This window comes from Melopsittacus undulatus, chromosome W (genome assembly GCF_012275295.1).
Source record: "Melopsittacus undulatus isolate bMelUnd1 chromosome W, bMelUnd1.mat.Z, whole genome shotgun sequence".
In the NCBI taxonomy this organism is placed as follows: Eukaryota; Metazoa; Chordata; class Aves; order Psittaciformes; family Psittaculidae; genus Melopsittacus; species Melopsittacus undulatus.
Genome location: NC_047558.1, coordinates 1,818,246 through 1,890,334, shown reverse-complemented (window position 1 = coordinate 1,890,334; position 72,089 = coordinate 1,818,246). Strand labels below are relative to the sequence as shown.

The 72,089-nt window shown below is 42.0% G+C and overlaps 1 protein-coding gene across 3 annotated transcripts; it reads right to left on the bottom strand.

Moving 5' to 3' along the window:
- Positions 1-19,998: 19,998 nt before the first annotated feature.
- Positions 19,999-57,699, bottom strand: LOC101877204 (neuropilin and tolloid-like protein 2). 3 transcript variants are annotated; one of them, XM_034073337.1, is made up of 9 exons: positions 57,445-57,699; positions 46,404-46,460; positions 43,032-43,172; positions 40,849-41,097; positions 39,213-39,257; positions 38,996-39,123; positions 28,406-28,634; positions 24,042-24,155; positions 19,999-20,981 (listed from the first exon to the last, which is right to left on the bottom strand). In XM_034073337.1, the coding sequence occupies exons 1-9, from the start codon at positions 57,476-57,478 to the stop codon at positions 20,404-20,406; spliced, it is 1,575 nt and encodes a 524-aa protein (XP_033929228.1). In that variant the 5' UTR covers positions 57,479-57,699; the 3' UTR covers positions 19,999-20,403. The 3 variants fall into 3 exon arrangements, with proteins under 3 accessions (XP_033929228.1, XP_033929231.1, XP_033929230.1); XM_034073340.1 differs by lacking the exon at positions 24,042-24,155; XM_034073339.1 differs by lacking the exon at positions 46,404-46,460.
- Between the last annotated feature and the right edge of the window lie 14,390 nt (positions 57,700-72,089).

Genomic DNA, 72,089 nt, shown 5'->3' with positions numbered 1-72,089 from the left:
AGAGGCAAACTGTCTCTGTGTTGAGGAATGTGCATATTTCTAGTACTGTATCAGAAAGTGAGGTGATGTACTGCTGAAAACAGTGTGGAATGACCATGCTGTCTTGCAGAAGTTTTCCTGTTCTGCCTTGGTTATCAGAGAAGCAGTCATCCTGGGAAAAGAATGGTTTTTGTGGTTCCTCTTGGATATCTTCAAAGTTCAGAAGTTTATCTGAAATCTAATATTTTTATCAATAAAGAAATTAGTCTCCCTAAAGCAAGATGAAATGGGCATACTTCATTTCTGAATAAAGCTGAAGTATGAGCTCAAAGAACACTCATGTTACTTTCTCATTTTTATCAGCAAATCTTGAAAAAAGGGGAGAAAAACCTGGCATTCATTCTTCCAAATCTTTTTTGTTGGTGGTGATGGCTTTTGTTTATTTTTTAAATATTGTATGTGCTGTGACAGTTTGTGATGCTGCTGACCTCAGAGTTGAATTCTGTTGCCTTAAGGGTATGAACTTCCTTATCTTCTGGTTACTATGTTGTCCCTCTTAATTCTTGCCTCCTTTCATGAAAGGAATTATTTTTCCTCTGTCATTATTCTTGTAACTGACTAGAGAGAGAATGGCAATAGGCAAACGAGGGAGAAGGTGCGTGCCGTGAGCAGGTCTCCGTTTTCAATCAGGTGTTACTGGTCGCCTTTCTTGTCGCTAGAGGGAGCATTCACTTGTTAAATTATTTTGCTCCGACCTGTACGTGCCTCTAACGTGCCCCTTGCTTAAAAGTTTTCTTTAAAAACCAAACCAAAACAATCCCTTCACTTCGTCAGACGAAACAGTTTTCACTTAAGTTACTTATCTGAATCCATCTGTCAGTTATGGCAGAAATAGCAGGATGTTGAACTGTTTCCATAGTAACTTGGAACACAGTCTACTAAACTGAGAGGAAATTAAATTAGGAATATTTTTGGTAATTACAGTGAGTGTAGTGGGACTTCTGTGAATTCAGTAACGTGTCAGTTTGAAGAAAATCTGTTCTGTACTGCCTGGTCAGACAGCTCAAGCAGTTGATTATATTGTACTATATGGGAAACCTGTTTGAATACAACTCAGTGCTTCCACTTTGGAGCTGGTAACAGAAATAACAGGAAGAAGTTCATGCTTTCAAAAAAAGGAAAATAATACATTTTTAATGAAAACATTTTATGAAACCTATAGGTAACAGGTAAGGGGGGGGGGGGAGATTTGTAGATGTCCAGACATTAGAGGCTGACTTATATTTGCTGCACATCTTGCAGTAAAAGGAAAGTTTAGGCAAGTACTGTGTTGTGGAAAGGGGCAGCCAAAGCTGCTTTTCTATTTCATTTAATGGCAAGTGTAACCATCTCTCATGATTATATAATGAAAAAAGCTAGGACTTGTGACACTATATTGTCTTTTAGTAGAGACCACAGCTTTGTGTGTTTAAGGGACTTTTCACTTCCTGATCCACCACCAAGGAAACAGTAGGAAAAACTTTAAGAAGTTAAGAGATTATTTCCTAGGAAATGAAAAATAACTTTATGAAGACACCTGTATCTCCTAACCCTCTTTTATGTTACATAGCTGATTTTTATATGGAGTAGTTAATAAAAAAATAATTTTGAACACCCAGAATAATTTTTTCTGGTTTCCTACTGGTCTCATTGGTAAGCATTAATGAAGAGAACCTATTCCATCTTGCAGTTCTATAAAATGTGAATAAATATTTTGTGGAGCCTTCAATTTAACTCGGAAAATGAAACTAAAGAACTAAATGGAAGACAGAGGAAAATTTTGCCTGGTATACAAAAAACACATTTGGCAATAACTCTGGAGCTTCTGATTAGTAGATGAAAGGAGGAACTTAATTATTTAAAGTACAGCAGAGACTGAGAGGAGCCTTTTCTGTAGTATTCTCAATTGTAGGAACATAGCCTGTCATTTAACAGAAATAAAGCACTCTGCTGTCAAACCACTGGGAAAACAGAATTTACAGAGTAAGAAGTGAGGACAAAAAAGGATGATGCACATTTTTAAATTGTGCTAATGTGTGTGTGTTTTAAAAAATGGTCAAAGGAACAATTTCAGTAACACTTAAGTCTGTAGAAACAATATTGCTTATTTCTGGCCATTAATATCAGCAGATGCTTAAGGTAGCATCCTGAGTGAGTTATGCTTGCTAAGAAATGTGACCTTCTGATTTTAGTGTTACAACACACGATTTGCTGTGAAAATTTTTATTTGTAGGTGAGTAGGTTAGCATTACCTTGGGTATAAATTCAAGGGAGTTCAGATACTGTGGACAGACTTATAAAAATATATCCTTTTAAGAGAGTCAGCTTTAGCCTTTCATCTTTCATAGCCTATATATAAATGCAGCTAACATTTGTGGACAGATCTGCTTTTTATTTTGATATTGAAGCGTAGAACTTGTGTAGTAGTGGCTGCAGACTGCCTTCCTAGCTACATTCAGTGGATAGTGAAGAAGAGCTTTTTTGGCCTTCATATGGGAACAGAGTACGTGTTGCTAAGTGTTTGTTACCTTATTAAGCTTTAAAACAGTTTGGCTTTTAATGCAAGTCAAAAAAAACCTCAACAAACCAAAACCCCAACATCTGAAAGCAGCCTGGGGCCTTTAATTTATTCAGTTCTAGTAGCTAAACCCAAACAAGCTGATATTTCTCAGTCAATAAAATTAGAGTACGTGGATTTGGTATGTGGATTTGGTATATGGATTTGGCATGCTGACAATTAAGTAAGCAGCTGACTTAACACCGAGGATATTGATAGTCTCAGAAATAAGATGCCCTGGTGGAGGTAAGGTGTGGAGACAGTGTTCTCACAGGAGAATGAATATTTGGTACATGAACTCTGAATAACTCTGAAAGATACAGCAAGGCCATGAGAGGCCATAGGAAGCTTAAGCAAGCAAGATAAGAAGAAGCTGTAATTCACTGAGTTATGAGAACTGTGGACTGTTGGCAAGGGTTCGAGGTCAAGTTCTCACACCTGTGCTTAACCAATTATATGTTAGTCACTAAGGGTCTTCAAGACAAGTATCCAATCATGATATGCCAAATTGCTGTAGGTGTGTGTAAGCAATAGTATATAAGGAGTTAATGCTTTGCAATAAATGGCTTTTGGTCTGCTCATATTGATCTCTGACTGAGTCCATTCCGCGGCAGTAAGGTCTTATAACAATAAATATGCTGTTTTCGGATGGAGAAGTGAGTAATGAGCCCAGATGCCCTTCAGCATTGCTCCAGCGCACAAACATTTTAGCTTCAGCATTGCCTTTTTCTGTCAGGTGTAGGAACCTCTGGGCAATAACAGCTCAGTGCTCCTGATGGGAAGCACATTAGCTAATGATGTATGACAAAGGGGTGTATACTAGCACTGCCATAAAATGTAGGAGAAGGAGACTTCAGTGTCATCTCTAAGCTGACAGAGAGGACAAAGAGCCTAGCTATGGTACAGCACCAAGATGAGCTAAATCAAATAATAGTTTCCTACTACTGGAAAAAGCATTATCAAAAGAAGAGTGATATGACTAGGGAAGATCAATAGAGGAGGAAGTCATCCCTTTAAAAAATTATTTAGCAATTATTCAGAAAGAAAATGTGCTGTGTTAGTCCCGAGAGACAAGGTACAATATATAAAATAGAAATGTGAAACATATCTAGAAAATAGAAACATAACTGTGAAAAAGGATTTTTTTTCCTCCTTAACTATTTTCATGAATTCTTACTGTCATGGTTTAAGCCCAGCTGCTAACTCAGAAACATGCAGCTGGTCACTCACTCCCCCCAATTCTTCCCCCCCCTCCCACTCCCAGAGGAATGGGAGGAGAATCAAAAGAATGTAAACTGCACAGGTTGAGATAAAAACAGTCCAATAAATGAAGTACAATGCAAAACTACTACTACTACTATTAGCAATAATGATAAAGGAAGTAACAAGGGGAGAGAATATAAAACCAAAAGGGAAAAAGGAAAACAATAAATACAAGTGATGTGTTTACAACTGCTCATCACCCTCTGACCAATACAAACCCTCCAACACAAGCAGTGATCTAGGCTTTCCAGGTGACTCCCTGTCCTGGGTTCAGCAGTAGCAGTCATTTTTTTTTCCTACTTGGTAGATGGTGCAGTGCTGTGTTTTGACTTTCAGGCTGGGAACGGAGCTGATAACACATATGTTTTGAGTTACTGCTCAAATGCTTGGTTTGTCCAAGGACTCTGTGAGCCTCACGCTCTGCCAGGGAAGGAGGGGAGGCCGGGAGGAAGCAGAGACAGGACACCAGATCCAAGCTGGCCAAGGAGGTATTCTATACCACAGCACATCATGCCCGGGGAGGTAAGTGGGAGTTGGCCGGAAGGGCTCGGGCTAGCTCTCTTCCAGGTTGGGCTCGTTTCGGCAGGTGGTATCATATTCTCTCCTCTTGTTTATTTCCTCTATCTTTGTTTTTACTGGTGGTAGCAGTAGTGATTTGTGTTATACCTTAGTTACTAGACTGCTCTTGTTACAACCTGTGGGAGTTACACTCCTTCGGTTCTCCTCCCCATTCCTCCGGGAGCGGGGAGGGAGGGAGGTGTGGTGAGAGGGAGACTGAGGTTGGGTTTTAAAACACGACACACCCTGTTTATATAGTGGGCATAAAGTGCCGTGGCATGGAATACCCCTTTGGCTAATTTGGGTCAGGTGTCCTGTCTCTGCTTCCTTCCAGCTTACCATGCCCCTCCTCACTGTCAGAGCATGAGACTGAAAAGTCCTTGATTGGAGTAAGCATTACTTAGCAAGAATTAAAACATTGGTGTGTTATCAGCGTTGTTCTCATATTAAAGTCAAAAACACAACCAGGTACTAAGCAGGAGAAAAATAACTGTTACAGCTGAACCCAGTGTCCTGGTTTGAGCAGTAGCAGTCATTTTTCTCCTTGGTAGCTGGTGCAGTGCTGTGTTTTGACTTTCGGGCTGAGAACGTTTGCTGATAGCAAGCATGTTTTGAATTACTGCTCAAATGTTTGGTTTGTCCAAGGCCTTTTCTGAGCTCATACTCTGCCAGGGAGGAGGGAAGGCCGGGAGGAAGGAGAGACAGGACACCTGACCCAGGCTAGCCAAAGAGGTATTCCATACCATAGCACATCATGCCCAGGATGTAACCGGGAGAGACCCGGAAGGGCTGGAGCTCTGGGAGGATGGAGGAGGTATCGGTCGGTGCTCGGTTGGGCAGGGTGGGGTGAGTTATGGGTCGGTGGCTGGTGAGGTGTTGTATTCTCTTCACTTGTTATTTGCTTTATCATTATTGTTCGTAGTAGTAGTAGCAGTAGTGATTTATGTTATACCTTAGCTATTAAACCGTTCTTATCTCAATCCGTGGGGGCTACATTCTTTGGATTCTCCTTCCTAACTCTCCGGGAGTTGGGGGAACGAAGGGGGGGAGTGAATGAATGAGCTGTGTGTGGACTTGATTTAAACCACGACACCCAGGAAACAAAGCAATAAATAATGTGGCTGCTCCATCCCCAGCAACTTGCACAGCATCCGCTCCAACCCCAGTAGCAGATACTGCAGCTGAACCAAAGGACCAATCCATGCCAGCGAGCAGTTGCACTTGCAAAGCTAAAGAGCATGCTCAGATCATGGCTGTATATGGTGGGGTTTTATCTGCCTCTGCAACTTGGGCAGCCACGCCTTTTCTTAGTTCTCTGTCTCTGCTGAATAGAGATGAAATTACTCAGCTGAATTGAATGCTGAGTAACTAGGTGGGGTCTTACTTATCACAGAATCCCAAGGGTTGGAAGGGATCTCAAAAGATCATCTAGTCCAACCCCCCTGCAAGAGCTTGGTAACCTAGAGTACATCACACAGGAACTTGTCCAGGCGGGCATTGAATATCTCCAACATAGGAGATTCCACAACCCCCCTGGGCAACCTGCAACCAGCAGTGCTGTGCCTTTTGCTGTCATAGAATCATAGAATAGTTAGGGTTGGAAAGGACCTTAAGATCATCTAGTTCCAATCCCCCTGCCGTGGGCAGGGACACCTCACATTAAACCATATCACCCAAGGCTTCATCCAACCTGGTCTTGAACACTGCCAGGGATGGAGCATTCACTACCTCCCTGGGCAACCCATTCCAGCACCTCACCACCCTAACAGTAAAGAATTTCTTCCTTATATCTAGTCTAAACCTCTGCTGTTTAAGTTTCAACCCGTTATGCCTTGTCCTATCACTACAGCTCACCAGCACCCCTGTAGGCCCCCTTCAGATACTGGAAGGCTGCTATGAGGTCTCCATGCAGCCTTCTCCAGGCTGAAGAGCCCCAACTTTCTCAGCCTGTCTTCATACAGGAGGTGCTCCAGTCCCCTGATCATCCTAAGATCCTAGTGGCTTTGTGTCTTTGGGAGGGTGGTTGGGAATAAGAATGCTCTAGAATATTTTTTTTTCTTCTTTCTGCTTACAACAAAGAAAAAATGATATAATATGGAATGATATTTAGAACTTATGTAGAAAATTTGGTTTTCATATAAAAATAAGTGTAACTGTGTACCTGTTTTGCATGTATTAGTCAGACTCTTCTTGACTGAACTAATAGCTATCCTATTTATTTTTAGTGAGGTGAAGACTATAGAGATTATGATGAGATTTACTTTTTTCCTGAATGTCCTATTTTCTTTTAAATACCATTCAATAACCTTTCTTTCACTGTAGTTTGCTTTGTATGCTAAGGCAAAACTGATCCCTGAGCAGAGAGTTGACGCAAGAGTTACATGCCTCTTAAATTCTATGTAAACTCTACCTGGTGAATGGGATTTATAATGATATTTTGCGAGGAGCTGAACTTCACCTTTAAGACCTGGTTAGGACATTCTTATCTTGATATCAGTAGGCCATTTGTGAGGAGCAACACTGCTTAATACGAGTTGAATCAAGCTTCACTTTTTTTTATCCTGAATTTCTTGAAAATTTGAATAGCAGTTGTAAACAGTAATCCCTATCTTCCCCTTGTCACAAGACTTTGATCTCAGTATCTGTTATACCTACCTACTGACAGGGATTAAGAAGGTATCCTTACATCCAATGCTATTGGCATACTAGATCAGACTACTATTTTGTCTGTCCCTATGTCCTGTTTGATGTGATGCCTATAAATAAACAAACACCTGAAAAATATGTATCCTTAAAGGCTGAGTTAAAATATATCAAATTTGGGGATTCAATTAAAATTTGAAATTAAAGGTTTTGCGTACTTTGCAATTCACTTACATTGATGAGTATTTCAACTTGTACTCTTCATCTATGCTGTCAGTCAGACGTGCTTGACGTGCTTAACTGTTGGTCTTAATAAGTTCCACATTCGAACTAGCATCTGTTTGTATGAATATGGGACAATTATTAAAACAGCACATGTTTTTTCTGCTGTTGCACTTGCTTATATTTATTAGGGTGGGGGTCTTTGGTCTCATTTTGATGTTAGTTCTTGTACCCAAGGCCAGAATTTAGTCCAAAGATGTATTAGTAATAATTCCAGATGAAATTAGTCTGGAACAAAGCAATGTTTTATTTCACTTAAAGACTCCAATTTGCACAATAATATCTATTATTTTATTGTAATGTCATTATTCAGTGCAGGAAATAAATTTTGTGTTAACTTTTAAAAAGTTAGCACAATAAATCATATTATAATGAAGGAGTTGTAACTGGCATGGTCTTGGATTCTCCAAAAACGTACAAGATTTCCAATTTCTTTTTTCTGCAATCACAAACCAGTATAAACACTGGAAGAAAGGAGCCTGTTTTTTTCATTTTCCCTGTAAGCCACAGGAAATACCAAAGTAAACTGGTAGCTAAAATGGAATGCAGGGCACTGAGAATAGAGGTAGAGTACACACAGTAGCTTTGCAGGTAAGAAATTTAATTAGGACTGGATCTCAGAAGTTTAGACCTGTGCCTATACATAGGTACATTTACATGTCTATTGTCATTATTAACAAAATTGTCTTTAATAGATTTCATAAAAGCTAAACCAGCAGCGATGATTGCCACTTCAGTAAATTTGGACAAATGCATGAGTATTTATGAGTATTTGCAAAAATAATTATTTGAAAGCATAACTGAATTCATGGTTCTGACGATGCTTTTAAAACAGCATTAATGTGAGGCTTTACTATCTGATCTAAAGTTATCTAAACTATGAAGTCTTGCAGTCTTCCATGACACTTGCTCAACATTGTTTCAGGACAAGCTCATTGCTACTTTTCTGACCTTTGTCTATAATTGGTTCTGAGATAATGTCTTGGAAGGCTTGATGGCTAATACATCTTTTTGATTTAAGAGGATACCCATGGTGTTCCAGGCTTTTGTGGGTTTTTTTTTTGTTGTAGTTGTTGTTGCTTGTTTGCTTTGTTGTTTTTTTTTTTCTGCAAACTATCCTGTGGGGACAGGAGAATGGATATTTGGTACATGAGCTCTGAATAACTCTGAAAGATACAGCAAGGCCATAAGAGGCCCAAAGAAGCTTAAGCAAGCAAGATAAGAAGAAACTGGAATTCACTGAGTTATGAGAACTGTGGACTGTTGGCAAGCTTTTGAGGTCAAGTTCTCACACCTGTGCTTAACCAATTATATGTTAGTCACTAAAGGTCTTCAAGACATGTATCCAATCATAATATGCCAAATCACTGTAAGTGTGTGTAAGCAATAGTATATAAGTAGTTAATGCTTTGCAATAAATGGCTTTTTGTCTGATCATATTGATCTCTGACTGAGTCCATTCCACGGCACTATCCCAGCCACACATAACTGCCAACACAGCACATTTTCAGCCATGTGCAAAGAAATCCTAAACACTCTTCTTCTGCCTATTTACCGTGGAGAAAAAATACTTGACTGATTCATGCTGCTTAGTTCTTAGGCTCAGTTTGTGAAATTGGCAGCCTTGGTCTCCTAGAGTTCCAGGTCTAGATAACCCAGGTCAGAACTGAAGTGTGTGGACAGAATTTGAAGATGAAACTTATATAGCATCCATCAGTAATTTGCCTGCTTTGTAAATGTCACTGCACGTATTAGTGTTGAAAGTATCCTGCTGATTTGATAGTTGAATAACTGAAGTTAAAAGTTATGATAAAGGAACAGTCATCCTCTCTAACTTTCTGTAAAAAGCTAGCGCAGAAAGTTCATCAGTGGTTTGCATCTGTGTCCTTTTTAGACTGTATGACAGCATAGAACAAGAGTTAAAGGAATAACCAGACTATAAATCAAATATATTAAGAAATTGATGAATGCTTTATAAATCTCTATTGTCTTGACAACTTTATATGCTAAAAGGCAATTTTTATTTGTATAAATATTAGTGGTTTAGAATTCAAATTTCTTGAAGTGACTGCTTCAGGGGAACAGCGAGATCCAGTTGCCTACTAGAAGCCTTTGTTTTTAGCAAAGGTTAAAAATACTGTACTGAAAACTACTCATAGGATTGCATCATCCAAGTCTGAGATATCTATAGATAAATGTTACAATTACCTTCTAGTATATTTATTTTCTTTCTGTTCCAAATCTGAATATATATCCTACAGGAGGAAAACAGCTTGACTCAAAAAACTGCAATGCTTTTTTTTTGAAGGCTATCTCAGTCACTTTCCTTGGCTGCTAGATCATCTGGGAAAGGTAGGACAGAAGGTCTGTTGTGAGCTTACTTTGCAGTCCTGTGTCTGCTTACTGCATATTTTTTAATAGTTTTCTCCAGTTGAGTTGCACAGATAATGACTGCTTGTATCTTTCTGCCCCTCTGTGGACTTTGGTAACTGTCACATTCTTCCTGAGTTTGCTTCAAAACTTTAAAGCATATTTTTCCAGCATTCTATAAATTCTAGACCTCCTTTAACTTGAATGAGGTAGGGAGGGAGGTGGTACAGCTACTGCTGATGTTTACTGGCGTATGCTTTGTTAGTCCAGCTTCCTTTTTCATGTATCAATACAGTTTGCAGCTTATCTGTAAATAATGCTGAACCAAGAAAAAGAAAAAAGAGACAAATAGCAAAAGGACTAGTTTAACCCCTTTTGTTTTAAAACGTCATATATATTTTGAGATTGCTTGGGCTTAGGATACATTGCTTTACAGTATGCTGCTTGGACAGATATATGTTGCTTTGCCAAAACAAAGTCTGTAATATTCAATTGTCTTCTCTAAAGCTTATATTTGAAGATAGGATAAAGTAGCACTGAGACATTTTTTGTTCTCACTTAATAAAGTATTACTTAGAGGCATTATTTTTACAGGAAAAAAAAAAAAGCAGAACCACATCTAGTAGCCAGTTTCATGAAAAGAAAGTAACCAGGAAGGCAAAAGGGAGGCAGATAGTACCTGGTTTAAGGAAATAGCACTGGATGAAAAGAGCAAGAGAAACCATAACATTTACAAATGGATTTGTACTTTGTGTGTTGTGGTTTAAGCCCAGCCAGCAACCCAGAACCAGGCAGCCGCTCGCTCACACTCCTCCCTTCCTCTCCCCACTCCCGGAAGGATGGGGAAGAGAATCGAAAGAATTTAACTCCCAAGGGTTGAGATAAGAACAGTCCAGTAACTAAGGTATAATACAAAACCACTACTGCAACCACCAATAATAATAATGATAAAGGAAATAACAAGGGAAGGGAATACAACAGCTCACCACCTGCCGACCGATACCCAGCTTGACCGAGCAGTGTGTCGTGGTTTAAACTAAATCTGCACAGTTCCCTCACTCACTCCCAGAATCCCACACACACTCCTTTGTTTCCCCTCCCCCCCCCCCCACCTTCCCACTCCCGGAGGGATGGGAAGGAGAGCCGGAGGAATACAACTCCCACGGACTGAGGTAAAATCAGTCCAGCAATTAAGGTATAACACAAATCACTACTGCTACCACTAACAAATCAATGTTAGAGGAAATAAACAGGGAGAGAGAATACAATACCACCCGCCGAAACGAGCCCAGCCCAGAAGAGAGAGCTAACCCCTCCCCCTCCTGGCCAGCTTCCAGTTCCCTCTCTGAGCCCAGCCCGGAGGAGATTTAACCCCTTCCCTTCTGACCAATCTCCAGTCCCCTCCCCGAGCAGGACGTGCTGTGGTATGGAATACCTCCCTGACTAGCCCAGACCAGGCGCCCTATCTCTCCCTCCTCCCTGGCAGAGCATGAGCTACTGCTGAACCCATGACACAGTGATCTAACCCTTCCCAGTAACTGCCCCCGGTTTATATAGTGGGCATGACGTGCTGTGGTATGGAATACCTCTTTGGAAAGCTTGGGTCAGGTGTCCTGTCTCAGCTTCCTCCCGGCTTCCCCTCCTCCCTGGCAGAGTATGTGACTCATAAAGTCCTTGGCCAGAGTAAACACTACTGAGCAGCAACTAAAAACATTGGTGTTAAGAGTGCTGTTTCCAGGCTGAAAGTCAAAAACAGCACTGCACCAGCTACAAAGAAGGAGAAAAATGACTGCTACTACTGAACCCAGGACAGTATCCACCCCTTATTCCATACCATTCACATCATGCTCAGATCTCACATTTTTCAATATACAATCACTCTCATATAATAGAATCATAGAATAGTTAGGGTTGGAAAGGACCTTAAGATCATCTAATTCTAATCCCCCTGCTATGTGCAGGGATACCTCACACTGAAGCATGCCATGCACGGCTTCATCCAACCTGGCCCTGAACACTGCCAGGGATGGAGCATTCACAACCTCCCTGGGCAACCCATTCCAGTACCTCACCACCTTAACAGTAAAGAATTTCTTCCTTAGATCCAATCTAAACTTCCCCTGTTTAAGTTTTAATCTGTTACCCCTTGTCCTGTCAAAACAGTCCCTAATGAAGGGTCCCTCCCCAGCATCCCTATAGGCCGCTTTCAGATTCTGGAAGGCTGCTATGAGGTCTCCACGCAGCCTTCTCTTCTCCAGGCTAAACAGCCCCAACTTTCTCAGCCTGCCTTCACACAGAAGGTGCTCCAGTTCCCTGATCATCCTCGTGGCCCTCCTCTGGACTTGTTCAACAGTTACATGTCCTTTTATGTTGAGGACATCAGAACTGCACACAGTACTCCAGGTAAGGTCTGCATATATATAGTGCAAGTGGTGTTTGCCTCCATACCTGTTACAAGCAAGGGTGAAGAGATAAATAGGAAGAGTCTGCAGATTGATGTATGGCTACATGACTGGTGCCAAAGACAGGGTTTTGGGTTTTTCAATCATGGGCTGCTATATGAGACACCTGGTTTGCTGGTGGCAGGTGGGATACACTAGTCCCAGAGGGGGAAAAGGTTTCTGGGGCAGGAGTTAGCAGAGCTTATTGACAGGTCTTTAAACTAGATATGAAGGGGGGAGGGGATATAACTGAGCCTATTAGGGACAAGCCTAGGAGAAATATGCTAGGGCTTGAAGGATGGTGGACTAGGGAGGACTATCAATCTATTATTTCATTTGTGGTATACTTTTTTAGACCCTGTCCCGCAGGGGAAAAAGGGTACTAGGGCAAGAGTTAGCAGAGCTCACTCATAGAGCTTCAAGTGAGATTCAAAGTTCGAGGGGGCTGTAGCTGTGTTTGAACTAGCAGGTGTATCTGGTGTATTGTGGTGTACCAGCCACTCCTCCCACTTTAGTGTCATCAGCGAACTTGCTGAAAGTACACTCGGTTCCCTCATCCAGGTCAATGATGAAAACATTAAACAGCACTGGTCCCAGCACCGACCCCTGAGGGACTCCACTAGTCATAGATTTTCAGCTAGATTCTGCCCCATTGACCACAACTCTCTGCCTTCTTCCTTTTAACCAGTTCTTGATCCACCTCACTACCTGATCGTCAAGCCCACACTTTCTTAGCTTATCTATGAGAATGCTGTGGGAGACAGTATCAAATGCCTTACTGAAATCAAGAAAAACCACATCTACTGCTCTACCATCATCCCTCCACCTAGTCACTTCCTCATAGAAGGCTATAAGGTTGGTCAAACATGACTTCCCCCTCATAAAACCATGTTGGCTGTTCTTAATGACCCCCGCATCCTTGATATGCCTAGAGATAGTGTCAAGAATAAGTTGTTCCATCACTTTTCCAGGGACGGAGGTAAGGCTCACTGGTCTATAATTACCTGGGTCCTCCTTCTTGCCCTTCTTATAGACTGGCGTGACATTTGCCATTCTCCAATCCTCAGGCACCTCACCTGTTTCCCATGACTTACCAAAGAAGATGGAGAGCGGCCTAGCAATGACCTCCGCCAGCTCCCTCAGCATCTGTGGGTGCATTCCATCCGGACCCATCGATTTATAGTTGTCCAGATTGCATAGCTGATTCCTAACCCAATCCTCATCTACTAAAGCAAACTCCTCCTTTGTCCTGACTCCTTCTGGGGCTACAGGAATCTGGGGCCCCTGGGGAGAATTTGCAGGAGTAAAGACAGAGGAAAAGAAGGCATTCAGCAGCTCTGCCTTCTTTATATCATCTGTCTCCAGGGCACCCACCTCATTCAGCAGTGGGCCTATATTGCCTCTTGTGTTAGTTTTATTCGCTATGTATTTGAAGAAGCCCTTTCTATTGTCCTTAACCCAACTTGCAATATTAAGTTCCAAGGAGGCCTTAGTTGTCCTAATTGCCTCCCTACATCCTATACTATGCTATATTCCTCCCAGGTGGCCAGCCCCTCCTTCCATAATCCATAGACTCTCTTTTTCCACGAGTTTGCCCAGCAGCTCCTTGTTTAACCACGCTGGTCTCCTAAATCCCTTACTTGATCTCCTACCCATTGGGATGCTCTGATCCTGAGCTTGGAAGAATGCTGAACAACTATCTTCAGCCCCTTTACCACCTAGCACCCTTTCCCATGAGACTTCCCTTAGCAGTTGATTGAACAGGCCAAAGTTGGCCCTTCAGAAATCCAGAACTGTGGCCTTGCTAGGTATCCTATTCCTCCCACACAGGATCCTAAACTCCACCATCTCATGATCACTGCAGCCAAGGCTGCCATTGACCATCACCACTTCAACCAGACCCTCCTTGTTGGTGAGTACTGTATCTAGCAGAGCTTCTCTCCTAGTTGGTTTGTCCACCATTTGCATTAAGAAGTTATCATCAATGCACTGGAGGAACCTCCTAGACTGTGAATGATTGGCTGTGTGAGTCTTCCAGCAAATATCAGGGTAGTTAAAATCCCCCATGAGGACCAAGGCATGTAGTCGCGAGGCTGCTTTCAGTTGCCTGTAGAAAGCCTCATCAACTCCTTCGTCCTGATCAGGAGGTCTATAATAGACTCCCACATCTGTATCACCCGTACCAGCCTGTTCCTTAATTCGTACCCACAGACTTTCCACTTTCTCCTCATCTGCCCCTGGACAGAACTCAATACATTCTAGTCGCTCTCTCACATAAAGAGCAACTCCACCACCTCGCTTTGCTGACCTATCTTTCCTAAAAAGGACATAGCCATCCATGACCACATTCCAGTCATGTGACCTGTCCCACCATGTCTCTGTAATTGACACCAGATCATAACCTTTAGACCGCACACAGATTTCTAATGCCTCCTGTTTATTCCCCATGCTGTGTGCATTGGTGTACAGGCATTTCAGGGAGCGAGCAGAGCACGCTGATGGCACCCTCCAGAGGCAGGAGGCCTTCTGGTCTTCATTAATACTAGAACAATGCCCCACTAGTTCGAGCCCAGCTACAACCCCCTTGCACTTTGAATCTCACCTGAAGCTGTGTGTGTGAGCTCTGCTAACACTTGCCCTAGTACCCTTTTTCGCCTGCAGGACAGGGTCTAAAAAGCTACCCTTTCCCACAAATGAAACAATAGATTGATAGTCCTCCCTAGTCAGCCATCCTTCAAGCCCTAGCATGTTTCTCTTGGGCTCATCCCTAAAAGGCCCAGTTGTATCCCCTTCCCCCTTCATATCTAGTTTAAAGCTCCGTCAATAAGCCCTGCTAACTCCTGCCTAAAACCCTTTTCCCTCTCTGGGACTGGTGTATCCCACCTGCCACCAGCAAACCAGGTGTCTCATATAGCAGCCCATGATTGAAAAACCCAAAACCCTGTCTTTGGCACCAGTCACGTAGCCATACATTAATCTGCAGACTCTTCCTATTTATCTCTTCACCCTTGCTTGTAACAGGTATGGAGGCAAACACCACTTGCGCTCCAGACCCTCTAACCAGCCGTCCCAGGGCTCTGAAGTCTTTCTTCATTGCCCTTGCCCTCCTTGTAATAATTTCATCATTGCCAATCTGAAAAACCAGCAGCAGATAGTAGTCAGAGGGCTGCACCAGATCAGAGAGTTTCTTTTTAACATCTCTAATCTGAGCCCCAGGTAGGCAGCAGACTTCCTTGTGGGATGGATCCAGTCGACAAATGGGCCCTTCTGTTCCCCTCAGAAGGGGGTCACCCACCACAATTACTCTTCTTTTCTTCTTGGTTGGGGAAGTTCTAAGGCATGGGGGTGAGTGACAAGCCCTAGGTGACTCACTAGATAGATCTACCCTTCCATCTCCATTTACCTGGCCCTGTAGTTCCAAGACCTCATACCTGTTATTCAAGGGCAACTGGGAGGGAGGAAGGGATTGCGAGGGTTTTTGCTTACCTCTCCGAGGAGGGACCTCCCTCCATACATCCTTGTCCCTTAAATTCTCTTCTTCTGTCTGATGGTAGGAGGGAAGGGGATCCATCACTTGTTCAGCCACTTCCCTCTGCCCCTGCCTTAGGGTGTGGCTCCACCAATCTATTTCACTTTCACATTCCCTGATGGCTCTCAACCTTTCTACCTCCTCCCTCAATTCAACCACCTGCCTGAGCAGATCATTTTTTGCTCACAGTAAACACAAGCAGTGTCACTGGCTCCCTCCAATACAAGTGCCAGGCTCAGGCATTCCCTGCAGCCAGAGACCTGCACAGCCGCATGTCTGCAGGAAGGCTCAGTCTGGATACCCACATTATTACCACAGCTTTTGATCGTGTTGTGACCATGATCCATCTGGTCGATCGATCTGTCTACGTCTCTCCACACAAACAAGCACTCCTTCCTCCTCCTGAGCTCCAGGCGAGTCCTCTTGATCAGGCAGTTATCCCACTCGCCTGCCCGCGTAAACTGCTGCGCAAACTGCGTTGACCCACTCTGTTCGCCGCGCTCCCTGGGTAGGTTTTTAACCACTCACAGATGGTGCAACTCCTCCTGGCTCCGCCCCTGGTGAGTCAGCTCCTCGCGTGAGCTGAGCTGCTGGGTCCTGGGCAAGTCCTGTTGAGGACTTGAGGCTCCCTCCTCAGTGGCTCTTGTCACTCTGACAGCTCCTGGACGCTGATCTCTCCCCGCTCCGCTCCGGTGTTGCAGGCGTCCTCTCTCAAGTTACTCACCTCATATTTCACCAGAGCTGGAGTCCATTTTTGATATGCCACAGGCCACAATAGTTTACTGTTAATCTCCACTCTCCATTAGACTTTCCCACTGGCCATATGGGGCTATTAAAGGGTGAGTGGATCCTACCAATCACTCCTTGGCTCTCCAGTCTACCGATCAGCTTATGGATGGGAATCAGGGAGTCTTGGTTGGTGAGATATTGCCACTAGTGCACTGTTGTGGTCGCGATTGGTACTTGTTCTTTGACCTTCAGCAACCCCACAACAGAAGCATAATCTGAGAGACCAGGGAAGGTGAACAACTGCTCAGTTTCCTCTGTCTCCAAAGCAGCTATACCAAAAGGCCATTGGTACCCTTTTGGGTCTGTGAAGTACCCTCTCCTGAGGTAGTCTATGCAAATGATGTATGGAACCTCTGGACGTTTGCACTCCAGTACAGTGAACTCTTGGTATCCTCCTGTTACTCCAGAAATATTTCTATTTATATAAATATATAAATATATATTTAATTTATATAAATGGGTTCCACCACTTGACAGCTTGATGGCATCAGGGTACGCTGTGCACTAGTATCTACTAGAGCCTTATACTCCTGTGGTACTGATGTGCCAGTCCATCTGATCCACACAGTCCAGTAAATACTATTGTCCCCTACCTCCACCTGGCTGTAGGCAGGGCCCCTCTACTAGTGTTCTTAAGATTCTCCACTTACATCTTGTAGAAAGGGATGTTTTCTTTATCACAGTAGTTGGAGTAAAATCAGCTCTTCCACTCCATCTGGGAACCTGCTCACCAGAGACTGAAGCTGCAGCTTTCATGGGATGATCATCCTTGACCTTTGTTCTCCTCTTCAATTCACACACTTGTTCCTCTATAGAGCTGGCGTAGGTTTTCCATCCCACTTTCTCATGTCTTCTCCGTGATCCCGCAGGTAAAACGATAGGGTGGCCCATGGCATGTACCTCCTATATCTTCTCTCTTAAGCAGTAGGACACCCAGCCAGTAACTCACAACCATGCAGCCACTCACTCCCTCCCCTGCTTCTTCCACATTGTTCCCAGCAGGATGGGGAGGAGAATAAAAAGAATGTAAATACCATGGGTTGAGACAAGAACAATTCAGCAACTAAAGTATCATATAAAAATACTACTACCACCACTAATAACAACAATGTTAAGAGAGAGAATATAAAACTAAAAAGAGAAGAAAAAAAAACAATAAACACAAGTGATGCCCAACACAGTTGCTCACCACCTGCTGACTGATACCCAGACTGACCTGAGCAGCGATCTAGACATTCCATGTGACTCTCTCTAGTTCATATACTGGGCATGATGTGCTGTGTTATGGAATACCCTTTTGGCTAGTTTGGGTCAGGTGTCCAGTCTCTGCTTTCGCCCAGCTTCTTCTTCACTCCTCACTGGCAGATCATGAGAGACTGAAAAGTCCTTGATTGGGGTAAATATTACTTAGTAACAATTAAAGAAATTGGTGTGTTATCAGCAATGTTCTTAGACTAAAGCTGAAATGCAGCACTGTGCCAGCAACTAAGAAGGAGAAAAATAACTGTTAGAGTTGTAGAGGATGTTGCAGAGTCTCAGTTTAGAATTCTTTTAGACTCCTAGGACAATCATAGAACCATAGAATGGTTTGGGTTGAAGGGGCCTTAAAGCTCATACAGTTCCAACCCCCTTCCATGAGCAGGGACATCTTCCACTAGACCAGATTGCTCAAGGCCCATCCAACTTGGACTTGATCACACCACCCAAGTCTTGGAAAGCAGATGCAGGGACTGTGACAATGAAGACCTTAAGCCCACTGTAGGAGAGAGGATCTGGTTCAAGACCATTTTAAGAACCTGAACATGCACAAGTCCATGGGACCAGATGAAATCCATCTGCAGTTCCTGAAGGAGCTGGCGAATGAAGTTGCTAAGACACTATCCATCATATTTGAAAAATCATGGCATTCAGGTGAAAATCCCGACAACTGGAAAAAAGGAAATATAACCCCATTTTCAAGAAAAATGGATGACCTGGGGAATTACAGACCAGTCAGTCTCACCTCTGTGCCTGGCAAAATCTTGGAGCAGATTCTCCTGGAAGGCATGCTAGGTCACATGAAAAACAACATAGTGCTTGGTGACAGCCAGCATGGCTTCACTAAGGGGAAATCCTGTCTGACCAATTCAGTGGCCTTCTATGATGGGGCTACAGAACTGATGGACAGGGGTAGAGAACTTGACGTCATCTACCTGGACTTGTGCAAAGCGTTCGACACTGTCCCACATGACATCCTTGTCTCTATATTGGAGAGACATCAGTTTGGTAGTTGGACCACTTGGTGGATAAAGAACTGGCTGGATGACAGCTTGGAAAGAGTTGTGGTCAATGGCTCAGTGTCCGGCTGGAGACCAGTAACGAGTGGTGTCCCTCAGGGATGGGTATTGGGACTGGTCTTTTTCAGCATCTTTGTTGGTGACATGGACAGTGGGATTGAGTGTGCCCTCAGCAAGTTTGCCGATGACACCAAGCTGTGTGGTTCAGTTGATATGCTGGAGGGAAGGAATGCCATCCAGAGGGACCTTGACATGCTTGTGAGGTGGGCTGATGCCAGCCTTATGAAGTTTAACCATGCCGAGTGCAAGGTCCTACACCTGGGTTGGAGCAATACCAGGGACAGCTACAGATTGGGCAGAGAAGATATTCAGAGCAACCCTGCAGAGAAGGACTCGGGGCTGTTGTTTGATGAGAAACTTAACACGAGACGGCAGTGTGCACTTGCAGCCCAGAAAGCCAACCGTAGCCTGGGCTGCATCAAAAGGAGTTTGATCAGCAGGTCAAAGCAGGTGATCCTGCCCCTCTACTCTGCTCTCATGAGACCTCACTAGGAGTACTGTGTACAGTTCAGCAGGAGTAGCCATTTTTCCTCCTTCTTAGTAGCTGGTGCAGAGCTGTGTTTTTGACTTTCAGCCTGGGAACAACGCTGCCATCACCAACGCTTTTAGTTGTTGCTAGGTAATGTTTACTCTGATTAAGGACTTTCTCAGTCTCATGCTCTACCTGTGAGGAAGGGCACAGTAAGCTGGGAGGAAGCAGAGACAGAACACTTGATCCCAAGTAGCCAAAGTGGTATTCCATATCACAGCACTTCATGCCCACTATATAAATTGGGGGGAGTTACCTGGAAGGCCCAGATTACTGCTCGAATCGGGCTGGTTATCGGTTGGTTTGTGGTAAGCAATTGCATTGTGCATCACTTGTGTTTATTGTTTTCTTTTCTTTTTCCCTTTTAGCTTTATATTCTCTCCCCTTCTTATTTCTCTTATCATCATTATTATTGGTGGTAGTGGTAGTAGTAGCTTTGTATTATACCTTAGTTACCGGACTATACTTATCTCAACCCATGGGAGTTAGTTACATTCTTTTGATTCTCCTCCCCATCCCTCTTGCATCCCTCTTATTTCTCACAAAACGTAGAGTGAGTAACTGATCACTGAAGGCAATATAAATAGTAGGCAAGATTAAACAGATGGCTGTAACATAATTCTGGAGTCTCAACTGGCATTTAGCACTACTTTGAATTTGACAAATAAAATAAGACACGTATGTTGACGTACATGCGTTGCACTTTTATTTATGTAACTAACTGAGGTATTAAAATTGTCTTAAAATGCAGATGTCTAAAGAAGAGAAAATTATATGAGTAAGAGAATAGTATCATCGGTTTCAGTCTTCAATGATTAGTAGCTCTTTGCTTTTTTCTTCCAATATCCTTTACTTATAATATTCATTCAAAGTCTCTGTCTTACTCCTCGACTAGATAGGTAGCTTGGGAAGATGGTAGGAAATCCACCATTTCTCAGCAAGAATTAGTTAGGCAGACTTTTTTTAAATGAAGTATAACAAGCTAAAAGTGTGTGCATCTCACGCTGCATATAATACACTTTGAATATATACACTGTAATTATACACAAGCATCTTGTATAGGCAGTGATACCACCTTCACTAGGAAATCAAAAGTCAATAGATAATGAACCTTGTGTCATATCTTCTCTTCTTTGAACATAAATTTCACACGGAATCTCCTCTATCACCCTGTCTTCTATGACTTGCTCAGGGCAGTCATGCACTTGTTTGAAAATGTAACTATTCTTGAATGTACTGTTAAATGTTTTCATTGGCTGAGGCTGTGCAAAGTCATTGTGGAAGGGAAGTTCCATGGAGTTGAGGTTTGTCCTGCTTTGTTTTGTATTAGAGGCCTGGGAACCACAGTGGTGGTCATGAATGCATCTGGAAGCTGTTAAAGGGTGTCTCATTTTCTGGTAGTTTTCAAGTTCCTCTGATAAATCTTCCAGATCTGCAGAAATTTCTTTGTCCCTTAATGAAAATAGTTCATAATGTGGAGGATCAAATACTTCCTGGAAGCCAGCTTTATTGAAAGCAGTCTTGCAAGCCATAAGCTTTTTGCGAGGTTGCTTTACTTGTACTAGAATTGAAATGATGAGAAGTACTAAAACTATCCCTGATGTGATGCCAATGATTGTTCCATGAGTTGTGGTGATTTTTTCAAACCATCCAGTTATTTTCTTTTCTGCAAAGAAAAAATTAGGCTTATGATGACGGTTTTATGATTTTTCACATTTTTGATCATGCTTAATGACTTAATGGCATTGAAGGCTAGATCTGTGTGTCAAAGGGATTTATCATCCTGGATCTGTGCATTTGTTCAGCAAGTCTAATTCCCTGTCTGAGTTACTGGCCACCACACGGTATTTCAGTGGCAGGTGGAACTCTGTGGCCAGTGTAGGCTGACTGAGCTAGGATGTGGCTTTAATCCTAAAACTCTACTGATCAGTTCACATTCCAAAATTCACAAATTAAGTAGGCTTAAAGTAACAGCTACAGCTGATACTTCTCTTACCATGTTTTGCTCCCACTGGTAACATTCCCATTAATGACAATAGAAGGAAACATAGATTTAAAATTATCTATTTCTTCCTTAAAAGGGAAATATTATCATAGTGATTATGTGAAGGTGACTGTACTATTTGTTTACAAGGAGCTTTAGCATAGATATATTCCAGTTTTAACAGTCCAGTAATCAAGTCAGATGGGAAAAAAAAAAAAGAGAGTGGCTGGGGGGAACAAACATGGACCAACCAACCCTAATCATATGGCACTTTTGGATATACTTCATATGAACACACAAGACAGCATCAGAACAAGATGGTTTCCATACTAAAAATTCTTATTTGGAGATTAAATTTTTCCATTTGGATTTCTGTTCTGTAAATTTATTTGTTTGGCAGTGTTCAAGGCCATGTTGGACAGGCCTTGAGAAATCTGGTCTATCTAGTGGAAGATGTCCCTGCCCATGGAAGGGGGTTGGAACTGGATGAGCTTTAAGGCCCCTTCAACCCAAACCATTCTATGGTTCTATGATTGTCCTAGGGGACTAAAAGAATTCTACATTGAGACTCTGCAACATCCTCTACTGAGGGAAAAAAGCATTTAAGACTATGTAGAAGAAAATACAGTAGCCTAGATGTTGCATATTATTTTCAGATATCTGGTTCCTGCCATATGGATATCTGTATTATGCACTTAAGTACTCTACACACAGTGCCTGGAGACAGTTCTATACCATCATACACTATTTGAAACAATTCATACACTAAACAGACTCCCAAGGAGTTGGCTAGTAAGAAGTTATGTCTGAAATACAGTTCTACTTCAGAGTGTAGACTGTCTACTCTGAGTTACACTTGTACCTTTAATGTGAAGGAGGATATCTCTCTTGTCCTGCTGTCATGGTTTAAACATGCCTAGCTTAGATTTCAGTGTTACCGTACATTGTGGGAGGTATGAATTTCAGCGCTATGGCAGTTCTCTCATCTGTGTCTAGGTTTCTTAATTCTTGGAAGATACTCTGGTCAAAAAGTTGTTATGCAAAAGGTGATACACTCTCCAATCTCTTAAAATAAATTGCACACAACTGACTTTCCTATCAATTTTTGTGCCACTGGGCTTAGGTCACAACATGCTCAGATTTAGGTAGCTATCAGTACAGACTACATGAGAACTCTGGGTGCCAGCAGGAATTTTACACAACTGTGAGAAGCTTTCTTTTTAAGGCTAGATATTGCTTATTTGGTTGCAGCAGTCTCCCTTCAGTCTGCCTAAGCTGGCAGTATGGTCCAGTCTTCAGCTGTCTCCTCATTATCTGCTGTGCAAGTATTACAGTAGAATTTAGACTGTATTCAGCATAAAGCACGGTGGGTTATTCAGCAGCAGATACAGCAATTTGCAAATACTGGGAAACTTTCTTCACATTGTGACATGGTTTTCATGGAATTATTTTTTTAAATACTGCAGTATGTAAAGTGTGAATTCTAAGCAAAATTCTAGGAAGTAGTTGGTAAAGATGGGAAAGACATCTGGAAATTGCACTTAAGATGGAATACTGAATATTAACAAAGCTAAGCACTGTTTAGAGGAGCTCACTTTTACATTGAAAACTTGGGAGTTATGGATCAGTTTTGTTAACTGGAAAGCTTCCAGAATATACCTTGCATTAGAGTATTTATGAGTGGTGTGTATTTTTTTGTTTGCCCCAAATAAAATGTCAAAGTAAGTTTTTTAATATGTATTTACTAAAAAAATTAAGCAGGATTTGTGTGTTGAAAAGCCATTTTATTTCAAGATTTTCTGTAAAGGAGATTTTGACCCTTCCTGCAGGGTCAACTTCTCTTTGAAATGGAGTATGTATTTAAATCTTTCTGGAGTCATGTGTTCAGAGCATTTATGCCATTCTTTGTCTCAAAAAAAAAAAATCCCTGCTCACATGTGTTCTTTTCTGGTTTTCTTTTAGCAAGAAAAACTGTTGACCTTAAATTTGCTTTGTTCCAACTCTGAAAACTCAGTGATTGTTGAAGCACAAGTGAACATATTTGTACTTTAGCAGAATAACAAGTTCCTCATATTATGAGAATTTTTCCTACAAAACCTGATATTGAGACACATTTTTCCTGTAGTTGTGATGATTTCAACAATACTCCTGTGCCCCATCTTCTAGAAGCAGTGATTTACATGTGTTCATTTTCCATAAGTGATGACTTCTGCTTCCTAAACAATTCCTCCTACCCGTTCTCACATTATATGCAACTGCATTTACTCTGAGATAGCCTGTGATTAACAGCTTAAAAAAAAAGTGTTTTAAAATTGTCTTTCTCTTTGAAGACTGTTGCCCAAGAAAGGCTTTTTCTGCTTGAAGGCTTGTGTCTTTTTCAAGCTCTGTATTTTTTTCTCTAAAAGGTATTACCTGTCCATACAGTCTTTGCTTCCTTTAAAGTTTAGAAATGGATAGGCTGCAACCTGGCAAATACTAAATTCTATTTCCTGTTAAGCTGACATCCCTTTAAAATAAGATACTTTATGCTAAAGAGGAAGAAATTTAATTATAAAGCAGTAAGATCAATATTCAGGATGCTTGCACATCTCCTGAATTTAAATAAAAAAATTGGAACACCTGTCTGAGATTAGTAGAATAGCTGTCTTCAGCATATTTTCAGGGAGAAGACATTTCATTACTTTTTTGAAAGGCAAATTGACCAGACTAGCTCACAAAGGCTATACTTTGTATAATATTCACCTCTGCAGTGATTTTCATCCCAAGGGTATGCACAGTTCTGAATGCCATTGCACACTAAAGAATTATTGATGCACATGTTGCTATGGCAGAAGTAAGTGTTGCCTGAGCAGGGAGCTGCAGGAGAGAAAGAAAACATTAGGAATTTTCAGTAATTGATGCACTGCAATAAAACTAGTAAATTCCTGGGGGGGGGGTTATTGTTGTTTTTTTTTTTTTTTTTAACATGCATACTAATTCTTTATCTCCATTTCAAACACAAGCACTTTTCTTGCACATCACTAATTATTGGATGATTTAATCCTTCATATGGTTTCTGGCAAGGGCATTATCAATGCTACAAAAAAATTCTCTCTCAAAATGGGTAGCAGATAGAGATGGTCACAACACAGATAATGGAAGAAGGCTTTAATACTTGTCTTTAAAATAATAGTTTAGTACTTGGTTTTAAAATACTTGGCTTTAAATGCGTAAAAATTGTATGCTCAAAATCAGTTTATATTTATTCAGTCTGCTGTGCATCTGCTATGTAGATGTTGTGAAGCAGTTCCTGAACATATGCATTGTAGAGCCCATTAATATCTTAAGGCAAATCAGATTTCAGCTTCTGGAGGACCATTTCAGTAACTGCAAGAGATTTCAGAAACTGGAGGCATCTAAGTCATTCTTGTTTGTGAATCAAAGCTCCTAGATCCTCCTATTAGAACTAATGCAGGGATTGAGAGAGTACAGTTTAGCTTTTTATCTCTCTGTCTATATATATTTAGAAATTTTAAGAAATAAATTAAGTAGAAAGTTGCCCTAAAGATTTTGTTTCTGTGAATGTTTGGAATAGCTCCTTGACATTAAAAAAATATGCTAAAAATAGTAATAATTCTTTTCAGTATGTTTTGTAATATTCATAGGGAATTCTTTACGAATTCAGAGCACTGGACAAGAAAATAATTTTCTCTTTGTCTCAGTAATGTGGTATTTTTATGATAGAAATATCTATTATCAGTGGAGTCAGTTATACATTAAACAGCAAAGATGTATGGTAGACATTCTACTCTTTGGTTTCATAGAATAAATTTACTCTTGAGCAGTCTGGATTCTCTGAAACACAGTACAAAACCCAAAGGGTACGGCAGAGGAGGGTGACTAGTCCTGAATAAAGAATTTCTCACTCCTCCTGTGAGACTTCAGAGTCTGTGACAGAAAAAGGAGTAGGTAGGTTCTCCTTCTGAATTTGGAAAGAAAGACTGCGCAAGCTTTACTTTATAAAGGGTAAATAGGATTGTCATTTAAATAGAATAGATTTAAAAAGCTATGTATGTAAAAGGCTACAATACCTACTGAAGTATTTTTGACATAAAGGACAAACTATGAAATTTGTGTCCAGAGTGGTTATCATGGATCCATGTGTATTTGTTGGTGTTCCAGTATGGATCTGTGTGGAGTTGTATTTCTTTTGGAAGCACAGAGAAAGAGTTACAATGTAAGACACATTCCCTTTATTTCCCCTGAACAGGGGAATTTGTTTCATCTTTCTGTATATTTGGATGATGCATTCTGTTGCTGCTTCTCCATCTGCCAGCACAGTCTCTATTTTACATTTCTGTGAAGTCTCCTTAACATTTTTTGGGGATGGCTTTTGTTCACAAGTTTATAAAAATGGGACAAATAAACAGAATTAATTTTCCTTTTGTTTATCTGGGGATTACCAAGTCTAAAAGTCACAATGATTGATTGTCTCCACTCCAGGGCTTCAAGGACATAGCTGGACTCTTCTCATAACAGCTGGTGCAATGCTCAGTATTCTTTGTATCTAGCATTATTTATGCACTGAACCAAGCCAGAAATCAAATACATTGGTTTTTAACATTAGTCAATTCTGCAAACAGCTCTAGGCATGTGTTAGGTGACTGTCATGCATAATTAGTTCATTTATGTACATTTTTTTCAGAAATACTGATTGTTTTCATGGTTGGCTTCATATAATTATAAATCATGAGTAAGGTAGAAGACAAAAATAGCCTCATGATCTGAAAATAAGATAAGCAAGGATTGACTTTTTTTTTTTTTCAGTGAGAAAAATTGCTTACCCCACTTCTGGTAGGAGCCTCCTTTGATACTGCTCCTCTACTCTGCTCTCGTGAGACCTCACCTGGAGTATTGCATACAGTTCTGGTGTCCTCAACATAAAAAGGACATGGAACTGTTGGAACAAGTCCAGAGGGCCACGAGGATGATCAGGGGACTGGAGCACCTCCTGTATGAAGACAGGCTGAGAAAGTTGGGGCCGTTCAGCCTGGAGAAAAAAAGGCTGTGTGGAGACCTCAGAGCAGCCTTCCAATATGTGAAGGGGACCTATAAGGGTGCTGGGGGACTCTTCATTATGGACTGTAGTGATAGGACAAGAGGTAATGGGTTAAAACTTAAACAGGGTAAGTTTAAATTGGATACAAGGAAGAAGTTTTTTACTGTAAGGGTTGCCCAGGGAAGTTGTGAATGCTCCATCCCTGGTGGTGTTCAAGGCCAGGTTGGACAGAACCTTGGATGACATGGTTTAGTGTGAGATGTCCCTACCCATGGCAGGGGGGTTGGAACTAGATGATCTTAAAGTCCTTTCCAACCGTAACTATGCTATGATTCTGATTCTATGATTTAAAAATACATGAAACATTTTTCAGACACATAACTTTCAATTGCCCTATCCAATAAAGATGCTATTTGAAGTTAGAACATAGATAATAATAACCACATACCTTTTCAAGTTTTCTTCTGCCAATGACTTTTGAGTTGCTTTAAAATTGTAAGTTAACAAAGTTATCTAGCTTTAGGATTACTGTTTCAACCTCTTGCACTCAAAAAAACACCACGAAAAGACTCCCCAAAACCCAAACCCAACAGAAGAAAAACCCAACCGCACTCCAGTATTTGTAATATATACAGAAAATTTCCCTGGCAAAATTCATAGCATTTTCTAGATTGGAAGCTGGAATAACTTGCACTACTACTAATATCAATAATTGCATTGAAATAAATGCTACTGGAAAAGAAGTTCTCAATTTTTGCAAGTTGTGAATTGCAGTAAATACCAGTTTTAAGCACAATAAGTAATTTTTACTAAATGCCTCTTGTACCTTAAACAGTAGACTAGTTTGAACCATGCAATTGTCTATTTTACATCTAGGCAAAGTAAGCAATAAGATATTTCTCTTAAGTCTCCGTCAGTCTTTTTAGAAAATTGTTTTACAGAAAGTAACTTTTCACCTGTGTTAAAAAATTACTGTTTTGTGGAACAGAATATAAAATCCACTTGTTATCTGTAACCTAAATTTTTTTGGAAGGTAGTGACCAGGATCCCTTTCAGGACTGGCTACAGACATGTTCTGTCAAGAAAGGTATTTCTTTGACAGCAAATTTGTACTACTTATTCTTCAAGCAGAGTCCTTTGAAAACCTTTGGCACAAGCATAGGTCTGATTTTCTGAAGTGGCAGATATGCTTTATTCAGCTCTCCCCACGTATTGCAGATCTTCTCTGCAGTTCTGAACTTAGTCTACTTTAGTCCTGAAGATGCTACTTATTTTCAGGTTCTGCAATGTGGACAATGTTGTCCTTTATAAATATGTGAGGCAACAAAATTCCAGTAAATTCAGAGAGAAAGCACTTCAAAGAAAATCTGACTTTCAGGAAACATCTTCATTTACAATGGGAATAAAGACTATCTCCACCCTGGGCTATGGGATCCAAACAGAAATCTAGTTTGCATTTACAGCTCTGCTTTTAATATAGCCTTCTTAAATAAATTTGAATTTAACTGCTTATCCACAGTTGTGCAATACACTGGACTTTCCTAAGGGAGCACGTGTGGGATCACTGCAAGCCATGTGCAGCTGACGAGGTAGCAGCTTAGGTATAGCTGGAGTGGGTGTACTTCCAGATCCAGACTCTGCAGAGTCACACATGTTCTCTAGCCTTCTGAACATCCAGTATGGGCTTGAGAAGAGCCTGTTGTGGTATCTGGCAGAGAACTGGAAGATGAGGGCTAATGGGAGAGCACACTTCAGTCACACTGCTGTCTTCTTTAAGTAAGCCTGTGCTCATCTGTAGAACTCTGTGAGAATTACATATCTTAGGGCTGTATTATTACTGAATTCAAATGAAAAACAAACCTTTTAAGACTGGAGGAAAGCCTTTCTTCAGGAACCATGCTTATAACTGTAATAAAGCAATTATTTAATTTAGATGCCAGTACATGAAGAAAATGGAAACAACCTTTTTCATGTGTTCCTGCTGCATAATATATAGCTGATGCTTTTCCTAAAATACCTGAAGAAGTACCCTGATCCCAGGAGAATAGACAGTTTAAAATCTACTTACGATCCACAAATGAAGTGAACAGCATTCTGAATCTGCTTAGCCTACTGCCTTCGTCTGCCCACATCCGCACCACACCCATCCCAGTCTGCAGCATGACATCCTTTGCTACCGTACTGCAGAACTTTGCCTTCAGGTTTTCAATAGAACTACTTCCATCATACACAGCAACAAAGTTTCTTTTGCATTCGTTTGAATGCTCCATTTGATAGTCGAGAAATCGTACATAAATCTGTTAGAAAAGAGAAATTATTGTCTCTAGGAAAAGTAATACCGAGAAGACAGTATTTCTTAGCAAATCTTGGAGATGTTTCGTTCCCTTACACATGTGTAACTCTCAATGCACAGCACTTTTAAACTTACATTTTCTCATGACATGTAAATGTGGAGTATTACTTAAAGTTTGTCTTAAGTGTCTGTTTTGCTTTGGCCCCTTCCCCAAAACAATCTTTACTTAATAATTTACTCTGATATGTTTCTACTCCCCTTGGAAAAAAAAAAAAAAGGGAAAAAGCAATATACTTGCTGAAGAAAGCCCTAAGCAGCTCTGCTACATGTGCAGACTATTACTCTAGAAGAGATATGAGAAATGCATAAATATGCTGAAAGAATGTTAATGGTATTTTGACTGTTCTCTTTTCTTTCTTTTTAATTCCTAACAGCAGTGTTAAAATATAAGGGAAGGAATCTAGTCAGGAAAGCTCTGAAGTAAAAATAAGGAAATTAAAATTTATTGCTTCAGAATGAAAGATAATTACTAAACCATAGTGTTGTTATGGAAGACACAAGCCATGAAAGTCAGGAGTAATTTGAATAAAAATGGAAGCAGAAGAAAAGTAAGCTGGCTATCTAGGAAGAGTTAATAAATTAAGCCAATCTTAATTCCTCCAAAAGCAGGAATCTAATCCAAGAGAAGGCAGCATATGTGTTAGAACATATGCAGCAAAGAAATTGGAAGACCAACATGGCACTTGGAAAATAAGCAAATAATTTATTTTGCCAGAACAGGAAACTTCTGCAAGATTGTAATTCAGCTAGAATTATGTGAAAAGATCACAGGCCTTTTTCATATCTTGAATGGTTGTATTGGGATTCTTAAAATTCTAGGGGAAGTTGATGAACTGTGTAACTCAAACTCAGTTACCTAGGCATGCTGTAAAGGCCATCCTTAAACTTTAAAAATTCCTCAGTAGCCATTATTTTGACAGAGAAGAAGTCTATCCATGTGAAGGCAGAGGTCTCTTGCTCTATGTGAGAAAAGATGCGCCTTCTACCCACAAGGTCTTCAGTATGTTCCTCAGATAAGCTTGAGTCTAGACTTGATGTGTTTTGAGTGAATACAGCCTACAGCTATATCTCAGGCTGCTATTACAGACACTAAGGACCTTTTGCGCAGTATGGTTTTTCATGCATCTGCCTAATGACAAACATCTCCATCTCTTGTTTAATTTGTGAAGCGGGGGAGACAAGCAAAGATGAATACCACGCTTACTACTGTTGTATTACCTATTTTTCTGTCCTTTTGCCATATCTCTCTTTTAACCTCAGCTACAGCCAAAGCCTTTTAAAACTGAATTGTAAAGAATTCACTAAACCAAAACCAACCAACTTTGGGGGAAAAAAAGATTTACAAACACTTAACAAGTTCTACTGAAAACATGGTAAAAGAGCGAGCACAGGGAAAGGCAGGCAAAACTTGCACACCCTGGCTTTTCCTTTCCAGTGTTTTCCAGAGGCAGGTTGCAAGCTCTGTCTCCCCTTGCACACTATGAAAAGGTGCAGCCTGTGCCATACTAATTCATGCTTCATCTCACTATTGTGTGATTTTCAGTATCCATTTTTTTTATTCCTTTTTTTCTACTTCTGCTGTCTTTGTTCTCAGCTATATTGAGAACCTGTCTTCCATTGATGTCTTATCTCACAAACATGGGTGTGAGCTCTTAAATGCTAGTATATGGGCAGAGAGATGATATTCTCATTTAATGATTGACTTTATGTATCTGCTGTGAAATTACAAGGGAAGCTAAAAATAAACAAGGACACTTTTAGTAGAACTATTCACTGTATGTGTAAATATCTGTTACACAGATTTTAAAAGTCCTTTCATTGCTGCAGTTGTGTCAGTTTTAAAAAATTACTTTTATTACAAAATCTAATTGAGGAAATTAAAAACATCTCTGCTTATTTTTCTCAAGAGACTGCACCATATCAGATCTAATAGATTTTATCATCATAATTCTGCCAGAATTGAAGCTTGAGAAACTACTCCTGGAATACTAATAATTATTTTTCTGTAATGTTTTAACTCTATAATTTAGGATGATGAACTAACCTCAGGACTGACTCAACTATAACTCTGCCTTCTGCCAACATTCAATAATTTAATAAAGTACTTAAGCATAAGACCTGATGCACTCACATGTCAAAGTAAGAAGAAAATGGTTTTAATATTGTTTTGAGACAAGGAAGTACAAAATCTTTTGTAAATAAGTAAAATCAGTTCTAAAAAACATTGTTTGATGGCTTTGTAACATTAGCAATAGAAAGTAACTCAGGTAAATGTTTCACAAAAACTAGTCAGAATACACCCAAAGCACATAATGAAAATCGTTGTATAAGATAAATCACAGCTGGCGTAGTTTTAGGTCCTTATGACCTTAGTACAAAAATAATTGTAAGAAAAACAGGACATATAGATAAAGAGTATCTGAAAGTAGCAGATGTCCAGGATGTGCTGTGGCTAACTGAAGGACGGGATGATTATGTCTGCAGTGTTACCAAACCAATTAAGCTGGTGTAAGCATTATCTACTGCACATGCTTCAGAGATTGCCAGAAAGTGATGAAGATTGTTGTAAGAAGTAAATGACTCCCAAAGACCACTACCACGTTGTCGTGTGCATGTGGAAATGGTTGTGGAATTACATAAAGCAGTTCTTGGATGGTTAATGAATATGTATGATGCTTAATGAATATGTATGTTAAGCAACAATATAACCACAGTCTGATTGAGGATCGGCTGAGACAAGCTAGGAAGAGCTGTCCCCTGTGTCTCCCAGTGCTGCAATAAAGAATACCTGCTTGTCAACTTAAACTTTGTTGGCAAGTTCTTAGAGAGTACTACAAACCAGTTTCTGGAAGAACTGCTAATATTACTTAGTACAGGGCTCCTGGGAGTTGAGTCACTTCCTCAAAGGTTCAAATATATTAATGAAGTTTTAATTTCTTTCTTGTCTTGTCCTCTTACCACCATCTTTTAGGTTGCTGGTTTTGAACTTTTAATTTGGAAGTTGGTTAATAGGGCTTGTAAGCTAAAATGTTAAGTTGTAAATTAAAACCACTCTGTTAAGAGCAAGATAGGGCAGTAAGGCCTTGGGGTATGTATAAAAAAGGGTACCCTTTGAAAATAAGAAAGGAGTAACCAAGATATACGGGGCCAGTTCTTCAAGATAAGGAACAAATAAGAAAAACCTGACCTAAACCACAGAGTTTTTAAGTAATTCACAAGTCTTCTGGGACCTGATGAAATCCATCCATGGGTCCTGAAGGAGCTGGCGAATGAAGTTGCTAAGCTACTGGCCATCATATTTGAAAAATCAGGGCAGTCAGGTGAAGTTCCCGAAGACTGGAAAAAGGGAAATAAAACCCACATTTTCAAGAAGGGGAAAATGGATGACCCAGGGAATTATAGACCAGTCAGTCTCACCTCTGTGCCTGGCAAAATCTTGGAGCAGATTCTCCTGGAAGGCATACTAGGTCACATGAAAAACAACATAGTGCTTGGTGACAGCCAGCATGGCTTCACTAAGGGGAAATCCTGTCTGACCAATTCAGTGGCCTTCTATGACGGGGCTATGGAATTGATGGACAGGGGTGGAGCAGTTGATGTCATCTACCTGGATTTGTGTAAAGCGTTCCACACTGTCCCACATGACATCCTTGTCTCTAAATTGGAGAGACATCAATTCGATAGGTGGACCACTCGGTAGATAAAGAAGTGGCTGGACGGCTGCATGCAAAGAGTTGTGGTCAATGGCTCAATGTCCAGCTGGAGACCAGTAACAACTGGTGTCCATCAGGAATCGGTGCTGGGACCGGTCTTGTTTAACATCTTTGTTGGTGACATGGACAGTGGGATTGAGTGCTCCCTCAGTAAGTTTGCCGATGACACCAAGGTGTGTGGTTAGGTTGATATGCTGGAGGGAAGGAATGCCATCCAGAGAGACCTTGACACACTTGTGAGGTGGGCTGATGCCAACCTCATGAAGTTTAACCATGACAAGTGAAAGGTCCTACATCTGGGTCGGAGCAATCCCAGGCACAGATACAGGTTGGGCAAAAAGGAAATTCATGGTAGTCCTGCGGAGAAGGACTTGGGGGTGTTAGTCAATGAGAAAATTAACACGAGCCAGCAGTGTGCACTTGCAGGCCAGAAAGCCAGCCGTATTCCGGCCTGCAGTAAAAGGACAGAAGGAGGTGATCCTACCCCTCTACTCTGCTCTCGTGAGACCTCACTTGGAGTACTGTGTGCAGTTCTGGTGTCCTCAACATGAAAAGGACATGGAACTGTTGGAACATGTCCAGAGGAGGGCCATGAGGATCATCAGGGGACTGGAGCACCTCCTGTATGAGGACAGGCTGAGAAAGTTGGGGCTGTTCAGCCTGGAGAAGAGAAGGCTGCGTGGAGACCTCATAGCAGCCTTCCAGTATCTGAAGGGGGCCTATAGGGATGCTGATGAGAGACTATTCATTAGGGACTGTAAGGAAAGGACAATGGGTAACGGGTTGAAACTTAAACAGCAGAGGATTAGATTGGATATAAAGATGAAATTCTTTACTGTTAGGGTGGTGAGGTACTGGAACGGGTTGCCCAGGGATGTTGTGAATGCTCCATCCCTGGCAGTGTTCAAGGCCAGGTTGACGAAGCCTTGTGTGGCATGCTTTAGTGTGAGGTGTCCCTGCCCTTGACAGGGGGTTGGACCTAGATGATCTTAAGGACCTTTCCAACCCTAACGATTCTATGATTCTTTTGCACTTGTGCAAGCACACAAGTCAATCAGCAGACACAGTGAGGAATACTGTCAGCAACCACCAGAGCCAGAGCCCCCTTAAAACCACCACTGAGGCAAGGAAGCATATGCATAATTAAAATGCAAATATTACAATTAGCTTCAGGAAATCTAGTGAATATGTAAAGCGTTTCCCAGAAAGGCTGTAAATATGCATAAGTTCATAGGATATATGGATGCTGCTTATAGACTCCAGCCCCACTCACCTTTGCAAAATGACATATGTGTGCACCCAGCACTGCAATAAGGAATTCCTACTTTATAAAACTCCAAATCGAGCCTTAGAGAGTTTCTTCATCTGTCTTTTGTAGTAACAGGGCTGATTAGTTAACCATTAAGGGTACGTAAGAAGTCATAGGGTAGGCTTGTCATCTTGGCAGCTACTGCTTAGAAATATTTTTTTAATTTCTGTGTACATGCAAGCAGTGATATGTGCTTTAACACACATACAGGAGCAAAATGAAAGATGTGTATACTATATGGAGAAAAAAATACGTACTCTTCAGTGCAACTCAAGTTATTAACCATTCTATGTCTGAAATATACAGCTGTTGGGTTTTGTTGAACAGGCTATAGCTATTGTATTTTAGAGTTATGAATAGAATTTTATCCTTCTCTCCGACCAACAATAAAGCTCAAGTTGTTTTAATGAGCATAAGATAGTGATGATTTCATAAGCAGTCTCTAGATCTGCAGGCACAATCACAAATACCAGGTACCCAGCTAACGTATGCTGATTTTTGGCTTGAACAGTTACTATGCCCCTTTAGGGTTTGGGCAGAAAAGCTCTAGCAAATTTTATTGTGGCACTTTAAGAGGGTGTGATGCTATAGCTAAATCAGAAGAAGCTATAGCTAAATCAGAAGAGTGACAATTCCTTAGCTGCTTCCAGGTAAAGCCTTTCATTTTAGCTCAGGCTACTGATGAAACACAGAATCACAGAATCCTGAGGGTTTTAAGGTACCTCAAAAGATCATCTAGTCCAACCCCCTGCAAGAGCAGGGTAACCTAGAGTACATCACACAGGAACTTGTCCAGGCAGGCCTTGAATATCTCCAACGTAGGAGACTCCACAACCTCCCTGGGCAACCTGTTCCAGTGCTCTGTCACTCTCACAGTAAAGTTCTTCCTGATGTTCACATGAAACCTCCTATGCTCTAGTTTACACCCATTGCCCGTTGTCCTATCACTGGATATCACTGAAAAAAAGCCTAACTCCATCATCCTGACACTCACCCTTTACATATTTGTAAACACTGATGAGGTCACCCCTCAGTCTCCTCCAAGCTAAAGAGACCCAGCTCCCTCAGCCTCTCCTCATAAGGGAGGTGTTCCACTCCCTTAATCATCTTTGTGTCTCTGCGCTGGACTCTTTCAAGCGATACCCTGTCCTTCTTGAACTGAGGGGCCCAGAACTGGACGCAATATTCCAGATGCGGCCTCACCAAGGCAGAGTAGAGGGGGAGGAGAACCTCTCTTGCCCTACTAACCACAGCCTTTCTAATGCACCCTAGGATGCCATTGGCCTTCTTGGCCACAAGGGCACATTTCTGGCTCATGGTCATCCTCCTATCCACTAGGACCCCCAGGTCCCTTTCCCATTCACTACTTTCCAGCAGGTCAACCCCCAACCTGTACTGGTACATGGGGTTGTTCTTCCCCAGATGCAAGACTCTACACTTGCCCTTGTTGAATTTCATCAAGTTTCTCCCTGCCCAACTCTCCAGCCTGTCCAGGTCTCGCTGAATGGCAACACAGCCTTCTGGTGTCCTCCCAGTTTAGTGTCATCAGCGAACTTGCTGAGGGTACACTCAGTTCCCTCATCCAGGTCGTTGATGAAAATATTAAACAGCACTGGTCCCAGCACCGACCCCTGAGGGACTCCACTAGTCACAGACCTCCAGCTAGATTCTGCCCCATTGACCACAACTCTCTGCCTTCTTCCTTTCAACCAGTTCTTGATCCACATCACTAACTGATCCTCAAGCCCACATTACCTTAGCTTATCTATGAGGATGCTGTGGGAGACAGTATCAAATGCCTTACTGAAATCAAGAAAAACCACATCTACTGTTCTACCATCATCCCTCCACCTAGTCACTTCCTCATAGAAGGCTATAAGGTTGGTCAAACATGACTTCCCCCTCATAAAACCATGTTGGCTGTTCTTAATAACCCCCTCATCCTTGATATGCCTAGAGATGGAGTCAAGAATAAGTTGTTCCATCACCATTCTAGGGACGGAGGTAAGGCTGACCTGTCTATAATTACCTGGGTCCTCCTTCTTGCCTTTCTTATAGACTGGTGTGACATTTGCCATCTTCCAATCCTCAGGCACCTCACCTGTTTCCCACAACTTACCAAAGATTCTGGAGAGTGGCCTAGCAATGACCTTCGCCAACTCCCTCGGCAACCATGGGTGCATTCCATCCAGACCCATTGATTTATAGATGTCCAGATTGCATAGCTGATCCCTAACCCAATCCTCATCTACCAAAGCAAACTCCTCCTTTGTCCTTGTCATGGGTTCAGCAGTAGCTCATGCTCTGCCAGGGAGGAGGGAGAGATAGGGCGCCTGGTCTGGGCTAGTCAGGGAGGTATTCCATACCACAGCACGTCCTGCTCGGGGAGGGGACTGGAAACTGGTCGGAAGGGAAGGGGTTAAATCTCCTCCGGGCTAGGCTCGGAGAGGGAACTGGAAGCTGGCCGGGGGGGAGGGGTTACCTCTCTCTTCCTGGCTGGGCTCATGTCGGCGGGTGGTATCGTATTCTCTCTCCCTGTTTATTTCCTCTAACATTGATTTGTTAGTGGTAGCAGTAGTGATTTGTGTTATACCTTAATTGCTGGACTGATTTTACCTCAATCCGTGGGAGTTGTATTCCTCCGGCTCTCCTTCCCAACCCTCCGGGAGTGGGAAGGTGGGGCGGGGGGGAGGGGAAACAAAGGGGGAACTGTGCAGATTTAGTTTAAATCACGACACTCCTGACTCCTTCTGGGGCTACAGGAATCTGGGGCCCCTGGGGAGAGTCTGCAGGAGTAAAGAAAGCATTCAGCACTTCTGCCTTCTTTGTATCCTCTGTCTCCAGGGCACCCACCTCGTTCAGCAGTGGGTTTATATTGCCTCTTGTGTTAGTTTTATTTGCTATGTATTTGAAGAAGCCCTTTCTATTGTCCTTAACTCGACTAGCAAGATTAATTTCCAAGGAGGCCTTAGCTGTCCTAATTGCCTCCCTACATCCTCTAACAACTGTCCTATATTCCTCCCAAGTGGCCAGCCCCTTTTTCCATAATCCATAGATTCTCCTTTTCCACATGAGTTTGCCCAGCAGTTCCTTGTTTAACCACGCTGGTCTCCTAAATCCCTTACTTGATTCCCTGCCCATTGGGACTCTCCGATCCTTAGCTTGGAAGAAGTGGTCCTTGAATGCTGACCAAATATCTTGAGCCCCTTTACCGCCTAGTACCCTTTCCCATGAGACTTCCCTTAGCAGTTGATTGAAAAGGCCAAAGTTGGCCCTTCGGAAATCCAGAACTGTGGCCTTGCTAGGTATTCTATTCCTCCCACACAGGATCCTAAACTCCACCATCTCATGGTCACTGCAGCCAAGGCTGCCATTGACCATCACCACTTCAACCAAACCCTCCTTGTTGGTGAGTACTAAATCTACCAGCACTTCTCTCTTAGTTGGTTTGTCCACCATCTGCATTAAGAAGTTATCATCAATGCACTGGAGGAACCTCCTAGACTGTGAATGATTGGCTGTGTGAGTCTTCCAGCAAATATCAGGGTAGTTAAAATCCCCCATGAGGACCAAGGCATGTAGTCGCGAGGCTACTTCCAGTTGCCTGTAGAAAGCCTCATCAACTCCTTCGTCCTGATCAGGAGGTCTGTAATAGACTCCCACATCTGTATCACCCGTACCAGCCTGTTCCTTAATTCGTACCCACAGACATTCCACTTTCTCCTCATCTGCCCCTGGACAGAACTCAATACATTCTAGTCGCTCTCTCACATAAAGATCAACTCCACCACCTTGCTTTGCTGACCTATCTTTCCTAAAAAGGACATAGCCATCCATGACCACATTCCAGCCATGTGAGCTGTCCCACCATGTCTCTGTAATTGACACCAGATCATAACCTTTAGACCGCACACAGACTTCTAACTCCTCCTGTTTATTCCCCATGCTGTGTGCATTGGTTTACAGGCATTTCAGGGAGCAAGCAGAGCATACTGATGGCACCTTTGGGAGGTGGGAGGCCTTTTGGTCTTCATTAATAGGAGAACAATGCCTCACTAGTTCAGCTACGACCCCCTCGCACTTTGAATCTAACCTGAAGCTCTGTGAGTTAGCTCTGCTAACTCTTGTCCTAGTACCTTTTTTCACCTGCAGGACAGAGTCTAAACAACTATCCTTTCCCACAAATGAAACAATAGATTGATAGTCCTCCCTAGTCCACCATCCTTCAAGCCCTAGCATGTTTCTCTTGGGCTTGTCCCTAACAGGCTCAGTTAAATCCCCTCCCCCCTTCATATCTAGTTTAAAGCCCTGTCAATAAGCCCTGCTAACTCCTGCCCCAAAACCCTTTTCCCTCTCTGGGACTGGTGTATCTCACCTGCCACCAGCAAACCAGGTGTCTCATATAGCAGCCCATGATTGAAAAACCCAAAACCCTGCCTATGGCACCAGCCACGTTACATTAATCTGCAGACTCTTCCTATTTATCTCTTCACCCTTGCTTGGAACAGGTATGGAGGCAAACACCACTTGCGCTCCAGACACTCTAACCAGCTGTCCCAGGGCTCTGAAGTCTCTCTTCATTGCCCTTGCCCTCCTTGTAATAATTTCATCACTGCCAACCTGAAAAACCAGCAGCGGATAGTAGTCAGAGGGCTGCACCAAATCAGTGAGTTTCTTTTTAACATCTCTAATCTGAGCCCCAGGTAGGCAGCAGACTTTCCTGTGGGATGGATCCAGTTGACAAATGGGCCCTTCTGTTCCTCTCAGAAGGGAGTCACCCACCACAATTACTCTTCTTTTCTTTTTAGTTGGGGAAGATGAAAGTGGGGTTTAAGGCGCTGGATTGTGAATTACACTGGGGAGGAGCAGGTACATGTTCTTTTGACATTGAACAGAACCAAATTTTCCAATAGAACCACTGGAGGCAAAATTTTAAGATGTGGCAGCAAAATTTAAGGGAACTTATCAAAGCTGTTAGCTAGCATCTTTGCCTGCGGTCTTCCAATAAAACCAGAGTCCTTTCAAATGCCCTTGAAAATAGTTGCTTGAACAGTGTTCACAGTTATTTTGTATTTTAAGTTTCAAATAATAGGAAGTCAAGACTATGGACTTACTCTATAAATTTAATTTCAGGAACAATCCTCTATCTGGATTTCCTAAGCCACTGGTAACTCACTCATTTCAGTGAAAGTGAGACATTATGTAAATCACAGCTAGTGACTATTACCTGTTACTAATGACTTAGAAACCTATTGTATGTTGAATGATATGAATGAAACTCACCTTAGCATTTGGAGTAGCTTTAATTGTCCATATGCAGTCAACTGGTTGCCCTGGTTTTGTTTTTCCTTCTTGTTGTATTTGACTGGAATGTACTATACCATCAGCTCCTGAGAGTTCAAACTGGCAGTCTAGGGAGAAGATATACCTTGCTGTCAAATTCAATATGATATTAATTTTAAATTTAATGTATAAAGAAATCGTTACTGTAATACTAGACCTGTGATGGGACTTAAAATACCTCCTAGGTAAGTAGAGTCAGGATCTGTAATATAAAGAAGTAATGAATCACATGGGCTATCAGAGTTTAAGATTCACTTCAAGGTTTAGTATAATCTGAAGATTATGTCTATTATTATATCACAATAAAAATTGTTTACTGAATCAATTGCAGGGTAGAGAGACAGATTTTTTTTTTAGATAACATTATTCCACAAAGATTGACTTTCTCTGAATGAGGTAATTCTATACTGACAGCACAGATTTCCAGCAAAACACCAAAAATCACTATTCGGTATGTTGTTCCTACATTATATTCTAAATTTAACTACAAATTTTCACTGAAAATTTTCACCTTCTTTGTGAACTGAGTGGGGGCGTATGTGCACGTCCCCTTCCATTTTCACAATTACAAAATATTTTACCACACTCCATGTAAATGTAGAGGAAAGAAAAGGAAAGAAAAATATTGGTCCTTCAGTTACTGCAATCTATTGCAAAAATACTATACAGTTTAAATGTATATTTTAGGTTCCAGACTGGAACTAGGCTAAGTTAGTTTTGACAGTGATGTTAATGAAATGGCTTTGGAAATGAACTAAACCGAATGCATAAGTACTGACCCTATGAAAAGGTTTTAGTGTGTTACTTCCAGTGGACCAGTCACTGTGGTAATCTGAAGAGCTTCCAAGTCTAAATCCCTAGTAAGGTATACAGTTCTATGAGCAGTAACACATAATCATGTAGAGTGTTTTCATGTGCTATACAGGTAAAGACCAGTTGGGTAAAGGTGACATTAAAAAGTTATGCCTGTGTATACATTTATAGCAGTAGTAGAGCTGACATTTGTATATTGTCCTTTGTCACAAAAGATAATAAAATGTTGATAAATACATGTGTAATATCTATGAGGTACAGCAGTCAAGCACTGCACAAGGACATCAGATCAAATTTTCCTGTAAAAAGAATGCCCTGCCAGTTTTAAGTGGCCCCACAGAGCAGATGTATTTTTGTTTTTCTAAAGGCACTGTCAGCATATTATCCTTCATACCTTGTAAACTACACTGTACTTTGAGCAAAGAACAATTCTGTTGTCTGAGCCTGTGGGCTGAGGGAATCTAGTTATACTGAGAGCTGATGCTTGGACTGTATAGATATTTCCTCTGATTTGTCAGAATGGAGATTTTTTTTGGAGTTTTGCATCTGTCTGGAAGTGCTATTGTAGATGCACTTCAGGTGTTTTTGTCATAGTGTCTTACATTTCAGGATGGTAGACTGTTGAAAACACCAGCTATTTGTCTACATAAATGCTCTTTCCATTACTACCACTGGCAAGGTACTGGTACAAGTTAGAGTAGTAACAAAGAAGGAAGTTGTTAAAGCCTTCAGCACAAACAAGATCAACTGACTTCTCTAGCAAACTATAGACCTGCAATTTCCTTCAGTCAATTTTTCAAAGTGGTTTTAGTTAAGTATGCTGTGGGATTAGCAGATCAAGACTGTAACTATCACACTGTCACTTTGCCTTCATAAGCACTTAGGATGAATTACAGCTCTAGACTGACAGCATAAACACATCACAGAATTCCATGGGAGCAGATGGTTATTAACTCAGTCAGAATGTTAGGCATCTTTACCTGGTATAAATGAGTACTTTGCTTGAAATCCCTTTCCTTCCAGCTCTTCATCAGAAGTAAACTTGATCCACATAAATCTCCCTGCTGATCTAATTAGTGCAGGACTTTTCAAACCACAGTAACGATTAATGAGAGGGGAGAAACCAAAAGGTCCATCTCGAACCTCCAGATGATCAAACCGACATTCAAATGAGGGTTCTATGTAATAAGGCTCATCAAAGGTCAATTCAATTCTTTGTCCTGGAGCAGCTAGACATAAAAAATTGAGCAAAAGATTAAATGAAGATCTATATAAAAAGCACATGAAGACATGGAAATAATGAAGAGACAGACCTCCAAGATAAAAAAGAAACCGGAAACTTCTCAAAATACATCTGGCAGTCTGCTACAAAAACTCAGATACACTGTAATAAAAAAATTAAAAATTATTGTATAGGAGATGCTTTTTCATGGATTCTTTTTTTTGCTTGCTGATCTTTATTGTTGAAAATTCAGAAATAACATAAATTGAATTCAGCACATGTAACAGATACTAACATATATGCAAAGGTATTCAAACAAGGTTTAATATTAAATTAAAATCAGTGTTCTGTGAAAACAAAGTACATTAAAAAAGGACAAAACATTGAGGGATGCAGAAAAGAATGGAAAAGAAAAAGTTATGAAGAACTACTCACTGGTACATTTCCTAAACATCAAGCCCAAATTTGGAGATCTTTCGGCAGGAGACACCTTTTATTAGAATATTCAGAGAAGTGTAAATGCTTCATATACATTATTAATATGCAAGTGACTACTAAGTCTGAACCAGTGGCAGCCTAACATCAGGACTTGGATCAGATCCCTAAATCCTGAGTTGATGCAGTTGTGGCTACTTTTTGACCAAACTTCCACATCTGTAGTTCAGAACTGTGATTTATATTGTATGAATAGCTTAAGTGTTTTTTGCTCTTGTCATCTATTAAGCTACATGAACTTTCAGATACTAATTTATCTGGAATGACAGCATTAAAGAATCATATACTGTCAGCTTCTTCTGAATGCAAAAATGATTTACTTGTATGTCTCTAACACTTTTTTTAGAACTTACACCTTATACATGAGTTAAAAACATTTGTAGCTGTTTGCACATACTGGCAGAGGTCTGTAGGAATACTTTAGCTAGAAATTGTGGAGGACCTTGGTCTCACTCAGGTAACCATAATGTTTCTGTATAAGGATTGTGAGGCTCTGTGCCCCATGGAAACTGCCTCATGCCAGGGAGATACAGCAGTGGATCTGGTATGTCCCAACACTGAAGCTGGACAGATCTGCTCCCCAGTGCCTTCACTGGCAGGGAAGGTACAGAACTTCAGACATGAATGCATGCAAGCAAAAATGAGGGTGTCTGTGAACTACTACTATACTGTACATATAAAACCTCACTGAAACACGTTACTTGAAATATTTCAGTTAATTGATATGAATCTGATCATTAAGCTGACTAACGTTTTTAGCTGACTTCAGTGGGTTTTGGATGCATTCTAATAAGAGGAAAAAATAATTAGTGCGTCCCAAGTCTTGTAGCCTTTACCCACTGAAATGTGGTACTCATTGGAATGTGGTTTTATTCTAGTTAATTAATTTTTTTGTCCTTATCACATTATTTCAGTAGTGACCTCCCCAGTGCTAACAAATCTCCATATTTTTAATACAGTGCCATGGCAGTAAGATGTATGTTTTTTATTAATAAAAGACAGCATAAAGATTTTCTGCCTATGGAATACACTTCGAATAATCCAGTATGGTCTGGTAAATACTGAAGACAGTCTTCAAGCATCTTTTGCAGTTTATCATCAGCAATATTGAAAGTGATATTAAGATAACAAGCTACAATTTTTATCTTAGTAGTTCTGTGTATTCATAGATTACAGTAGATCTGATGCTGCTTTCTCTGTCTGTGAGGGTATGTATTATTCTGTATAGCTAATTCCTGAATGATTGCATTTTCTATTAATGTATTGTTATTACTTCAGAGAACAAATTTAGCTTCTTGTTTAAACAAAAGACTGCAGAATTGATTATATTACTAGTACAGCTATACAGTATTTGACAGTACAGTAAAATGACACAGTTTTAACAGTTCAAGATTATACACTGAACAGTAAGATTACAACACAACAAAAGAGAAATACAGCATGTACCTTCTAAGATATAGATGCACTCTTGATTTGGTGGGTACATGTTAGGGTAGTTTGGTGAAGCAAAATGTCCTCCATTACTTGTCCGTACCCAATTGTCACACTGGGTGGGAGGAATACGATTCACACCAATATTTTGCCCACCTTAAGTGGAAAAACAAAAGTGAACAAATAAATTTCTCCTACAAGCATGCAAGTTTGATTTTGAAAAAAAAGTAAAACACTGACATAACCCATATCCTATGAAAGAATAAAGTAATTTATTTTGGTGGAAAACCCTCTTCTATGCCCCTTGCTAATATCTAGCTAGGAAAATCTTATGTTTAATTTAGTGATGTGGTGTACCCTAAAGAGATCACAGTTTCGGAATATCAAATATGTCCAGTAATCTTTGGGAAGGAAAGAGACGGAGTAAATTTTTTTTAGCCAAATCAGTTTAGACTTTTAGGTGCTCTTCTTTCTAAGTCAAATAGTCACAGTAGCTGCCAATATAGCAGCATTATTTTATGGCTTATGTCTTCTCCACTCCTATGCAAATATAAATTTTTGCCCTGATTCCAGATTATACTGAAGTATGTGACCCTTAGCCTAAATATATATTTACAATATTTTTTTAATAAAGAATGTTTAGAACAAATTATATTTTGCAAAATACACTAAATACAACAATGGTAGCTAATAAAATCACAAGCAATAGGTAGATTGCACTGGTAGCTAAGGGTCTCATTTAAGATGAGCTACAGGTTGGGGGTAGAAAAGATTCAGAGCAGCCCTGTGGAGAAGGACTTTGGGGTATTGGTCAATAAGAAAATGAACATGAGCCGGCAGTGTGCGCTCGCAGCCCAGTGCTGTATCCTGGGCTACATCAAAAGAAGTGTGACCAGGTCAAAGGAGGTGATCCTGCACATCTACACTGCTCTTGTGAGACCTTACTTGGAGTATTGTGTACAGTTCTGGTGTCCTCAATGTAAAAAGGACATGGAGCTGTTGGAACAAGTCCAAAGGAAGGCCACAAGGATGATCAGGGGATTGGAGCACCTCCCGTATGAAGACATACTGTCCTGGGTTCAGCAGTAGCAGTCATTTTTTCTCCTTCCTGGTAGCTGGTGCAGCACTGTGTTTTGACTTTCAGACTGGGAACAGTGCTAATAGCACCTATGTTTTTAGTTACTGCTCAAATGTTTGGTCTGGCCAAGGACTTTTTGAGCCTCATGCTCTGCCAGGGAGGAGGGGATGCCGGGAGGAAGCAGAGACAGGACACCTGACACAAACTAGCCAAGGAGGTATTCCATACGCAGCACCTCATGCCCAGGATGTAACTGAGAGTTACCTGGAAGGGCTAGTGCTCTGGGGAGTTGGACGAGATATTGGTCGGTGCTCGGTCGGGCAGGGTGGGGTGAGTTATTGGTCGGTGGGTGGTGAGGTGTTGTATTCTCTTCACTTTTTTTTATCATTATTATTATTATTGGTAGTAGCAGTAGTGATTTGTGTTATACCTTAGTTATTAAACTGTTCTTATCTCAACCCATGGGAGGTACATTCTTTCGATTCTCCTCCCCATCCCTCTGGGAGTGGGGGTGGGGGGGCTGGGGTGAGAGGAAGACTATGTGGTTTGGTTTAAGCCATGACACAGCCTGAGAAAGTTGGGGCTGTTCAGCCTGGAGAAGGCTGTGTGGAGACCTCATAGCAGCCTTCCAGTATCTGAAGGGGGCCTACAAGGATGCTGGGGAGGGACTCTTCATTATAGACTGTAGTGATAGGACAAGGGATAATGGGTTCAAACTTAAACAGGGAAAGTTTGGGTTAGATATAAGGAAGAAATTCTTTACTGCAAGGGTAGTGAGACACTGGAATGGGTTGCTGAAGTAAGTTGTGAATGCTCTATCCCTGGCAGTGTTCAAGGCCAGGTTGGATGGAGTCTTGGGTGACATTGTTTAGTGTGAGGTGTCACTGTCACCTAGTAGGTGGGTTGGAACTAGATGACCTTAAGGTCCTTTCCAACCCTAACTATTCTATGATTCTAAGATTTCTGGATGCACAGGGAAACATGATCCTTGACTGAGAATATGCACTCTACTAAGCTAATGCACCATGCTGGACCATTCACAGGAGCTTTATTAGTTCAGATTTCTTTATCCAAAGAGAAAGGAATTGGGAATAGTATGATCTCTGACATTCTTCTCAAGTACCTTTGTACCTTCTCCTTGTGTCGTGGTTAAACTAAATATAATGTTATGGGTTCAGGAGTAGCTCATGCTCTGCCAGGGAGGAGAGAGAGATAGGGTGCCTGGTCTGGGCTAGTTGGGGAGGTATTCCATACCACAGCACGTCCTGCTTGGGGAGGGGACTGGAAGCTGGCCAGGAGGGGAGGGGTGAGCTCTCTCTTCCGGGCTGGCCTCATGGTGGCAGGTGGTATCGTATTCTCTCTCCCTGCTTATTTCCTCTAACATTGATTTGTTATTGGTACCGGTAGTGATTTCTGTTATACCTTGATTGCTGGACTGATTTTAACCTCAATCCGTGGGAGTTGTATTCCTCTGGCTCTCCTTCCCATCCCTCTGGGAGTGGGAAAGTGAGGGGGGGGGGAGGGGAAACAAAGGGGGAACTGTGCAGATTTAGTTTAAACCAGGACAGTTTTTGGTGCCCAAGGTGGGGCCCGAGGGTTTGAGATAAGAACAGATCTGAGCGGATTTATGGTCTCTTGTCACAATGTAAACCACGACACCTTGTTATCAGCAAAACTGGAGAGAGTAAGACACAGGATATGTGGTTTTTGCTAGATTTTTCCTAAATCTCACAGGGTGCTCTCATAATGCTATTTATATTTACACAGTTTTAATTGGCTGCCTCCAGTAAATTATATCACCTTCCACTGGTTTCTTGGCAGCTTTTAGATTTATGTGGGTGAAAATTTAGTCTCTCCTGCAGAAACTGTTAAAGGAAATTCTGTAGGTGTCAATTCTAGGAATTCTTTCCTAAGTGTGTGTTAATCCCGCATATAAGAAAATAAATTTTGTGAAACTGATGCCTTCCCCACTCAGCAAGCTTCAAAAATGGTTGTGGATGGACTATTTGAAAAGCTTGTCATACACAGAAAACATGAATTTCTGTGGTGTTTAATTTCCCACTTCTAAGGTCTAAACCCATAGAATTTTAACTGGATAAGTGAACTTCCATGTTCTTTGTGACTGGATGGCTTTGTTCAGTTGGAAAAAAGTGTAGTAAGTAGGGGGAAATGGAAAAAAAATAGAAATTCACATTGGTAATTCAAGAGCTATTAATATTTGAACACAAATACTTTCACTTATATTGCTTAATTAAAAATGAGACAACCATTACATTTTTTGAAAGAAAATCATCAAACCAAAATTGTACCTTGTGTCTTCTGTGCAAGGGCAATCCCTTCCACTACAAAGGTTGTTACTAGTAACACTGATGAGAGAAATTGGACAGGAAAAACATCAGTAATTCATCAAAATTATAGACCATTTTCTGCAGTCCTGAATCATGCAAATCCTAGAAATCATTAACCACAACAACTTGGAACATGCAAAAATACATAATGCGTTTATGTACTTTCTTAAAATTTCAACTTTAGGAAACCAGTACAGTCTAAGTGCAGTGTTGGTTCTTACAGGTTCCTTAAGAAAGCATATATGAGAATAGCAATTTTTATTGTTTGAGGGAACTTCAAGAATATTTTCTAGAGCATCTAATAATGTGCAAGCATTTTATAAAATTACATGATACCTGCTATATAACTTTTATATCCTGAAACAATATGTTTCTCTGCTATATTGAACCACATTTATTCTAAACCTCCATTTGTGTAACATGTACAAATGGCTTTTCTAGCTTCCCAGAAATTAATCAGGACTAGTGAGACATTGCATGGTCATACCCCCATATGGACTTCAGGTGCATTATAGAACTGTGCTCATGAGACTGGTGGGTGAGATGCAGCCACAGTAGCACTGATTTCTCTGAATGATGTGGCAGTAGAAAATAAGCAGACACAAGTTCTAACAATGGAGAGACTTACTTTGAGCAGTGACAACAGCTAGGATATGGACACTTAGGATGTACACTGCTGCAAGCACTCTGGTTTGCTGGAGTGTTGTTAGTCTCAGATGTTGACATGCTAGTGTTTTCTAGATTTTAATTGATTGACTAATGAACCTCTTAAAGATTCTGGTATACTCTTTCCTCCAACCCTCTTACTTCTTTCCTTCCCTAAAAAGAAGCTGTCTAGGAAGTTTTGCATTTGGCCTTTACCTTACACTTTTCTTGCACCCAAGAAGCATTGGTCTGAACAGCATGTAGTAAAGATTCCATATTCCACTATTCATCAACATTTACAAAGCAAACTCAATGTCCAGATTTTCCTAAAATGCTTTGTCCCCTCAATGTATTAGTAATTACCAGAAAGCGAAAAGAGAATGAAATAAAGTATATTAATCACTCCAGTCTTCAAATCTTTCATTTGCTTGTCTTGAGTATATCTCTGTCAATTCTGAACAGGTATTGGAGAACTTCCTAAGTAGGGGCAGCACTCTCATCTGAACTACTGCTGGCTGAGGGGAGATAGGATACAAGTTATAAAATCCCAAGTGTCCTTGAGATAGTGAATAGATAGCAACTACTTGTCTCTTCCAGTACAGGAAACAGAGGTATCAGACAAAGCTAGCAGGTGGCATGTTCAAAGTAAATGAGATTTTTATTTTTTTTTATTTAACGCTCATACTTCATAATATATTATTGAGGTAGAAAATTCTGTTTCAGAAAACCCTTAAGCCATAAGTTGTTGGAACTCTAGAATACTATTTTGGAAAAATATAATTTGCTCTACTTTTACACTTTCTGCTTTTATATCTCTGTGAAAGAACAGATCCAGATTAAACAGACCTTTGATTTGAGCTGGTATGGCCTTTTCCATGTTCTTAATCTACTTGTTAATACTAAGTCAGACAGGCATAGCTTTACCACTGCAGGGAAAAAGATTTCAGCAGGAATTTTATTGTCACATTTGAGAAGTCCATTTTATTTTCAGTTTTCCCCTCTTATTGCTCAGGCATTTTATTGGTTCATGCTGAAATGGCATTTTCTCTATCTGTGATTTTCCCTGTGTTGCTGCTAGACTTTGAACCCTTCAGACAGTTCCAAAGTGTGCACTCCATGACTGTGAACTATGGTGATTTCAACTAAACTCATCTAGATGCAATGTTGGCATGTGATACATTATCTTGGGGAAAGAGGAATCAGTGTTCCCTCGAGAGTGTCCCTCTAGCATTTGCAGTTTATTATATGTGTTTTTGATGCCCTTTTTTCTCTTTCCCCATATTAAAAAAGGCTGTATGCCATCATAAGACTTTCATCCCTTGTACATTGAGTTCAGAACTGTGAATGTTCTAAAATACAATACGGGTCTTTCTTGCAAACAACTGCTATGTTCCTAGAAGCTCATTTGATTTTTAGGGATGGATTATGAGGTAGTAGGTTAAGACCTAGGTATCTTTGCAATAATTTGGCATTTTTAATATACTGAAAAATATACTTCCTAACTTTCTGTCTGAGGGGTTCAGCTGTAAGTTATTTTTCTCCTTCTTAGTAGCTGGTGCAGTGCTGTGTTTTTGACTTCAGCCTGAGAACAGTGCTGATAACACACCAATGTTTTAGTTGTTGCTCTGCCAGTGATGAGGGGCACAAGAAGCCATGAGGAAGCAGAAACAAGACACCTGATCCAAAGTAGCCAAAGGGGTATTCCATACCACAGCACTATATAAAATGGGGGGAGTCACCCGGAAGGCCCAGATTGCTGCTTGGGTCAGGCTGGGTATCACTCAGCAGGTAGTGAGCAATTGTATTATACATCGCTTGTGTTAATAATTTTTCCCTTTCCCCTTTAAGTTTTATATACTCTCTCATCGTTATTTCCCTTATCATTATTGTTATTAGTGGTAGTAGTAGTTTTGTATTATACCTTAGTTACTGGACTGTTCTTATCTCAACCCATGGGATTTAGATTCTTTAGATTGTCTTCCCCATGCCACTGGGAGCAGGGGGGGAAGAAGGGGGGGAGTGAGCAAGTGGTTGCATGGTTCTGAGTTACTGGCTGGGCTTAAACCATGACACTGTCATTATCCCAATACAAATTATCAATTGTTAATTGTTGCTGACTCATCCTAGATTGAAAATTCATCCTTCCAAAGAAAGTATCTAGTACCCACTACTGGTTTTCAAGTTATGGATGTCCACTAGTCTTTAAAGCATATAAAATAAAGAAATATCCCATCTTTATTAACATGTGATTGATATTAGCTTTCAGATATTTTTATTTAGCATTTCTTCTATAGAAGCCACTATTTCAAAATTATTTGCAGTTCATTTTTGCAGCTTCTGTGTTTAAACTGAGCACTCAGAAGATCAGTGTTTAAATGCATGAACTTGTAATGCATTTGTACTCCTGAGATTGCTTGTCCCTAACAATCTTGATGGTGGTTATAAAGTTGTCTATGTATTTTCTTTGCTTTTTTTTCTATACTGGTTTTGGAGCAACAGTTCAAAGTTGGCTTTTATCATTAAAGTAAATGCAGTTTCCACAATCCTACGTAAAACACGTGTCACTATGTTCTTAAAGATTTGCTGTGCCCACCCTCTGTTTTGCAAAGACATGGCAATGTCTATACAACTTGTTGTGATGCCTCTTAAAATGCAAAATGTGTTTTGTCTTTTATTCTAAAAGCAAACACACACAAACGTAAGTAAAATAAGTATTTTGATGACTAACAAAACTAATGCAGATAGTCACTTTCAAGTGAAAAATCTGGGGATTTGTTGATTTGCTTTGGGTTTTTCTAGTAGACCTATTTACTATGGCTAACACTGTTACAATATACCTTTTTTTTCTTTTTCCCCCAAGAGTACAAGATTATGCTCTCTTATACAGATAGAGACAAGGTGAGATGTTCAGTTACACTAACCAGTGATTTCCCTTCTTAAAATGATGTGGATACAGGAACAAAACTCCTAAAAGGAATTCAGAAAATCTGATTTCAGAAAATCTGTGCCATTTCTATAAATAGTTCAGAGTATGTGTGTGTAAGTACAAAGGAATAGTGCATATTTCCTGCAGAACAGCATGGATATGCAGTCAATTACAGAAGATAAATGGACTGAATATTTGTCTTACTGTCTTCCTTTTGTCATGTTATATGGATGAGTGGATATAGTAAGTATGGGCCATCACCTCTTTGGTCCCTGCCCTTTTCATCCTCTTCATTTTTAATCTCTTCCATCTCTTGCCTTTCCCTGGCAATTCCTATCCTTCTCATACTCTCAACAACCCTTAAGATGCATTCAAGGCAGGTAGCAAATGTTTAAGGGCCTTCCTTTGCTATTAGTTTTATCCCAAATGATAGTATGATAAAGAAAAGCGGTGTCTCTGACTAATACTCTGTATGTGTGCTGTCCTTACCTCTGTGACATTGGTAGCAAAAAGGTGGAGAGAGGAACTGTATCTGTTCTTCCCAAGAGCACTGGTCAGGGAGCCTGAGGGTAGTATTGCCTTAAAATGTGTGTATTTACATGACACAATATAGTATAGGATAGCAGACAGGAGGTTTCTGGCTGAAAACAAGGCCTATCAATTTTCAGGATGAAAGGAAAAGAAAGAAGGGAGAAAAATCAGTCAGGATATTTTATACTGGTTCCACTAACCCATTTTTCTGTGTGTTTAAAAAACAACAAAGCAATCACTTGGTGTCCTAAATCCATACCACTTCCTGGAAAAATATTTTTGATTATCAAGGACTAATTTGGACTACACAAGTCATTAAGAAGGAAGGAAGATGTCTGGGAAGAGACAGATCGTGTAGCATGAGGCAGTGGAGAGATTAGTGCTGAACCACTGTCCTGGTACTGCATGTGAGGACACAGACACAATTAGAACAGACACAAGATACTGAACTACTTTCACCAAAAGTCCTGTAGCACTTTGAGAAGGATTGGGAGTGATCTTGTTATTTCTGATGAACTGAAATTCAAACAGCTATAATGCTCCTTAATTTTTCCTCTTTTAAAGTCAATTGCATATCACTGTGAAATGACTCTTCTTCAGTGTGGATGAAAGGTAACTCTAGACTTATCTCTATGCTCTACTATTGTACAGGAAGCAGAATGAGTATCTAAAAATGCCACTTGCATGTGAGCAACAGCACAAAGTGCAAGATTGCATGACTGCACTGAATATCAAAGGGATAGAAGAGTGGGTTTGATTGTTTCATTTTTAATGGAGTGTGTTGAGAGTTCTACTAGAAGACACTAAAATGGGAGAGGCTGACCTTATAAACTCAGAGATATGTAGTTGGTAAGTACAATAGAGGTTAGTGCTTCTGCACCTTGTATTGAGTTTCTGCTTCATGGTATTGTATGTATACTGTAGAAGAGGCTGTCATTAAGCCAACAGCAACACAGCAACTGAGAAAGAAAGACAGATTGAGAGGGGCTTCTTTTATTCACGAATCTGAATTTGCTACAGATTTCTTATCTGTGAATTATGGTGCATACTTTTGTCCTACTGTTTAAAGCTCTGACAGTTTTTACCTGTGTGAAGATTAACTAGAAATACATAGCCTGCAGACAGCTGTATAAATTTTTAAGAGTTAAGAGAGTAACCATACGTTACAAATTCTTATTACTATTCTATCGTTGAAATAGGCTTATGGAATAATACAAAAGAATCCCCTGAAGTCATGTAATAAACTATGCATTGTTTGCAGGAGTCAAGATTTTCTTTGCTGGCATTTCTTCATTTCTTACAAATCTCTAAAATGAATCTAAGCTGGAAAAAAAATAAAGAAGAAAGGTAATTTGTGTATTGAAGCATATATATAGATTCACAAATGAGTGGCTCCTATTTCATACAGCTAGTTTTATAGTAAACAGGTACTCAACCCAACACTGAAAAATGTGTGTGCTTAAGAAAAACAAGTGCTTTAGGCTGCATATGCTTGGACTTCCTAGCAAAATGCATTCTTCAGTTTTCATGGGATACAGTACTGCTCTCAGCTCCCTATGCAGAGTCTTTCCTCTGCTTTTTCTGCATGCTCTAGGAATCTTCACACATAGAGAAAACAGACTAGATTTGCTGTGTAGCTCAGAACAGTATCTGTTTTCAGTGATGACAATGGGGGATCTGTGCATGCAGGTCAAGTTGAATATCAAATTGGGGAGTGTCATACACAACTGAGAAACAGAGGGGAAAATTCCACCAATTTTTTAAATAAAGACTTAATAGAGTATTACACATTCTTAGTATAGCAATAGCCAGAATCCTAGGGATAAAGATGACAAACATTGCTTAAAGCTGGATTCACTGTTTTATCTCTGTGCTGTACTCCCTGAATTAGGCAGCACCTTGTATACATATAGTCCAAATAGACAGTAATTGGCAACACACAAGTCATGCATGTTGGAAAATCTTGACATGATGCCTGCTCCTTTCTGGCAGATACAGACTAGAGCAACAAATGCTTGATCTTAATTATATACTGTGTTTTGCCTCAGGGGAACAAATCATTTTCTGTGTGCTATTCTTAAACCTAGCTCCTAATTTGCCCCGTGTGCTGAAATTAATATTACATTCAGTAATTGCTAATCACAGTAACCCAGCTTTTACATCAAGGAGTTTGTGCACTTTCTGCTCTAATTGCAGATGTCTGTCAGCACTCTTCACCATTCCTGCAGTGAATGTGAATTTCTGACAGGTTCATAAATGATGAATAGCTTATGAAGTTTCATTCTGGGGGTAATTTTTCTGTCTAATCTTTCTCCATAATTTAACTTCAGGCAAGGTGCTGAAAATCTTAGCTTTTTCATTAGATAGGGATACATAATTCAATAACTCCTTTAGCTTCAATCTGGTGTTACTCTGTACTGCAACTATATGCCTGATTTATATGCTGAATTTTTCTATTACCATTGATGTAATTATAACATATTAATATTTTTATTTTATGCTACTCTGGGAGGGGTATATTTTGGGTATTAAGTTTGTATATGTATTAAAAGGAAGGCATAATACATACTACCGGATACTTTCCTTCTACAGTTACTGGAGTTACTTCTACATAACTGCTTAGTGGTGCAAGCTGTTTGGTGCAGCAGTAAAGGTTGCAAGTAGATCTTGTTTTGAAGTTAAAAATGAAATTCTGACTTACACTTGATACTGTCTTCATTAGGGCCACTGCAGCCTCTACAGTCAGTACTTCATTTTTGGTTTCAGTGGACAAATCATAAAATCATTAACAGATTTATAAATTATCTTTTTTCTCTGCTTGCTTTCAGCTTTTTGAGCCATTGTTACACCTTCTGATTTTTGAAACACGAGGCCAGGATTCCTAGCTTTTAAGTGGAACAAAGCATTACTTCCTAACACTACTTGTTTGTGAGAAATTAATTAGCTGTTATAATCATGCCAAAATGTAAATGAAGGGTCTGAGCAGAATGACAGGAAGTTAATCGTAGTAGTCTGCATTCTTGCAACCTGCCAGAGTTGGAAATAATTTTGTAGCTCATTGAAAGGCTGTGAACATCAACTTTCCAGAAATAGAAGTGATTTGTTCTAGCCCCGGCTGCTTGTTGAATTATCAGGACAGAAACTACAGAATTCTCATTTTGGCTTTTTAATTTAATCCAATATAATAACTGAAATGATCAAAAACTAATGTACAGTTAGTATTTAACATAACACCAAATAGCAGCATATGGAAATGAAAGATGGGGCATATTTGAAGAAAGGGAACAAGCTCTTTGCAATCACATTTGGGGGAAGAGCAGATATGAGGAAATTACAGATAGCTATATTTACTTCCAAAGCATAAAAAGAGCATGGATTTATTAAGAAAGCAGCTGGTTTTCTCCCTTATGAAGTAGAGGGTTATAATGCTTCACTGCTGTGGAGCAGTTGCATTTTGCAAGCTGTGTTAGGATTAAAAAATTATTCCAGTATGTTTAAAATCTCATTGAGAACTGAAGATGAGAGGAAGACGCTTTGTCTTTCAATAGCCAAAATGCAGCTAGCACCTTGACCTCCAATGTGTTACATCCACTGCCAAGGAAGTAGGTGGGCCTTGTCTGGGCTCCACCACAGCAAAACCTGTAGCTACTGTAGGGTCATAGATGTCGTGGCCCACCACTGCTGCCAGGCAGCACAGCTGGCTGTAAGAACTGCATGGGAGCACACCCTCACTGTGAGGTGATGGGATTCAGCAGGAGAATTTTAGAAGCTTTGCTGAACACTTTGGACAGAGGCAATAAGAATTATATTAAGATGCTTATTTAAATCAGCCCTTACTCTTGATAGCTGAGGAAGAACATAGAGTAGTTCTGAACAAGCATTACAGAAGAAATCTGAATTACCACAAAATGAGTATGATGGACTGTCTTCTGCCCCGAGATACAGCTAAAAAACACAACCTCTGTGAATGACAGAAATGTATATATGCATTCCATATTAAGAACAAGAGATTAAACTGTTTCTAAGCATTATTGAAAGGTATGTAACTTTTCACAATATACTGAGCTTCATGGCACTTCATGTGTGGTTTAGCAGAACTCTCCCAGTGCTGCACACAAAGCTCTTTGTATGGAGGAAAAAAAACAACAAAAACCAAAAAACTTACTGCCACTGTAAGTACAGCTTCCATGCAGAACTTAAGATGCAACTTGTAAAATACATAGGCTTACTTTGAAAGTTATTCTCAACAGCTTCATTTAGGGATTAAATCTCTGTTTATATTAATAGGAATATTTTTCTTTCTGATTAGATGTAATAATTGGACTATAGGAAGACTTCTAATGAAGAAGATATAATAGGGAGTGTGTGATGCTAAGTAATGATAGGTTGTTTCTGTAGTCACGGCAAGTGAGGCATTTAGAATGCTAACAGCTTCTTGACTAATGGCTTTGTGCAATTTATAGATTATGAATAATAAAAAACTTCCTGTAGAGGGACTTCGTACCTGGACTTGTGTGATTATAAAAGATTAGCATGAGGTCTGCTCAGGAGGAAACCTGGACATTCAAATATGCAGCAAATGCATATTTCTGAAATGCAATTAAATCTGCAGGTGTAGAAAATAATTAAGAAGTAAATATGCAAGTTGTAATTTATGGGTATTTTACAGTGGTTTAAATGCCTTTTCTCCCCATGTAAGCTTTATGTTCCTGTTATCTAAACTCAAGGAATGGTTAATATCTACATAGACATTTATTAAGAGCAAGTATCATCTGTCTCTCAGCTATTGTGCCAGTAACAGAAAAATATTAATTTAAACCCTCAAGACACCTGGCCATCAGACCAGAAACATGGGATTCTATGGGCTGTGGAAACATTCCGGGTTTAAAAACAGACTTCTGCACAAGTTTTATATCAATGCATACCAGAAACATTTATCCTGCCTACAATAATGCCTTGGCTTCAGTAATGCAAGCAGACACTCCAGGATTTCCTAACAAAATATTTTTTTTCTTTTTTTAAATATCTGATGATTCAAGTCTGCTATTGCTGAAAAAGCCTTCCAGTATCTGAAGGGGGCCTACAAGGATGCTGGAGACATCACAGACTGTATCAATAGGACAAGGGGTAATGGGTTCAAACTTAAACAGGGGTTCAGGTTAGATATAAGGAAGAAGTTCTTTACTGTGAGGGTAGTGAGGTACTGGAAGAGGTTGACCAAGGAAATGGTAAATGCTCTATCCCTGGCAGTGTTCAAGGCCAGGTTGGATAGAGACTTGTCCAACATGGTCTAGTGTGAGGCATCCCTGCCCATGACAGTGGGATTGGACCTAAATGATCTTACGGTCCTTTCCAACCCAAACCATTCTGCGATTCTATAAGATAGTGAATGCTAGAAAATAATCTTGAGGTATACGGTTAACTGCCATATCTAGCTTTACTTCCTAAGAGAAAACCCTTGCCCATTGTTGAGCTATGCAAACGATAGTGGTATCAAAGACAAAGAAATGCTGGGATGAGGAACCTTCCTCACTTGTTTACTTTTGAGCCTAAAGAAGTTAGAAACAAGATTTAAAAGCCTCAGTAGGAAGAGAAGCACAGGTAAATACGGGTCAGGAAGCTGCTTGTCACTCAGGTGACTCATTTTATTAAAACCTTTCTGAAAAAACGACCCTGCTCCCAATCACAGTGTTAGAAAAGGGTGAAATTTTATGTTAAAAATAATCACATAGAGTGATAGAAGTTATTATATTTGAAAGTTTGTAAATCAATAGAAGGCCTTTATATATATTTAAAATGTTGTAACTTTGCTGTTTTGTATAGGGTAAAGGGAGTATAGGAAAGAATGTACTGTGGGGCTCCTTGAGGAAGTTAGATAAGAACTGCTGTGGGGAAGTGAAAATTGTAAAGATAAGGTAAAAGGCAGGATGCAGGACTGCAGTGTAAGGATGTTGAGGCTAAAGCTAAGACAGGAACAAATCCACGGTTAGGAAAACTGGATGTCCAAAAAGAACATACCATAAGCAGTCAAGTGAAGATAAGAGAACGCTGACATCCACATAATAGTTGAGGCCTGAAAGGTGAAAATGACAGAGCAAGGAAGACTCCTTACTTCATCAGGACGACCACCAGAGGGGAGGCTGCGCAAGCGCAGAAGAGGTTGATGTCTAATAGACTGATGAGGCAATCCCTAATGCATATGTATTAGTTAAGGTAGCAATTTAGGTTTAATATACATTAATTGCGAAACTTTTAATGTATAAATTGCGAACGCGATGTGACGAAGTTGAAGCCAGATTTGGGCGCGTGCCCCTGGTTTCCCAGCACTGCAATAAAGCACCTCATATAACCATTCCGGTGGTTATGTGTGCATTCTTACGCTAACAACAGTACGATAATCTGATCGCTATCAGAAAGCTTGTTAAGAGAGTTCCGAAAGCACGAAGACCGTTTTTACTGCGAAAAAGCTCTCGGGAACAGACCGCGTACTGGGTCTACCGCCGTGACCCGCGGCGCTGCAGGCGGGGACCCCCACACCCGAGGGGCCGAAGTGCTCCCGTCCCCCACCAGGGACGGGGGCAGCCCGGACTGGCCGTGGGTTCCCAGCCCCGCGCCGGGCTCCCACCCTGAGGCCCCGCGGAGCCGGCTTTCGCGCGGAGCTGAGCAGGGCCCGGCAGCCGCACGGCCGGGCGGCGGGAAGAGCAGCCCCGGCAGCAGCGGGGCGGCCGTGCCCTCCACAACCCCATACGCCGCGTACCAAAACTTCAATACCAAACCAGCAGTAGGAGGGCGGCAGGGGCCGAGCTCTGTGGGAGGTGTCACACGTGGCAGCCAAAGGCAGGAGAGGGGCCTCTGGGCCGCTTCTCCCACGGAGGGCGTCATGCTGCCCGCGGTTCCTACCTTCCAACACCGAGCAGAACGAGTGCAAGGCCATCGTCTCACGGGGGGGGGGCTGCGGTGGTAATTCCGTTGCGGCGGCGATTCTACTGCGGCAGTGATAACCGGCGCTCCATGGCCGCGGCCGGGAGCGGCGGCTGCCCCCCGCAAGAGTGCTGTGGCCTGCGGCTATGGCTTGGCGGGTCCTCGCTCACCCACGGCCATACCCAAGTCTCCGCGGGGGTGCATTTAGTCGCCGCGCTCAACCCCATCTAGAGTGGGGTGCGGCTGGGCTGCCCCGGAGGGCGGAGACTGGGGGCTCTTCAGAGGGCGGCTTAAACACAGTTCCACACCCAATTGAAGTAGCTGCCGGTAAATGAAGCTCACTTAAGATGTGAGGGCTATTTACCTGGATGAGCCAGTTGAATGCATGTGTCCTCCCCCGGCGGAACCCCACAAGTAGCTGCATCTGGTGGGGCCGTCATGCTCCTTAATGCAACTTAAAGAGCCGCAACTTAAATACATTTATGCCAATATCTGCAGCATAGGCAACAAACAGGAATAGCTGGAAGTTATTGTGCAGCAGGAAAATCGTGTCATAATTGCTATCATATGTGGAGACAGTGTTCTCACAGGAAAATGAATATTTGGCGCCCGAACAGGGACCCTCTATAAGTTCACATTGAAATGGAAGAGGGTGTGAATCACTGAGCCGGGAAGAAATCGGCTGGAATCGATCTGGCTGGACCAAGATCGGGAGGCAGAAGCCTCGGAGGAGGGAATCCTCGGATGGGAGCCTTGTGAGCCCAGAAGACACTGTGCAGTGCAAATAAGGTGAGCAGCCGGACGGTTGGAAGGGAGCTTAAGGATGGGAAACCAGTTAAGTAAAGAAGGTGAAGTAATGCTTAAGCCCTTCCAACATATCCTCTCTGAGAGAGGGATAAAGTATGATGATGAAACTCTGAAGAGGCTTTTACTCTGGTGTAAAAAGAAAAAGCTAATTGTGGAGGTTGGTGAAGCTTTTAAGACTGAGACTTGGGAGAAAGTTGTTTTTGTGTTTGTTTGTGTTTGTTGTATTTGGGTTTTTTTGTTTGTTTTTTGTTGGTTTGTGTTTGTGTGTGTTGTGTTTGTTGTGTTTGTGGGACGATATTTCCCAAGGGTCAAAGGAGGCAAGGCCCCTTGCCACACTGTGGCGACTGTTAAAAGAGACATTAACTGCTATGAAAGCTGAGAAGGAAGTAGCCATGTCTGCCTTTCCGATGTTTTCGGACTCGCCTGAGCAACAGCCGGCTGCTGCTGGTGCGCCGGTAGCAGCCGGAGTGTTGGTTTCGGGTGAGGCGGCTCCAGCTCGAAAGCCCGTGCGTCAGAAAGTACGGATGTTTGAGGACCCAGTGCCCCCCTCCTACCCCGCAATATGCGATGAGGGGGCTTGGGAGAGGGAGGGTGTGCGACCACGACCACCTATGGTTAATCCTTTTCGTGATGCTACTGCCCCAGAGGCAGACAATATCTCTCCCCCGGCCCACCACCCCCACCCTCTACGGACGGGGAGAGAGAACCTTTTGAGGAGGATAATAAAACTCCCACTTTACAACACCCCCCTTCGCCTTTGACACCAGCACTTGCAGCGCTCCCGTCGGAGCCGCAAAATAGCCAGGAATGGCATCGCTGGTTAAAGCTGTTAGATCAAAAGCTACAAGATTTACAAGACCGCCTGGAGGAGCTGGGGCCTAAAGATAAGGAGCAAGCTCTCAAGCAATCCACAGAAGTTAACCCTTTTCAGGTGCCGCTACCACCAACTCCGGCACTCTCTCAACAAGCTGCTCCCAGTGCCCTGAGATGGCGTGGTCTTATTCAAGATGCGATTATAGATGACACTATTTTACCGATTGATCTCCCTTCTGCATTTCCAGTTATTGTGAATGCCCAAGGGCAACCTCTCTGGACTCCTATGGATTGGAAGGCTATGAAAGAACTAAAAGGAGCAATTGCTCAGTATGGGTTGTCTTCCTCATATACTCAACAGATGCTAACTGCCTTATTTTCTAGTATGCTGTTAACTCCTAGTGATTGTTATCGAATAGCTGCAATTTTATTAACCCCCTCTCAGGTCTTACACTTTAAGAGTGGGTTTGAAGAGTTAGCTGCAAGAGCTGCTGATGACAATTTAGCTCGCAATCCCACTGACCCTTTACATGGTATCACATCTGACATGTTACTAGGGAGGGGCCAATTTCATCCTGATGCAGTACAGACTCATATGAGGGTTGAGGTTTTATGGCAAGCACAGCAATTGGCATTAGCTGCCTTAAAAGCTGTGCCAGAGGCAGGAAAACCTAATCCCTCTTATACATCGGTAAAACAGGGAGCTACTGAGCCTTACATGCAATTTATCGATAGATTAACAGATGCTATTGGAAAAAATATTGATTTGGCATCTAATGCTAAAGAGTCTGTGCTTATGTCCTTAGCTATGGAAAATGCTAACCCGATTTGTAAGCGTATTTTACAGGCTTTGCCAAAATCTGCTGGATTACAAGAAATGATGGATGCATGCTCTAAGGTGGGCACAACAGAGGAAAAGGCGGAATATATGGCACATGCCTTTGCCGCTGCTGTCAGACCTCTTCTACAACAAGGTCAGGATGATCGAGGGGGCATGAAGGGTGTAAAATGTCATAATTGTGGACGGCTGGGACATGTTAAAAAACAATGCACTGCAAAGAAATGTCGCCCCCCCCCCAGGGCAGCGGCTCAAGCATTTGTGCTAGATGTGACAGATGTGGTCACACAGCAGCAGCATGTCATTCTAGGTTTAAGAAAGATGGAACCCTGTTAGGAAACTTGGTGGTGAGCGCGACACCACCCCGCGCGATGACACAAAATCAGGGTGTCTGGACTGCGTCCCCTCCGCCACAGCAGGGAGTGCCGGAGTGGACGTGGCAACAGCAATAGATTTTACCATTACTGATACTTCTGTCCATTGCATTCCATCTACATTAAGTGGGCCCCTTGGTCATGGGTTATGTGCTTTGCTATTAGGATGCTCATCAACATCCAGGACAGGAGTCTTTGTATTACCAGGCGTAGTTGATGCTGATTATACTGGAAACATTGGGATCATGGTGCAGACACATGCACCCCCAGTACACATCCCCAAGGATTCTAAAATAGCTCAATTAGTCCCATTTGAAGCAAAAGTTCCCCAGATGGGGCAAAAAATCAGAGGAAATCAGGCATGGGGTTCCACAGGAATCCCACACATTTTGTTTGCATTGGATATTGCAAAGCACAAACCTGAGGACCAGGTCTCTATACGGGGCCATAATAATCAAATAATTAAACTGTCTATGCTAATCGACACGGGGGCTGATGTTACTATCATACCATATCGTCAGTGGCCAAAAGCTTGGCCCCTACAAGCCGTTGCCACAGGAGTTATTGGAATCGGAGGAATGCAATCGACAAAAATTAGTACAGAATTGGTGGATGTTTTTCTATCTGATGGCAGTCATACACGCATCAGACCATATGTCATGCACTCTCCAATTGCATTGCTCGGACGGGATGCTCTTAGTCAAATGGGAATGAGATTGACTACAAAAAATTTTTAATGGTGGCCATTGATGGACGGCCAACCTATAAATTATGATGGCTTACTGAAACACCTGTATGGGTTGATCAATGGCCGCTGACAAAAGAAAAGCTGTCCCATATTCATGAATTGGTCGCTGAACAATTAGAAGCAGGCCATATTGTGCCTTCCACCAGCCCATGGAATACTCCTATATTTACCATCCCCAAGAAAAGCGGAAAATGGCGATTGTTACATGACTTGCGGGCTATAAATGCCGTCATGCAAGACATGGGTGCCTTGCAAGCTGGTTTACCTAGTCCCACTATGATACCCGAAGGATGGGATATAATGATAATTGATTTAAAAGACTGCTTTTTCACAATTCCCCTGCATCTGAGTGATTGGGAAAATTTTGCTTTCTCTGTCCCAGCAATTAACAAAGGAGAACCAGTAAAAAGATATGAATGGGTTGTGCTGCCTCAAGGTATGAAACATTCTCCTACTATTTGTCAGCTTTATGTTTCTTGGTCATTACAGCCAATTCATCAATACTTACAGCACTGTTTAATTTACCACTATATGGATGATATTCTGATTGCAACGCAGGATTTAAATAAGGACCACCTACTTGGACTATTACAATCAGAGTTGGCCACTCAGGCCTTTCCGGAAGCCTTTGTGATAAATTAGTTGCTCCGGCATGGGCAGGGCCACCAGTAGATATTTTTCAACAAGCCCGGACATCTCATGCCTTCTTCCACCAATCGGCAAACATGTTGGTTTGACAGTTCGGCCTGTCCTTGACAGATGCCCGAGGACAAGCTATCATTGAACGAACACATCAAACACTGAAACAGTTATTGGAAAAACAAAAAAAGGGGGGGGGAAGAAGGGCTTACGCCGGTACCAAGAATACAGAAAGCTGTATATGTTATGAATTTCTTGCGACTAACAGGAGACTTTAATGACCCTCCTGCTGTAATACATGGCCAGGCATTAGGCTCAGGTTATATGAATAAGACTCAGGGTATCCTGGTCCAATACAAGGACATGGAAACTGGTGTTTGGAAGGGTCCTGTGGAAGTAAAATTAAGTGGTCAAGGATATATGTGTGTAATTACAGACTCCGGCTTGCGGTGGGTGCCAGCTCGGTGGGTGAAGCCCTGGAAAGAGCCAGCAGCACCAAAGGAGAACAAGGATATCCCCCTTGTCAACAGCTGAATGAGTTAACTGGATGAACTCTGAACTTCTTTACTGTAAGAGTGACAGAGCACTGGAACAGGTTGCCCAGGGGGGTTGTGGAGTCTCCTACGTTGGAGATACTCAAGGTCCGCCTGGACAAGTTCCTGTGTGACGTACTCTGGGTTACCCTGCTCTTGCAGGGGGTTGGACTGAATCTTTCAAGGTCCCTTCCAACCCTTGGGATTCTGTGATTCTGTAATTTATCCAATACATGGGTCTTGTGAACTGTGGGTCTCCCATGAGTGTTTAAAATATAAATGACGATTATGGGATAGGTTACCCTTTTGCACGAAGTCGGTCTGTGATGCTTATGAGCTAGAAGTTAGTGAATATAAGTATATCCATGTTTCCAGTGACCTTTGGAGACCTTTATAGATATGGCTGACCACTTCTTCCAACATAGGCTGGCCACCTGTGTTGGAATGAGTGTGCTTTTTGGTCAGTATAAAAGCCCAAGCCTCATGAGATGTGAGGGAGGCAGAGCCTCTGCGGGGACGCCCGCTAAGGTTGAGCCTGCCACCTCACACTGCAATGATGCTTCTTGGAGCTGATTTCCTGATACTCTTCACAAGGTCCTTGTGCTATGCTCTCTATGTGGGACTGTGTAGAGGGAGTAATGATTGTATGGATTTTGTGTTTTAAATATTGTAGTTGGGTGAAGTGTGCTTGTGGGATCCCAAGCGTGTGTGTGTGTGTGATGAGGGCAGACAGTGTTTTGTTTTGTTGTTGGGTTCATGTAATAGTTTTTATGCTTATTGGGTAAGAATTTTATGCATGCTAAATAATTAACTCACTCTAGCTGTTATTAATGACTGTAGTTTTGATGTATATTACTGCAAGCTTGTTTTCCAGACAATATGCATGTGTGATCAAAAAAAAAAAAGGTAATGCTACGGCAAACTTGACTGTTAACACTGTACAGCTTACTTCTGCAGCTGTTTCACATCCCCTTATCCCCTTTGCATTAGAATGCTTCTGCTTTAAGGAGTCACTTTAACCTGTCTACTTCTCAAGAACTGATAATCCGGAGGAAGGGGTATATTTCTGTCCTACTACCTACAGGTCCACGGTGGCTGCCTGCAAAGTTTGTCAAGCCTTGCCATGAGCTGGACAGATGAGTGGAAGAACTCGATGCATCAGCTACAGGAGCTGACCTTGAAAACCCCAAGCAGAACAAGATAGAGAGAAATGAATGATTGTAAAACATCACTTGGGGGCAACTGAAAAGTAACAGCTTGAATATGCATGCTTTACAAAGTAGCTATTATTAGAGGTTGTGATTTTGCATATAAAACCGCTTGTATTTACTAGCCAGTTGCTAATAAGAAACTATACCTTGTATTGTATGGATTTGTCACTTGTAAAAGAGATGTTAGAGCATGCAAATTTGCAGTAGCTGCTAGAAAATGCTAAAGCAAAAGCTAGAAAGATTCTAATATGATGGTACTGTTACAAAGCAGGTAATGGAACAAATTAAGAGGGTGGGAGAACTCCACTGGTAAGAAGTTTCTTTGGTTAGTCCCTCACTGCCATTGGCATCTTCAGCATGCTGCTGCACTCTGCAATAGTTACTCGGCTAATGTAAATCCATGTGTGCTTTGCTGTAGTAGTGACTTGTTACTGGGTGAAGCAGGTGAAACTCTGCATTGACAACAAGGTGCAAGGACTGAGATTGACCAAATGCCTGCTACCACAGTCAAGGGCAAGACTGGGTTGGCCTCTGTGTCTGCCACCAAGAAGAACCTTTAGCTCCGCTGCTGGCTGCAACCCAGCAGGCGTAGAGCGGTGGAGACACATGCCATGCCAGACCTTGATGTGAGGGATGGCCTCTGCTGTTATTAGAGAGCCATCCAGGGGAAAAAGGGCAGGCCCAGCTGTGTACAGATATCAACAGGACCATTCTGGCTGCCAGCAAAACGTACAAAGCCCCAGAACTCAACAACATAAAGAAACAGCAATAACAGAAATCTTTGTAATATCTGTTCTATTATGTGTGACCAGGGGTAATGGACAAGTATACTGAGCACATCTGTTAAATCCCCATTAGTCCATCCTGTTACATGGTGTGTAGGATTCACTGGTATGCCACATGTTATAAAGGTGACTTCAAGTGACTTCAAGTCAGACCAATCCTACTGAAATAATGCTACCTAGAGTAGTGGGTTGTTATGTTACACAAGTCAAGCAGTGATAGAGCAGACAATAAATTGTCAAAAACTTTTAATAAAATTAAAAAGGGGGAGATGTGGAGACAGTGTTCTCACAGGAAAATGAATATTTGGTACATGAGCTCTGAATAACTCCGAGGGATACAGCAAGGCCATGGGAGGCCCGAGGAAGCCTAAACAAGCAAGATAAGAAGAAGCTGTAATTCACTGAGTGATGAGAACTGTGGACTGTTGGCAAGCGTTCGAGGTCAAGTTCTCAAACCTGTGCTTAACCAATTATATGTTAGTCACTAAGGGTCTTCAAGACAAGTATCCAATCATGATATGCAAAATTGCTGTAGGTGTGTATAAGCAGTAGTATATAAGGAGTTAATGCTTTGTAATAAATGGCTTTTTGTCTGATCACATTGATCTCTGACTGAGTCCGTTCCGCAGCAATCATAGAAACGTGGTGGAATGATTCATGTGATTGTACTGCTGCAATGGTTGGCTATAGGCTCTCCAGAAGGGATAGGCAAGGAAAAAGACGTGGGGGGTTGCATTATATGTTGGGGAGTGCATTGACTGCCTTGAACTCAGTGCTGTGAGTGAGAAGGCTGAATGTTTGTGGGCGAAGATCAGGGAGAAGGCCAACCAAGCTGATATCCTGGTAGGAGTCTGGTATAGACCACCCAGCCAGGATGAAGATTCAGATGAAGTGCTCTTCAAACAACTGGGAGAAGTTTCATGATTGCTTGCCTTTGTTCTTGTGGGGGATTTCAACCTACCAGATGTCTTTTGGAAGTACAACACAGCAGAGATTAAATAATCCAGGAGGTTCTTGGAGGGTGTGGAAGATAACTTCCTAACCCAGCTGGTGAGTGAGCCAACTAGGGGAGATACCTGGCTAGATTTGCTGTTTGCAAACAGAGAAGGACTGGTGGGTAATGTGATGGCTGGAGGCCATCTTGGGTAAAGTTATCACTAAATGATTAAATTTTCAGTCCTTGGAGAAGTCAGGAAGAAAGTCAACAAAACCTCCACCTTGGACATATGGATGGCTGACTTTGGCCTGTTTAGGACACTGGTTGGCAGAATTCCTTGGGAAACTACTAAAGGACAAAGGGGTCCAGGAAGGCTGGACACTCTTCAAGAATGAAATCTTTAAGGTGCAGGAGCAGGTGGTGCCTATGTGCCAAAAATCAAACTGGCAGGGAAGAAAGCAGCCTGGCTGAACTGGGAGATACTGCTTGAACTCAGGAAAAAAGGAGAATGTATCACCTGTGGAAGAAGGGACAGTTACGCCATGAAAAGTATAAGGATGTTGTTAGGTTATGTAGAGAGAAAGTTTGAAAGGCAAAGGCACAGATGGAACTAAATCTGGCCACTGACATAAAAGATAATAAAAAGTACTTTTACAAGTATATTAGCAGTAAAAGGAGAGCCAATCCTCTGATGGATACTAGGGGAAACCTAGGAACTGAGGATGAGGAAAAGGCTGAGGTACTTAATATTGCCTTTGCCTCAGTCTTTAACAGTCTGTATTGTATTGAACCTGTATATAGAGATGTAATCCACCAAAAGGAACAGGGAGAGTAGATTGCCTAAATTCTATAACTTTTGTGGGCAACTTTTCAGGCTGCAGTCAAACCACAGACATTGATAGCATGAATCAACTCACCTGGTGGTGGCCAGTTCCAGAAGGAAAAGGGTGGTATTGGTTATGTGGAGAGAATGCCTACAAATCTTTGTCTCCTAACTGGAAGGAGACGTGTACACTAGGTGCAGTAGTTCCCAATTTTACAATCGTCAACACTCATCCTCCTGGAACATGGGTGTGAAGTTTTGTCAAAAGGGTTAGACAAGGATATAATCCCATAGCTGAAAGAAACACAGCGTTTCACAGTTTTGTTAGATGGCTCATCCCATCTTTTGGTGTTAGCGAGCTAGAAAAAGCAGTTGTGAATATTTCTGCTGCAATTGAGGAAGTAGAAAACCGTACCACTAACGCTATTGGGGCTTTGCAGAATGAAATGGCTAGTCTATATAAAGTGGTACTTCAAAACAGAATGGCCCTGGATATATTGCTAGCTTCACAAGGGGGAGTATTCTCGAAAATTGATGAAAACTTTTGCTCATATGTAGACCAGAGTGGTAGGATCGAGATTGATTTAGAAGAGATTTAGAAACAAACTAGAATATTTCATGATGTGGCAAAGGATGATACTTCTCGGGGCTTCGAGGAGATATGAAAGAAGCTAAGTTCGTGGTTACCAAATTTTTCTTGTTTGAAACAATTGCAGGGTTTGTAATTCTGATAGTATTAATATTAATAACTTGTGGAGTAGTACAGTGCTCCCTTTGGGGCTGCCAACAATCACTAACCAATTATGAAGATTGGAAAAGGCATAAGATGAGACAACAAATAGAAAGTGGTGAGTATTTTACTAGGACCCTAGGAAAGGAAGGAATAATTTAGTAAAAGAATTTATTAACTCTACAGAAAAGGGAGGAATTGATACAGCTGTATTTTTGTAATGCATCAATACTAACAAAGATAAGGAAGCGGACAAAAGGACAATGTAGTGATACAGCTGTATTTGTGTGATATAGCAGTACTAACGTTTAGGCAGCTATTAAAAAAAGATAAAGAAGTGGACAAAAGGACAATGTAGCAATAAATTTCACAAAGTTGATAAGCTCCTGTTTACGTACCGGACTTGCGGTATGGACAAAGATCAAACTCCACTGAGCCTGCGCAACATTGTGAGGTCAACTAGTGGTGACGATGAAGAAACTTCGGCCTTCATCTCCACGATCCTCGGCGACCACCACCAGGAGGCACTGCGCAGGCGCAACAATTAGACTAATGCCAGAGGACTAATTATAATAACAGACGGGAATAGGTTTTACATATGTATTAGGTGTGAAGCAATCTCATAAATATGTCACTTGCTGAGGTGAGTAGCTCGAGAGAGGAAGCCTTCACCACCGGAGCAGGGGAAGATCAGCGCCTAAGCACCTCAACTCGGAGCGGCAAGAGCCACCGAGGGAGCCTTAAACCCTCGACAAGACTTGCCTAGGAGCCAGCAGCTCAGCTGACGCAAGCAGCTGACTCACAGGGGGTGGAGCCAGGAGGAGCGGCATTAGCTGTGACTGGTTAAAAAGTGCCCCAGGGAGCGTGAGCGACCAGGAGCGCAGCAAAGCAGTTTGCGCGGCAGTTCGGGGGGGGGGGGGGGGCAGGGCAGGCCAGGGCAGGCCAGGCCAGGGCAGGCGAGCGGAATGGTGAGCACCAGCCGTATGACCGGGGCCCAGTCTGGGAGCTCTGCCCTGGTTGTCTCGGCGGTGGCCAGCGTAGGCACCCAGACAGAGGGGAGGCTGTGGTGCAGAGTTTGGAGTGTAGAGAGTGCCTGCACTGGTCTTGTGAGGGAAAGGTGCAGAATGGGCAGAGCTGCACTCGGTGCTCCCTGGTGGAGGTCCTCCTCCAGCAGGTGGCTGAGCTGCGGGATGCTATCAATAAGCTGCAAGATGTCAGGGAAGCTGAGAGGAAGCAGGACTGCTTGCTCCAGACCCAAACAGTGCAGGGGCCTCAAGATTCTCCTCTAGCTCATGGAGGAAAGAAGGAGGCTGTTAACCCGGGAAGCTGGGAATGAGTAACAAAAAAAAAACCCAAAAAAAAACAAAAAACAAAAAAAAAACCAACCAAAGGAGGAAGAGAGCAATTAAAAGCAAGGGGCTTCCTCCTAAATCTACTGTTCCCACCCAGAACCACTTTGCTGTCCTGCAGGGGGTTAACGAGGAAATGCACTTGCACCAGAAACAGCCGGCTAGTGCACTGGTACAGAAGATCTCTACTGGTGCCGCCAGGAAAAAGCGGCGGGTCATAGTGGTAGGGGACTCTGCCTTGAAAGGGACAGAAGCGCTCATTTGTCGGCCTGACCCGATCGCAAGGGAGGTGTGTTGCCTACCTGGGGCACGGATCAGGGATGTTGCGGAGAGGCTGCCTGCTCTAGTAAGTCCCATGGACTATTACCCATTTCTAGTGATACATGTGGGTGCTAGGGATATAGATAGTAATAGCCTGGGGAGTATAAAGAAGAACTACAGAGCCCGGGAGAGGTGGTCAGGGGTTCTGGAGCTCGGATAGTCTTTTCATCAGTTCTCCAGGACACAGGGGAGGACCTTCCAAAGGCAAGGAGGATTGGACAGGTTAATAAATGGTTAAAAGGGTGGTGTCATAGTCAGGGGTTTGGGTGTCTTGAACACGGGACCCAAGTTTGTAGGCCAGGCCTACTGGGGGCTGGTGGAGCTGCTCTGATAAAGAAAGGGAAGAGTGGTTTTGCTGGGAGGCTTGCCAGCCTTGTCAAGGATGCTTTAAACTAGATGTGTTGGGGGAGGGGGGCATCATTCCATCCCAGCACACCCAGTCAGTTGCCAGCACCTATAATAAATGCTTTGAGCAATGTAGTGATATTCCAGCCACTCCAGCCAATGAGCTGACTTCATTTGGAGCTCGGCTCAGATGCCTCTATACAAACACCTGTAGCACTGGGAACAAACAAGAGGAATTAGAGATGTGGGCACATCTACGGGGCTATGATATAATAGGCATCACAGAAACATGGTGTTTATGTTTTATGGCCCTTTTGGGTAATGCCATTACCCCAGGGAGATACCTGAAATGGACTGACAACTCGCTTGTGTGCTGGAGATGGAAGAGTGGCACCATATCATAGAGACAAGATAATTGCACCTGTAATGTGAATAAATCTTGCCATCATAGCAACTTCAACGTTTTCCTCAGGAGTATATATGTGGACAACCAGTTTGTCAGAAAAATGCTGCTAATAATTGTTTATACAACATCAAATGGATTAAGATGTAGTAACTATAGCTAATAGTAATGTTGCTATCAAATGTTGTAAGCTTTCTAGTTATATATAGAGATATTCACCTAATTCACATTAGCATGCCTATGATATTAGGGGCCTATGATAGATCATCTCTACAGTGAATGATTCCCTCAGAGACTAGATGCTTTTCTCTATCATGGAATGAAATCTTTAAGGTGCAGGAGCAGGTGGTGCCTATGTGCCAAAAATCAAACTGGCAGGGAAGAAAGCAGCCTGGCTGAACTGGGAGATACTGCTTGAACTCAGGAAAAAAGGAGAATGTATCACCTGTGGAAGAAGGGACAGTTACGCCATGAAAAGTATAAGGATGTTGTTAGGTTATGTAGAGAGAAAGTTTGAAAGGCAAAGGCACAGGTGGAACTAAATCTGGCCACTGACATAAAAGATAATAAAAAGTACTTTTACAAGTATATTAGCAGTAAAAGGAGAGCCAATCCTCTGATGGATACTAGGGGAAACCTAGGAACTGAGGATGAGGTAAAGGCTGAGGTACTTAATACTGCCTTTGCCTCAGTCTTTAACAGTCACACCAACCAACCTCAGCATACCCTGAGTTGGATGGCAGTGATAGGGAGCTGATTGAAGTCTCCATAATTCAGGAAGACGTGGTTACAGACCTCCTGCTCCTCTTAGACATATACAAGTCTATGGGTCCAGATGGGTTCCACCCACGAGTGCTGAAGGAGCTAGCAGAGGAGCTTGCTAAGCCACTCTCCATCATCTATCAGCAGTCCTGGTCTAGTGTGCAGGTCCCAGAGGGCTGGAGGTTGGCCAATGTGACACCTTTCTACAAAAAGGGTAGGAAGGATGACCTTGGGAACTACAGGCCTGTCAGCCTGACCTCAGTGCCAGGGAAGTTCATGGAGCAGATGATCCTAAGTGAGATCATAAAGCACATGCAGGAAAAGGGAGGGATCAGGCCCAGTCAGCATGGCTTCATGAAGGGCAGGTCCTGCTTGACCAACCTGATCTCCTATGATAAGGTGACCCACGTAGTTGATGAGGGAAAGGCTGTGGACATTGTCTATTTGGACTTTAGTAAAGCATTTGATACTGTTTCCCACAGCTTTCTCCTGGACAAATTGGCTGCTCATGGCCTGGATAGGTGGATTCTTTGCTGGGTTGGAAACTGTCTGGATGGCCGAGCTCAAAGAGTGGTGGCAAATGGCATCACATCTAGTTGGTGACTGGTCACTAGTGGTGTCCCTCAGGGCTCGATGTTAGGGTCAGTGTTGCTTAATATCTTTACTGATGATCTGGATGAGGGGATTGAGTTCACCCTCAGTAAATATGCAGACAATACCAAGTTGGCTGGGAGTGTTGATCAGCTGAAGGATAGGAAGGTTCTGCAGAGGGATCTGGACAGGCTGGGTCGATGGGCTGTGGCCAGTGGTATGAGGTTCAATAAGGCAAAGTACCAGGTCCTGCATTTGGGCTACAACAACCCCGTGCAATGCTCCAGGCTTGGGGAAGAGTGGCTGGAAAGCTGTTCAGTGGAAAAGGACCTAGGGGTGCTGATTAATGGAGCTGAACATGATCCAGCAGTGTGCCTAGGTAGCCAAGGTCAACAGCATCCTGGCCTGTATCAGCACTACTTTGACCAGCAGGGCCAGGGCAGTGATCATCCCTCTGTACTCGGCACTGGTGAGGCCACACCTCAAATACTGTGTTCAGTTCTGGGCCCCTCACTACAAGACAGACATTGAGGTTCTGGAGCAGGTCCAGAAAAGGGCAAAAAAAAGCTGGTGAAGGGTCTGGAGAACAAGTCTTATGAGGAATGGCTGAGGGAACTGGGGTTGTTTAGCCTGGAGAAAGCTCGGGGGGACCTTATCGCTCTCTACAGCTACCTGAAAGGAGGTTGTAGTGAGGTGGGGGTTGGTCTCATCTCCCAAGTAACAAGTGATAGGACGAGAGGTAACAGCCTCAAGCTGCATCAGGGGAGGTTTAGATTGGCTATTAGGAAAAATATCTTCACAGAGAGGGTGATAAGGTGTTGGAACAGGCTTCCCAGGAAAGTGGTGGAATCACTGTCCCTGAAAGTGTTCAAAAACTGTGTAGATGAGGCCCTCAGTGATATGCTTTAGTGGTGGTCTTGGCTGTCCTGGGGTAATGGTTGGAGTTGATGATCTTAAAGGTCTTTTCCAACCTAGCTGATTCTATTATTCCTCCCACCCGACTGAGCACAGGGTGGGAGAGACAGCCATCCTTGCCCTGGCCCTATGGGGAGCCAGTAGTGGCTCCATTGAGGCACTCGCTTCGGTCCCCTGCTATGCCCCTGACCATAGGCCCCATCCTCCCTGCCTGTGGTGAGGGGCCCGGCAGTGCTGGTGACCCATGAAGCCTCTCTCCCAGACATGGTGGCTTCGATGAACTGGAATGATGGCTGCCCACTTTTGTTTTGGATCTGAGCGGTGTCCCAGTGGGGCAAAAGAAGCCCTTCATCTTCTGTTCCTCCCCTTCTCCCCCTTGTTTATGGCAGAGCCCATGCAGCTCCAGCAGTGTGGCCTGCAGCTCATGCACTGGAACATGCAGTTGTGTGGCTGCTGTCTGACGAGACTGACAGCTGAAATGGAGCTATTACTTTACACAAAGTTAGTAAAAAGGCACACTTAGCCTGCTGCCTGCCCTGACTCCCATCCCCCTGGTTATCCATCACATTGGGCTAGCTTGTGAGGGGAGGTGTTGCCTAGGGAAAGGTCCCAAGGCGGGGGCAGGTGTCAGGGGTCAGGTGATGGTGTTGATATAAGGAAAGCAAGTGCTTGGAAAACATAGGGTTAAAATACTTTTAGC

What these genes read in the sequence shown, in the direction of transcription:
- LOC101877204 (XM_034073337.1), bottom strand. Translation starts at nt 57,478, where the DNA reads ATGGCCTTGCACTCGTTCTGCTCGGTGTTGGAAG. An exon ending in CCTTGCACAGAAGACACAAG is followed by an intron (nt 43,173 to 46,403) that starts GTACAATTTTGG and finishes TTTCCACTTAAG; the next exon opens with GTGGGCAAAATATTGGTGTG. An exon ending in AAGCTACTCCAAATGCTAAG is followed by an intron (nt 28,635 to 38,995) that starts GTGAGTTTCATT and finishes CTTTTCTAACAG; the next exon opens with ATTTATGTACGATTTCTCGA.